The following is a 72,089-nucleotide window of genomic DNA, read 5'->3' as shown; positions in this document are numbered from 1 at the left end:
GAACGTCTCATGATCCAAAGCACACCACATCCTCTGTAAATCATATTGGGGTCAGTGTGATGGCATGGGCATGCATGGCTGCCAAAGGCACTGGGTCACTAGTGTTTATTGATGATGTGACTGAAGACAGAAGCAGCCGGATGAATTCTGAAGTGTTCAGAGATATACTTTCTGTTCAGATTCATCCAAATGTAGCAAGGTTGATTGGACGTCGCTTCACAGTACAGACGGACAATGACCTAAAACATACTGCGGAAGCAACCCAGGAGTTTTTTAAGTCAAAGATGTGGAATATTATGCAATAGCCAAGTCAATCACCAGATCTCAACCTGATCGAGCATGCACTTCACTTGCTTAAGACAAAACTTAAGGCAGAAAGACCCACAAACAAGCAACAACTGAAGACAGCTGCAGTAAAGGCCCGGGCAAAGCATCACAAAGGAGGAAACCCAGCGTTTGGTGATGTCCATGGGATCCAGACTTCAGGCAGTCATTGCCTGCAAAGGATTCTCTACAAAGTATTAAAAAATATATTTTATTTATAATAATGTTAATTTGTCCAATTACGTTTAAGCCCCTGAAATGAGGAGGCTATATAGAAAAATGGTTGCAATTCCTAAACGTTTCACAGGATATTTTTGTTTAACCCCTTGAATTAAACCTGAAAGTCTACACTTCAATTGCATCTCAGTTGTTTCATTTCAAATCCAATGTAGTGGCAGCAGAGCCCAAATCATGAAGTTTGTGTCACTGTCCAAATAATTCTGGACCTAACTGTATATGTCAAACCGACGCATTGTAATAACCTTCATTGGGGGCACAAAGGAAAACATTGTTACTATGTGAGGGCACAAAAGGGTTATTGCTGTGTGGGAACACAAAGGGGCCACTAAGATGAGTACTATTACTGTTTGGGGCCGTATTACTATTTGGGGGCACTGAGAACATCACTATTAGGGTGTGTGCACACACAAAATCTATAACGTCTATAAAATAAGGAGCTGTTTTCAAGAGAAAACAGCTCCTGATTTTCAGAATTTTTTTTTAATCAAAATCGCATTTTTGCTGTATGTTAGGGCCGTTTTTGGAGCTGTTTTTCCATAGAGTCAATGAAAAACGGCTCCAAAAACGTCCCAAGAAGTGACATGCACTTCTTTTTCGGGGGGCGTCTTTTTACGTGGCATTTTTGGAGAACGAGGCGTGAAAAACGCCCTGTCGGAACAGAATGCCGTATTTCCCATTGAAATCAATGGGCAGATGTTTGTAGGCGTTCTGCTTCCATTTTTTCAGGCGTTTTTCGAGGTGTAAACGCCCCGAAATACGCCTGAAAACACTCTGTGTGAACATACCTTTACTGTGCATGGTACAAAAGATGACACCTTTACTATGCATGCACGCCTAAGCCATTGCTACTTTCTGGACTATTATAGGCACCCTTGTGCTTGGACTGTATATTGACTTGGTACACTGCTGTTGGGCCAGCTGCTACTCCGCTACGGCGGTTTTCTTCCCAGTGGGTTCACATACCCACAGATCGTGACAGTTAACTCTTTCACTCCTAGTTTGATTCCTTCGTTTAATTTACAAACTAAACTAGCGCCTGATCCTCAAGCACCCTTTCTGATTGCTCTCCTGGCTAAGACCATTCTCTTAGACCTGGGTGACTTCAGAAATCTCCAATTTCTACTTCCAATCCGGTTCCTACACAGCTGCCACCGATCAGAACGTACTTTGGGGACTGTAACCTAGGGACGTCGCAGCAGCAAAGTCCAAACCTCATGGGAGTCAAGGGTGAAGACTTTCCTAGACTTCAGACCCCGGCTTAGTCTGTCAGTCTGATCGTGGAAAAGACGGTCTACTTATATGGTACGTGACGGACACATGTCCTGGATGACCGAAGAGATCAGTATATTAGGTAGGCATACATCTGTGACCCTATTGGGGAGGATACCCAAAAGCTGGCACCACAAAAGGGAATGACTACAGATTTGATGGTGCTGACACAACAATAGAAACCAAAAGCACTGATAAGGGTATAGACTGGCATTTATGTATACCTCATAAATGCCTTTGTATGCCTCATTGTTTATATACTTTGGTATTTAGTACTTAATATTTAACCAGTACATCCAGGTGGACAGCTATTATCATAGGGGAAAAAACTACATAGAAAAATAATCTTGTTTCAGCTAGTTATGCTTTAACCATCTTCATGTAATCTTGTGTGTTTTATCTACATTTCCCAAGGGCAAACACTGATGGGTATTCCTGTACTATTATAGTGTTATTCAGGGCCTAAATTCCACTGCGATAGACAAATACGGGAGTGATAAATGAATAGATATGTCTATAAATCATATACCCAATGCATTCATGTTTTTCTCGCCAGTGCGGGATCATTGATACTGTTGGAGCTCCTTCTCCGGGCCCCTGCTGTACCCTAGCCCACTTTAACCACCTACTAAAACTATTCACTACAATGCTGAGTTTCAATTAAATAAACACAAATACAGGGAAGGATTGTCCCATATTATGCTCTGCAGACTGTGGCCGGCAGGCAGTGTACCATACTAAATCCTGTTATCTCTGTTTCGCTATCAAACTGGCCAATGGTGAGTTGAGATCTGTGCTGTTGACATGGCATGTCATCCCAGAACGGTTGGTAATGTCATAGGTGATGACATCACAAGTGGAAGCATGGCAGGTGTTGGTATCCCAAGGAGTACCAACCAACACTATAAATGAATCCTCAGATCTGCAGCTTGTCCGGGTGGCTGCATTTTGGAGCAGTGGTGGTCGACAGCGGTAATCTGGCCCTGTTTCTTGTTAATAAAGGTGAGCTCTGATGTTCTGGAGAAATAAATATGCAGTAAATCCAGCAATACTCTAGGCACCTCAGGTGTCCATCAAAACATATGCGTGTCCAATTGTCATACTTTGTTGAGAAAACTGGCATTTAACAGTAGATAAAAGCTGATTACAGGGCCTCCCATCAGAGTCCCCCTAAGATTAGTTCCTTGCAAGAGTACCCAAAATCAAACAAGCCTATTGCGTATTAGATCATACATAATATTTGCACTGTATTGAGAAATTAACATTAGGCACCACCCTTTTTATTTGTATCCTTTTTCACCATCTTCCAGATCTTATTTGGAACAATATTCACAGTCATACATGATTATCTGTTTTGTCTTCTTTATACAAATGTCATTCGGTAAGGGGGGTTTGTGGCAAAAAAACAGAAACTTTGATTACCATATTTATTTATGAATTATATTGAATTATAAAAGCATTGAATACCTGTACATTTTGTCTACTTGGAATATAAACTTTACAACAGTGTAATGAATGTTAAGCTTATTCACACAAAAAATTTGTGTATATGCGGTTTTTGGTGATTAATACATTATGGAAACCAATATGTATATATTAGTGCAGGGATAGGCAACAATGAAGACTTGAAGATCAACTTGAAATAATATGTAAAGTTCTAAAAATCTACCACAGCAACATTTTCAAGAAATTCACCTCTCTAGGCCACAATCTATACTGATAAAAGGTGCGTGCTTGTAGTACCTTTATTTTTATTTTTTTACTTCTTTAATAGCACTACCAGAGTACCCTCATTAATAGTGTTATCCAAGTGCCCTCCAGTAACTGTGACATCAGAGAGCAACCCACTAATGGTTCCATCAGAGTGCCCCGTAGCAGCAAATTACATACCTGAGACAAGGGTACAGGTCCTGTAAGTGGGAGACTCCTTCCCATCTCTTGCTGGGCGGTGGGCAGGGCATAAGCAACAGGAGGGGTGGGAGAGGGAGGTTTGCATCTGCATTGTCTTACGTAGGCTGGAACCCTGTTACTATTAGTTCAATGCTGCAGACTGAACTGTGTACACTGTTATGGCTCTTGCACAGGACCGAGTGCCACTCGGGCTGTTTTTCACGGCATCCGAGTGGCACCCGATAGTTCCCACTGACCCATTCACTTCAGTGGGTGAATCAGGTCCATGAAAACAGACCCGACTCTCTGATCCGTGAAGAGATAAAACATGTCCATTCTCTCCACGGTATCACAGATGGGACTCAGGCGGCACACACGGTCGTGTGCAACAGCCCTTAGGGTATGTGCACACAGTAGCAGGCTTTTACGTCTGAAAAGACAGACTGTTTTCAGGAGAAAACAGCTGCCTCGTTGCAGACGTAAATGCTCCTCCTCGCATTTTGCGAGGCTTCTCTGACAGCCGTAAATTTTGAGCTGTTAAATGAAGAACGGCTCAAATTACGTCTGAAAGAAGTGTCCTGCACTTCTTTTGACGAGGCTGTATTTTAACGCGTCGTCGTTTGACAGCTGTCAAACGACGACGTGTAAATGAGTGGCTGTCTGCACAGTACATCGATAAACCCATTAAAATGAATGGGCAGATGTTTGCCGACATATTGTAGCCTTATTTTCAGATGTAAAACGAGGCATAATACGCCTCGTTTACGTCTGAAAATAGGTCGTGTGAACCCAGCCTTAAACTAAAGACCGGGCCGCGATCTACTCGACATTTATCTGCAATCTGCTGGGTGTTAAGGAATTGCAAAAAAAGTTCCCTAATATATCTTTTATTGGAAATGCTCCTTTTGTAAGCTGGGGCATTCTGATGCAGGAGAGGAGTCGGGTGGGAGTAAAATATTGATTTACAACTAAATAAGAACAAATACAGTAAAACATCTTTAAGAACATCACGCAAAATTGCAGTAAAATAGTCTTTTAGAGGAGTGGTCTAGAACCTTGGATCTCAACCTGTGGTACGTGTAATGAATGGGGTACATACCAAGACTCTAGAGCAGGGGTCAGGAACCTTTTTGGCTAAGAGAGCCGTAAACGCCACATATTTTGAAATATAATTCCGCGAGAGCCGTACAATATGTTTAAAGGGCCATTGACAGATCTTTGCCCTGATAGTGGTCCTTTAAATCAGTTTCTTATGCCCACAAGAGATTAATTTAAAGCCCCCAAGAGTGTAATATGGGTGGCAGATGTTTTTTAAGGCCATATTTATTTATTTTTTTGGGGGGGGGGCTATATAATGGATTATGTGGGATTATTTTCAGGGGTGAAGTGGGAAGGGGGGGTTGGTGGGACACACTGTATTACACAGCCCCTTTATTGATGCAGCTCACTGCTGCTGACCATGAGGCTGTGTAACAATTTCCATGTTATAATGTTCACATTCAAAGCAGCAGCACAGCCAGGGGTTTCTGGAACGTCCAAGGGAGACACAAGGGAGGAGGCAGATGCCGCTTCACTAGGGGACGCTACGGCTGCTATAGCGGTATTTACGCCACTGCGCATAGGTTTGTACGGCGTAAAACTACAGCTCCCAGCATGGCCGAAACAATGATAAGGATATGCTGGGAGATGCGGTTTCACAAAAAAAAACATACCACCATCATCTCGCTGCAGATCATACAGTGACTACATTACTGATTAGAGGCAGAATAAACATTTACATTAAGTGACTCACCGGTGACGTCTCAGATTCTAGTTCTTTTCTTCTCCCTCCGGTTCAGACATCTATGATGGATTTCTCCCGGCCATGACCCACTTCTGCAGTTTTCCGTTTAGATGTCTTCAGCTTCTCACTTTTAAAACATTTCTGCACCTGTAAACAAAGTTACAATTCTCAACACATCTAAATATAACTGTCTCACACACACACACACACACCGTGCCCCCTGTAGATAGTGCCCCCTGTAGATAGTGCCCCCTGTAGATAGTGACCTACATAGAAGCCCCTGTAGATAGTGCCCACATATGGACTCCAGAGCTGCAAGGCAATAGTGCTAACCACTGAGCCACCGTGCTGCCCTACATATAGCTTCCCCTATAGTTAGTGCTCCACGTATAGCCCACCTCTGTAGATATTGTCCCACATATAGCCCACCCCTGTAGACTGTGCACTACATATAGCCACCCTGTTGCTAGTGCCCCACAGGTAACCCACCCCTGTATATAGTGTCCCACACATAGCCCACCCCTATAGAAAGTACCCTAAAAAATAGCTCCCCTATAGATAGTGCTCTACATATAGCCCACCCCTGTATAGTGTCTCACATATACTGCCCCACATATAGACCCCCCTGTAGATAGTGGCCCACACCCCCACATATAGACCCCCCTGTAGCTACTGCCCCACATATAGACCCCCCTGTAGCTACTGCCCCACATATAGACCCCCCTATATATAATAGCCCACATAAAGACGACCCCCCCCCACTATAGATAATGCCATTCACATTTTTCTGAGGAAAAAAATATATAAAGTTGACATACTCACATTCTCCGGTTCCCACGCTGTTCACTGGCGATGCAGACATGCTCTCTTCTGAGCATGTCTGCAGGAGCTGAATGAGCGTCCTTCAATGACGCTGATTGGCGGGGCAGAATGACTTGCCCCGCCAATCAGCACCTTCCAAGCATGGAAGCGGCGCGATGATGTCATCGCGCCGCTAGCCAATCAGTGTCATTGTAAGGCACTGGATGGTCAGGCACGGAACATGCCCGGCCATTCAGCGCTAATACATGTATTTGGCTGCCGCTAGCACCGGGGCCCCCTCCGGTGCTAGCGACACCTACAGGCATGAGAGTGCCTGTGTAAGGCTCGGCGGCGCGGGCCCCACAGTAGCGGTGCTACCCCTGTAGCAGCCATAACGGCTGCTAGCGGCGCCACCGGGCATTTGGGAGGGCGTGTCGGCTGGCGGCACGGGCCCCCTCAAGCCCCGGGCCCCGTAGCAGCCGCTACTGCTGCTACCGCGGTAGTTACGCCACTGGGTAGGAGCCCTGTCTGCGAGCCAGATACGGCCATCAAAAGAGCCATATCTGGCTCGCGAGCCATAGGTTCCCGACCCCTGCTCTAGAGGGTACTCAAACTGTACTTAACTGTGCTTTATTATGAGCACTACAGTGTATGATGATAGCCTAGGGGTACTTTGAAGGAATTTATTAGAGTAGGGGTACTCTGCTTAACCACTTGCCGACACAGGACGAGAAAACGCGTCCTGAGCAGCGGGTACTTTGCGCATTAGGACGAGTATTCTCGTCCTGTGTGACAGCCGTGTCCGCGCGCGATCAGGTTCGGGTTAACGGCTGTAACCCAAACTTGGGCCCCCCTTCTCCACCGCCACGCTGCCACGCCGTAACTATTGCTAACGCTACCTTTTTGCACAAGCATTAACAAATGGGTGTTACGATTCCCCTTTCACAGGGCTGTAGCCCTACATACTGACAGTATCATACTGTGCAGGGACACATCCTCCTGACAAGGGGATTGGTAACACCAATTTTTCTATCAGTCCTGGACTGCACAAAGACGTTATGTGGAATACAAGGATTTCCTATAATAAACATGTCAGGAGCGGGGACAGATTCTCTACAAATCCAGTGGCTCAGATGCTAGTAGTTTTTTTCCTCTTTTCTTCTCCATCCGGTCCAGAGCTCATGATGACTTCTCCAGGCCATGACCCATTTTTGCAGCCCTAAATATAATATTACCATGCACTGCGCCCCTGAATATAATTGTGTCACACCCTGTAAAGTAAAGCACCACATACACAGTGTTCCCTGTAGATAGCGTCAACCCCCCATGTAGACAGCGCCACACACACACCCCCCCTGTACATAGCGCCACACACAAAACACACGTGTAGATAGCGCCACACACACAACCCCCTGTAGAGAGCGTCACACACAACCCCCTGTAGAGAGCGCCACACACACAACCCCCTGTAGAGAGCACCACACGTACACAGCCCCCTGTAGAGAGCACCACACGTACACAGCCCCCTGTAGAGAGCACCACACGTACACAGCCCCCTGTAGAGAGCACCACACGTACACAGCCCCCTATAGATAGAGCCACACAGCACTCGCCCTTGTATATAGTGCCACACAGCGCTCCCTTCCTTATATATAGTGCCACACAGTGCTCCCCAATTGTATATAGTAGGGATGTCACGATACCAGAATTTGGACTTCGATACCGATACTTTGTTTAGTATTGCGATTTCGATACCAATTTCGATACTTTGCCAACAGTAATAAAAAAAACATGCCTTCCGTTTTCTGATGAGGCGCGACGTGTGATGAATTTTGAATGCGCCTCACATTAATAGTAATTAATCCCATCATGTGTCTCAGTCATAATGGGTTAATGTGTGAGGTACATGATGGGGTTAATTACTATTAATGTGAGGAACATGGAGGTTAAATTCATCGCACCTCACATTAATAAGTGAAAGAAAGCAGTGTTTTTCATTTTTTTACAGCGTACACATCATAAATGATGCAAAAAAATTGTTGTGCGCGCCATTAATAAATGTGTATATTTTATGTATTGAGACTTATTTTAATGTTTATTGTAAAAAAGGCATATGTGTATTTTTTTTTTAATTTAACAATACTTTGTTTTTACTTTATTTTTAAACTTTAATGTACTGACATATATCAGATATATGCCAGTACATTAGCCTGTGTACATATAGCACACAGGCTGTTGATAATAGGACATACTTGGGTATGGTCCTAACAACATGAAATATGGTAAGACAGCCCTGGGGTCCGTCAATAGACCCTGGGCTCTCTGCCCATATATGGTATGGCCCTCGATCGCGTCACAGGAATTCCCTGTGACGCGATCCAGGGGCATCCCCCCCCTTCTCATTTTCTCCTGAATGCTGCAGTCAGCTGTGATCGCAGCATTCAGGAGAATAGCGGCGGAGATGAGAGGTTTCTCTGATCTCTGCCGTTATAGAGCGGGACTGCAGCTGTGTAATACAGCCATTGCTCCTGACATTAGTGCGTGCGCGGTCAGCATGAGGAGGTGCGGCTGGCGCTGCACTAATGAGCGGTGGCGCAGGCACTGAGGACAGAACATGGGAGTGTTCTGTCTTCAGTGCCACCACTCATTAGTGCAGCGCCGGCCGCATCGCATCATCCTGACCCCGCGAACTTATCATGACTCAGGAGCGGGGCTGTGGCTGAATTACACAGCCGCAGCCGCGCTTCCATACATTCATGTATTACTATACTGAGCTGTGTGGCTGTGCGGCTGCGCAGCTCAGTATCGAAATACAGGAAATAGCGGTATCGAACCGTTTAGGGATGCACAGTATCGAAACAGTATCGAAGTTTCGATGCATCGTGCATCCCTAGTATATAGTGCTACACAGCGTCGCTACATTGCAGCCCTGGGATGACATTTTATCCCATATGACTGCTGCAGTCTGTGATTGGCTGCAGCGGTCACATGGGGTGAAACGTCATCCCAGGAGGCCGGCCCGGACCAAGAAACAGAATTTTGGGCAAGTATAAGATTTTTATTTTTTCTAAATTGCGTTTTTACATAACATCTGTTATTTGTTGCGGGTTTTACCTCCCCATTGAATTAAATGGGGAAAACCCAAAACAAATGAGCGTTTACGCAAATACAATTGACATGCTGCGGAATAAAAAACTGCACCGCAGGTGAATTTCTGAGCTTTTTTTCCCCACTTATTTACGCAGCGTGTGGAGGAGAATTGTTCACATCTAATCTACTCTGCTGCTACTGTATTAGGTCTTGTCCATACTTAACGGAATTGCTGCGTATTTTCCGCCCTGAAAATATGCAGAATACAGTAGTGGCAAAGTGAGTGAGATTTAACAAATCTCATCTGGACGCTGTGTAAAATTCCCGACCAAACATTTTGTCCTGCGGTGCGTATTTCTCGTACTGCAGCATGTCAAGTCCTGCTGCAGAAAGTGGACAGAATTGCTGCGTTTTTTCAGAGGAGATGTCACCATCCCCCAGCAGTGAGAAAAACGCAGCAAAATACGCACCATTTTCTGCAGTAAAAATGAAGGAAATGGTGCTTTTTTTTCTGCAGCGGAATTTCTGCGGAATTACTGCAGAAATATATATATATACACACACATATACACTATACATTAGCCGATGTATCTTCTCTCGTCCGTCGCCAAGGTTGAAGGACCTGTGGGTGACGTCACGCTGTGTCTGCAGTGAAAGAAGCTGGGTGGGAACGATGAGAAGTGCATGACGCTGATTTGTCAGCGTCATACACTTCTATTTACAACGCCCAGTTGGTAAAACCAGTAAACACGCCCAATTGGTAAAAACACAATACACGCCCAGTTGGTAAAAACACAATACACGCCCAATTGGTAAAACGAGTAAACACGCCCAGTTGTCCATTGAAAAGCTCATTTGCATAAATGTAAAACTGCTCATAACTTGGGCAAAAATGATAGTTTTTTAAAAAAAACAAACAACTTTGCTGTTATCTACATTGCAGCGCCGATCACATTCAATAGGAGATAGGGATTTGATGATCTGGTGACAGGGCCTCTTTAAGGCAGAAAGACCCACAAACAAGCAACAATGTGGGGAGATGACTAGACAACAGGATAAGGAGATCCTTTTGTTACAGAACAGCAGTGTAAATAAAAATGCCCAAATAATGTCAAATCACATTTTTGATAATAAAAGTGAAAAACTGAAAGGCAAGTTAAAGTGTATGTTCACAAATGCCAGAAGTCTAGCAAGCAAAATGGGGGAGCTGGAGGCCTTGGTACTGGAAGAAAATATAGATATAGTTGGTGTTGCTGAAACATGGCCGGACTCTTCACATGACTGGGCTGTAAATCTACAGGGTTTTACACTGTTTCGGAAAGACAGGACAAATAGGAAAGGTGGTGGTGTATGTCTGTATGTGAGAAACGATATGAAGGCGATGGTGAAAGAGACAATAGTGGGTGAAGATTGTGAGGAGGTTGAAACCTTGTGGGTGGAATTACAAAGGGAGGTAAACACTGAAAAAGTTACTTTTGGTGTAATCTATAGACCCCCCAATATAACTGAGGAGATGGAAGGTCAGCTATACAAACAGATGGAGCGGGCTGCACAGGCGGGTACTGTAGTGATAATGGGAGATTTTAATTTCCAGGATATTAATTGGTGTCATGGTTCGGCTTCAACTGCAAAGGGGAGACATTTCCTCAACCTGTTGCAGGAAAATTTTATGGGCCAGTTTGTGGAAGACCCAACTAGAGGTGAAGCTCTGTTGGATCTGGTCATCTCTAATAATGCAGATCTTGTTGGGAATGTCAATGTTCGTGAAAACCTCGGTAACAGTGATCATAATATAGTTACATTTTACCTATACTGTAAAAAACAAAAACAGGCTGGGAGGGCAAAAACGTTTAATTTTAAGAAAGCCAATTTCCCCAGGATGAGGGCGGCAATTCAGGATATGGACTGGGAAGAACTAATGTCAAATAATGGAACAAATGATAAATGGGAGATTTTCAAATCTACTTTGGGTTATTATAGTGCAAAATTTATTCCTATAGGTAACAAGTATAAACGACTAAAATTAAATCCCACATGGCTTACACCTTCTGTGAAAGGGGCAATACATGACAAAAAAAGGGCATTTAAAAAATACAAATCTGAGGGTGGGTACATCTGCAGCCTTTGTAAAATATAAAGAGCTTAAAGAGGCTCTGTCACCAGATTTTGCAACCCCTATCTGCTATTGCAGCAGATCGGCACTGCAATGTAGATTACAGTAACGTTTTTATTTTTAAAAAACGAGCATTTTTGGCCAAGTTATGACCATTTTTGTAGTTATGCAAATGAGGCTTGCAAAAGTCCAAGTGGGTGTGTTTAAAAGTAAAAGTCCAAGTGGGCGTGTATTATGTGCGTACATCGGGGCGTTTTTAATACTTTTACTAGCTGGGCGCTCTGATGAGAAGTATCATCCACTTCTCTTCACAACGCCCAGCTTCTGGCAGTGCAGATCTGTGACGTCACTCACAGGTCCTGCATCGTGTCGGCCACATCGGCACCAGAGGCTACAGTTGATTCTGCAGCAGCATTTGCAGGTAAGTAGCTACATCGACTTACCTGCTAACGCCGATGCTGCTGCAGAATCAACTGAAGCCTCTGGTGCCGGTGTCCTCGCTCGTCTGACACGATGCAGGACCTGTGAGTGACGTCACAGCGTGATCTCTCGAGAACACGCTGTGTCTGCACTGCCAGAAGCTGGGCGTTGTGAAGAGAAGTGGCTGATACTTCTCATCAGAGCGCCCAGCTAGTAAAAGTATTAAAAACGCCCCGATGTACGCACCTAATACACGCCCACTTGGACTTTTACTTTTAAACACACCCACTTGGACTTTTGCAAGCCTCATTTGCATAACTACAAAAATGGTTATAACTTGGCCAAAAATGCTTGTTTATTAAAAATAAAAACGTTACTCTTATCTACATTGCAGCGCCTATCTGCTGCAATAGCAGATAGGGGTTGCAAAATCTGATGACAGAGCCGCTTTAATAAAATCTGTAAAAATGTAATAAAATTAGCAAAAATACAAAATGAAAGGCAGGTGGCCAAGGATAGTAAAACAAATCCCAAAAAATTCTTCAAGTATATAAATGCTAAAAAGCCAAGGTCTGAACATGTAGGACCCCTAGATAGTGGTAATGGGGAGTTGGTCACAGGGGATCAAGAGAAGGCAGAGTTACTAAATGGGTTCTTTAGCTCTGTGTACACAACAGAAGAAAGAGCAGCTGATGTAGCCGCTGCTAGTGCTGTTAATATATCAGTTGATATAATGAATTGGATAAATGTAGATATGGTCCAAGCTAAATTAAATAAAATAAATGTGCACAAGGCCCCGGGACCAGATGGGTTACACCCTAGAGTTCTTAAAGAGCTTAGTTCAGTTATTTCTGTCCCCCTTTTCATAATATTTAGAGATTCTCTATTGACTGGTATAGTGCCAAGGGACTGGCGCAGGGCAAATGTGGTGCCTATTTTCAAAAAGGGCTCTAGGTCTTCCCCGGGTAATTATAGACCAGTAAGCTTAACATCCATCGTGGGGAAAATGTTTGAGGGGCTATTGAGGGACTATATACAGGATTATGTGACAATAAATAGAATTATAAGTGACAGCCAGCACGGTTTTACTAAGGACAGAAGTTGTCAAACTAACCTAATCTGTTTTTATGAAGAGGTGAGCAGAAGCCTAGACAGAGGAGCCGCTGTGGATTTAGTGTTTTTGGACTTTGCAAAGGCATTTGACACTGTCCCTCATAGACGTCTAATGGGTAAATTAAGGACTATAGGTTTAGAAAATATAGTTTGTAATTGAATTGAGAATTGGCTCAAGGACCGTATCAAGAGAGTTGTGGTCAATGATTCCTACTCTGAATGGTCCCCGGTTATAAGTGGTGTACCCCAGGGTTCAGTGCTGGGACCACTATTATTCAACTTATTTATCAATGATATAGAGGATGGGATTAATAGCACTATTTCTATTTTTGCAGATGACACCAAGCTATGTAATATAGTCCAGTCTATGGAAGATGTTCATGAATTGCAAACGGATTTAAACAAACTAAGTGTTTGGGCATCCACTTGGCAGATGAAGTTTAATGTAGATAAATGTAAAGTTATGCACCTGGGTACGAACAACCTGCATGCATCATATGTCCTAGGGGGAGCTACACTGAGGGAGTCACTTGTTGAGAAGGATCTGGGTGTACTTGTAAATCATAAACTAAATAACAGCATGCAATGTCAATCAGCTGCTTCAAAGGCCAGCAAGATATTGTCGTGTATTAAAAGAGGCATGGACTCGCGGGACAGGGATGTAATATTGCCTCTTTACAAAGCATTAGTGAGGCCTCATCTAGAATATTCAGTTCAGTTCTGGGCTCCAGTTTATAGAAAGGATGCCCTGGAGTTGGAAAAAATACAAAGAAGAGCAACGAAGCTAATTAGGGGCATGGAGAATTTAAGTTATGAGGAAAGATTAAAAGAATTAAACCTATTTAGCCTTGAAAAAAGACGACTAAGGGGGGACATGATTAATTTATATAAATATATTAATGGCACATACAAAAAATATGGTGAAATCCTGTTCCATGTAAAACCCCCTCAAAAAACAAGGGGGCACTCCCTCCGTCTGGAGAAAAAAAGGTTCAACCTGCAGAGGCGACAAGCCTTCTTTACAGTGAGAACTGTGAATCTATGGAATAGCCTACCGCAGGAGCTGGTCGCAGCAGGGACAGTAGATGGCTTTAAAAAAGGGTTAGATAATTTCCTAGAAAAAAATATTAGCTCCTATGTGTAGTAATTTTTTACTTCCCTTTTCCCGTCCCACTTCCCCTTTCCCTTCCCTTGGTTGAACTTGATGGACATGTGTCTTTTTTTAGCCATACTAACTATGTAACTATGTAACTGAAGACGGCTGCAGTAAAGGCCGGGCAAAGCATCACAAAGGAGGAAACCCAGCGTTTGGTGATGTCCATGGGTTCCAGACTTCAGGCAGTCAATACATGCAAAGGATTCTCTACAAAGTATTAAAAAGAAAACATTTTATTTATGGTAATGTTAATTTGTCCAATTACTTTTGAGCCCGTGAAATGAGGAAACTGTGTAGAAAAATGGTTGCAATTCCTAAACGTTTCACAGGATATTTTTGTTCAACCCCTTGAGTTAAACCTGAAAGTCTACACTTCAATCGCATCTCAGTTGTTTCATTTCAAATCCAATGTGGTGGCAGCAGAGCCCAAATCATGAAGATTGTGTCACTTTCCAAATAATTCTGGACCTAACTGTGTTAGTATTTTCTGTAGCACAGAGACTGGTTAACTCTGTTCAATCACTTTTGGGGTAGCTTTACATGCAGCGTTTGTAACGAAATGTGGCCTTTTTTTTTTTTTCGACACAAAAAAAATAAAACAATAAAATACGCTGCGGCCAGATGTTAGCTTGAAGACAATGGGGCATTATAAGACACACTACAAACATGCAGTTTGTTTTAGGTGGCTTTTTTTTTTATTTGTTTTTTTAACTTTTGGCCTCTGTAAGTGTCAATGTGTTGCATTTTTTAATGGCGTTTTTTTTTTTTTCATTTTTCAATAAATCGTGTGTTAAGCACGATTGCTGTTCCCGGCCGTTAGTCTGAGCTGGAAAACACAGCTGACACGCGCAAGGTATGGAGGGCGCTCAGCCCGAGAGCACCCTCCATTCTTCGCTATGACACTTACCCCGTACAATGTACGTGATAATGCATCAAGGGGTTAAAAAAACAAAACAAACATGCACGTATTAGAAAACACTATGTGCAAAAAACAGCGTGTGTGTGTGCGTGTGAAGGAAGCCTTGTAGCAGCTTCAGTAGTGGGTAGAATAGAAACCAGTATGCAGTATGTGCAGCAGACTAAAATACCATCTCAGGATACTCCATGTGATATACAGTAAAGCCAATTACTTCTGCTGTGAATCCTACTACAGAACAGGGAAAACCACAAAGCACGTGTGACTATTCCGGATTGCCAAGGGTAAGCCAATGTCCTGATAACTCATCATTTTAAAAGACTTTTCCCACAATTAACATTTATGCCTATTAATTTGATAGGCTATGTTTAAATGGTAGGAGTCTAAGAGCCGGGATCCATCACCCAATGATCCTGACCCAATGTTGACTTGGCTGTATGGGAAATCCATCAGATTCATAAGAATGATCCAGATCAATCCTGGAATAGATAAATGTTACATGTATTACATGTTGGAACGCAAATTTTTGATCAATATTCATGTGATTATTACTCCATCTGGTACTTCTGTATGAGCTCCTTATTCTAAGTGACTGTTTCCTTCATGGTGGAGAGGTTATAATTGAATGGGTCCATTAGTAATTTGTAGCCTAGCAACACTGCAGAAGAGAAAAGCTTAACTGTTACACGCTGTTTGATTCCAACTTGAAAATCATTAACGTGTGGCCCGTGGTTTACGTGCAGTGACCTGTGAAAATTGTCCCAAAAGCTTACCCAGTGTGATTATAGTTTATTAAAATTGAATTTAATAATTAAAAAAAAATATGTTCCCTGATGTTACATGTGAATAGAAGGTATTCACGCATTGGGGAGATGTGTCCAACAGAAACTTGCCTCGTAGACTATAGAAACGAAATCAGAGCACAGCTTTAATTCCTTAAAGGGACCCTCCGGCCAAAACTAAACTTTGCCTTGTGCTCCATTACGGTATTCTACATATCAGTCCCCCACCTGTTATTTTTCTTGCTGCTTTTCTATATATATATATATATATATATATATATATATATATATATCCGTGGCCGGACAGTAAGATGACAACTTCCGGCCATATGTTCAAGGAAGCGACGGCGCAAGGAATAGGAGCGGAGGCGGCAGGAGAAGGTAATTTATGTTCGTGTATGTGATGTGTGTATTATGTTCGTGTTCTAATATCTGCTGAGCACTGTATCTAATCCTCCTACACTGTGCAGTCGCTCAGAAAATGGCAGCACAGTGTAGGAGGTTTGAAGATTGAAACCCCTCCTTCTCCTGGCACTAGCCAGAAGAAGGGGGGGGGGATTGTATGAGGACACTAGAGAGAATGTGTCCACCCCAAATTTGCAGCATAAATCAATGAGGTTGCTTTACCACATTGACCATGCTGCAATTTGGGGAACTGCTCCCTCTAGTGGCCAGCACATGGAAATGTTATAATTTAGAATCTAATTTATAGTATTTCCTGACTTGTGAAAAAATGAAAACAATGTGTAATCACTTAAATAATAATGGTTTAACTGAAAAGAAAAAAAAAATTCTAGCGACACATTCCCTTTAAAAGTAATTTCCCGAACCAGCAACACTATAGCTACAGCTATGTGTTAAGAAATACATAAGAATGTGATTAAGACATGTGTAACATACAGGATCATTTTATTAGAAAAACATGACAATGACAAAGAAAGAAGACACTTTAAATAAGTAATACATTAATCGATAGGATACATGTACATGGAGAAGGCATTACATGAATCTCTGACATTTCCCAAAATGCATTTAGACTCCAGAGATACGGATACCAAAGCTGGTAGCTGCTATTGCTATAAACAGAACAAATTTACTGTATCATGAACTGCTCACCGTTCAATCAACGACCAGAACAGAACATGTAAGGTTTGGTTATGGGGAGCAGTCAAGAATATTTGTCAAGTTCTTTTTAATGGGTTCGAAGATGCTAAAGCTGAAAAAATGGAGCAGGTATAGGGTTTTCGGTGATTAGAGAAAATAAATGCTTTCCAAATACAGCCCCTAATACGTTCTTCCTGGAGGCAGCTCAGCGATATTTCAGCATAAGTTGCGTAGGACCGTTACGGTCAGAATTATTCAGCAGGAGACAGGGAAAGACCAGAGACCTTAAAATCTGGTGATGTGTCAGAGCGGTGGATATACCCACCATATCCAGCAGTGCCAAGTAAGGTGTAGCCAAAAAGCTGGGAGGTGGACGTTTGTAGATGAAGAAAGAAACAATACAGAGAGACGGCCTTGAAGGATTTACGATTTATATTCATCTCCAAGGGGGAAAAAAAAGGCTCAACGTGGAATGGTAAAAAATGTGTGCTCAGGTTACATGTATAAGGCGGAGGAAGTTTTAATGCGTTGGGGGGGGAAACAAATTTATGGCTAAAGTTTTACGTCATATGTAAATACCACAAGGGAACCTGTCAGAAGGGTTATTCAGATACAATTTGCTTGAAATAAAATGCATTAAAGGCTCTGTACACTTTTGAGGGTTTTTATTTTTTTACTAAATAAACTAGTCAGTGAGTTTAGCGTAACTTTGTAAATAGTTATTAAAAATGTGTTTTACTTTTGGAGATACAGCTGTTCTGTATAGAGAATACAGAACAGCTGTATCTTTCATTGTACACTGAATCCGTCAGTCCTGCGGTCCTGACAGATTCAGTCACGCAGGATCCACCTGTAAATGATTACATCTAAGTTCATAACAAGAGGGTCTTTGGTCCTTACGCTATTGCCTTGGCAACTGTACCGCCCGATCTGCTGGCAGCATATCCCAGATTTACAGTTATGGTGGGAGTCAAGAATGGCAGCAACATTGGGGGTAGCCTTTTATGCATCACAGAGAAAAGAAGATATATAAATGACCCTGCTGATCTGTACCCTTTACATTTACAAACCTTGTTTAGCGGTAAATTTATATTCTGTCATTTCCGATTAACAGTTTACTTGCTTGTTGCGAAAATTCTTCAAAGGGGTTCTTTACAAACATAGTAAAAAGCTTATAACAATCCATCTGGTCTTTACGTGGATCAAGTTCAGCTATATTCTGATGCAGATCGATACCTGTATAAAGCGTAAAGACGGGAAGGGCGGCGAGTAGTGAACCCTTCCAGCTGCACTCTACCTCTTCTAGGTTTTGTTTCTTATACTAAATATTACATTTAGCACAGTTGGAAACGAAGATCAATGGTCACTATGAAGAACAGGTCAGATAACATAATAAAAGACAAATATATATACAAAAAATAGACTATGCAGGAGAGCTCACTAGAGTGCAGATAAAAACTATGGGTAGTGGACATTTACGGTTCTTTTCATACTGTAACAGTAAATGGCCCAGAATAGCCCAAAATTAGCAAATTTTAACCCTAAGAGGTATTTATATATCAGCTTAGATGTAGGATGCTACTGTTGTCGGTTTTATACAATATTTATAGAAAAAAACAACTTCCTGCAAAATACTTTAGGGTAAAGGTATGTTTACACAACGCCTTTTTATACGGATTTTGGCGCGTGTGCCGCGTGAAATCTGCATCTGCATAGATGTCAAATACATTTTCAATGTAGATTTAAAATCTGCGTCAATAAGTGACATGTTATTTATTGGTGTGGAAAAGCTGGCTGATTTCCACACGCGGATTAGCTGCACTGAATGGGGATAATGCATGTGCAGACCCACAGCACAAACTGGAAATCGGAGTCTCATTTTTCAGCCTCCAATTCCGTCGTTTGAACATGGCATTAAACACAAATTGGACAGTTGTATGCCAATATTTATAACCAAAAGAACCGTAAACACCCTCTCCCTGAAAGAACCCCAATATATGTAAAACGTGATAGCCTAATATATACTCTGTAGGACATTTGTCTCCATTAAACAGATCCGTAATCAATAGCTCCAGAGACAAGAGCAGAACAGAAACCATATGAAAAATGTATTGCTTGCCAAGCAGCTACCCAATAACATCGTCATCACTTCTATTGCAGAAACAAGGAAGGAAAAAGGTAAAATTGTGTGATCCCATCTATTTGGTTCTGAAATATCAAAAAGGTCCACAAGATGTCCAGTCTGACGTGTAATACACAAGACATCTAATTGTAAGTCACAGACTATGGTCTATAGGACTGTACCGGTCATATGGAAAACCTGTTTAAGATAGAACTAAGGTGGCAGAATCTGGATGAAAAATACTACTTTTTTTTAATGGAATCACACATGCAGTTTGTGAAGCAGTTTTTGATGCAGTTTCTTTGAGCCAAACACAGGAGTGGATACAAAAGGAAGAAGTATTTGTTTTCCTTTATAGTTTTCCTTCTTTTTGAATCCACTCCTTGCTTTGGTACAAAAAAACTGCATGTGTGATTCCAGCTTTAAAGGGACCATCTCTTACAACATGCCCGACACCATTACAATATTAACTACATTTTTTTGTAGAAACCTGGCATAAAAAACAGGGATCCAGATGTTCTTAGCTCTCACCATTTTTGGCTAGGGAATGACTGAGGGGCAGGGATTGCCATGCTTGGTCTCTATTGCAGAAGAAGAATTGGGGAAGATTTCTACTGCAGAAAGTTGAATCTTACCCAGGGATAAAGTAGCCCGAAGGCCCTACAATAAAATTTTTTGACCTTTCCTACTCTTTGGATTGCAATGTGGGATAGAAGTGGAGTAAGAAAAGGACAATACCATGGTAAGCGCTTCCATCTATTATTATTTTTATACTGAAATGTTCCTTTAAAAGGGAGGCAATGTGGAGTATTTAGAGAAAGTACTCTGCAGATTTAGGAAGTTCAGAATATCGTGTGTTATGAAAGGCATTTTATATTTATATACATAAAACCAAAACAGGATTAAAATGACAGACAGAAAGAGGTATTATACTGCCTATGCCTGAACACTAGACAAAAGGAAGTAGAAATGTATGTTGTCAGTTTGATAACCTTTCCATTGCATGAAGGGACAATACAATCTAACCAAAACATCAAAAACCCACCTAGAAAATCAGCCCTAACACGCAATGACAATTTCACAGTTGTGTAAAATGGAGAAGGTTTCAAATCTACTTAATCTTCATTTGTTACCCAGTAACGAGGCTGACACAATATAGACTACATACGAGCTACAAGCGACATCACAAGCACTGGCACCCAACCAACGGAAAAAATCAGTACGTTCACCCAAGGTGTTCAAAGTTACTGGACCGTATGTACACTTAAAAACATTCGTGTGAGGTCTGATGTAAGATTTGCGGGACTGTATTAGTAAAGCAATAAAATTGGACGTCTTGGAGTCTTAGGGTGGTGACTTTTGAAGTAATGCATTGTGTTGCACAACGATTACCATTCTACAGGCAGCAACGGAAGGCTGGTAGACAACTTACACCGCTGGAAATCTTCCCATTTCTGGTGGTCATAGGAGACGGCTTGTAAGAATTCCAGTAGTGTGGGCTGAAGCGTAGTTAAAGGTAATAGTGCGCAGGTATGTGGAGATTAAGGCACCTCCTGCTTGTTCGGGAGAGCTGTTGCATTGCTTTGCTTCTATACATACAACAGAAGCAGAGAAGTAATGGGCAATGCCCAGGATGAGCGGATGTGCACGTACGTGACTGTACATAAGGTGCTTTCTTCTGGACAAAAACCAAGTCAACTGCGTCAACGGGGAGAAAAGCCAGTTGCCAAACTGCAACCCACAGTCGGTGTCATGTCCCAGATCTACAGGATATAAAACAAATATTACATTGCTATTTGATAAACGTAGCAATACATTATTAAAGAGTTAAATAACCACAACGCCATGTAGTTATATGTATACAGAAAAACCTCTACTTGTTGAAAACGGAATACCCCTTTATCATCAGTTGAGGAGCGTCACCACAACAAGATAGCGCCTTAGTCCTGTTACAAACCATGTGCTAACAGTTTGTTAACGTTTTAAAATGTTTATCCCACATGCAGACATTTTAAAATCCCTTCGTATTAAGGCGCTGTTCACATATGCGCTAGTAGTGCCATTATTTTGTTCTGTCATGGCAACAGAATAGGGAAAATATCGGAAGTCCTGGATCGTCAAACGAGGGACACCAAAAGGCACCTGACAGAGCCCATTGACTTTAATGGGTTCCGAGGGGTTTCCATAATTTTGCCAGACAAAATGGCACTGAATGCCACCCTTTTTTGTCTGGCAAATATGGCAGAATCTGGGACAGAGGCTCCGACGCAGATGTGAACAGAGCTGAAAAACGTGCGTCTCACATACTTTATAAAAAGAAAAACAAAGACCATGTCATACCTTGACTAACCGATCCGTGCCACACGTAACCATGAGACCCCTAGAGACATCCATAGTCATAAAGCAGATGTTGTGCTTACCCTCATGGAATGTGGCCAATGCAGTTCGACTGAACAAGTAAAAATTGGAGGCAAAAGATTATTATTATTACAACTACACATATGAAAATTGCAGTAGGTTCTGTTGACATAAGTATCAGTTCAGGATGACAGCTATCACCTTCAATACCCACAGATGCCACGCTGTCCACATGGCATTTCTGCTGCTACATGCGGTCAGTTTCTTTCCCCTTAAAATAAAGCTATACCAGCCTACTGAAATGTAGGGACTTTATCAAAAGAACCTATGGCGGGCAGCAGTTATCAGAGCGATTAGACAGGGGCAGCGTTGGGTGATCACTGTAGGGTTCAGACCAGGTTTTGTCCTTATCTGCTCATATGGACAGGATCACTGTATTTGAGATGTCACTCTGGTTAACCGATGAACACATTTGAAGCTAAATTGCAGTTATTGTAGAAGTATCCATGTCCGAAATACCTGCCTCAAGAAAAATTGGTAATCTAGTAGCCTTCCCCAAAAGTGGTGGCTGACAGTAGCCCACTGTTCCAAACTAAGATCATGTGTGGTGATCCAAGTTCAGTTCACTAATACCGTGGGAGGACTAAGAGTTGTGTCCTTGATACAGATGCTAAAGTACATACTGTGGCTGTGTAAAATCAGCCTAAGCAAGGTTGACAAGACCCCCTAAAACTACAACTATTTCGGCCAGCCAGGGGGCATGTTGCTCTTTGTGGACACCTTCTTTATGAGATCTGTGAGAGTGTGATCAAACATTTTATACTAGGGAACTTCTTCATGAATAAAGATGAACCACATTTTTGAGAACATGATAAAAAGACATCACTACAACAATTCAGTCTTTCATAATACTCACTCCTCGTCTTTTATGCTCTCGTAGCAGGTGTCACAGACTCGCACCTGGAACTCAAAACCCATAATGGGGTAGCTGGATCTCTTGGAGCTGCATTTCCCACAGACTGCCTTTCCGCATTTCCTGCAGTGATGCTGCACAGACAAAAGGAGGAGTACAAAGCCCTTTATCATGTTAAGAAGTATGACACAGACTGTTTGGTAAAAGTAATGACCTCAAAATGACAGGGAACATTCTCCTCTCCGTCCTATTACCTGGCGTAACCCCAGAGTCCTTGAATCCCACATCTGCTTTATGTTCCAAAAAAAAGGCTGGGCGCACTTCTGGCAGGAGTCACTTTCTAACCATTGAGGAGCCTTGAATACAGCAAACATGGGAGAGGTTATTCCACGAGTGGTAGGCACTGAACATCAGTTTAGTTCTTATAAAAACACTGGCGCATGTAATACTTAGCGTCACACATTTATACTGTGTGACACTTTTGTACTGATGAGAAAGACAGCCTAGTGCGGCGATATCCTCAAAACACAAATCACGTGTAGAACAGAAAACAGGTGAGGTTTAAGAATGGAGAAGTGATTCGGATACACTATGGCTACATGTACACAGCTAAGTCGTGTGGTCGGAGCCTGTACAGTTCTGCCGTATGTGGTCTCTGTACGACACCGTATTCTTTATAATACAGCGTCAGATGGACCCCCTTTTTTTTCCAATGATTCTATATAAACCCATGAGGAAAAAAGCCTCCATATGAAATCAAAGATACACCAGGAACAATATATGCTGAAAGATTTATAGGCCTTCATTCAGTTTTAGAGGGCACTTTTTGCCAATTTCACTACAGTCTCTTTGGCCGGAGGATCACGGAATCTAAAGTTCATCATATCTCGCTCAACTCTGGGGAGGCTGACTGAAGTGTGACACAACGATAGAAGTGACTGGAATTCAGGAAAAGATCTACCCCCATGACTTAACGCAGGTCTCAAGCAGAACACCAAACAAAAAGCTTGTATTAAATTGATGTCAGTGTAAACTATTTCTCCAGCATCAAATCGCCTAAAAATAGAATGGTATATTATTGGTATGTTTTTTAATTAAATTGTTATTAATATTTTCAAAGGTACTTTGATGTGCATTTTTTAACCTTATTGTCCTATGAGCTAATATGGCCGTTAAAGACGACAGAGGAGGTGGAAGCAGAAAATAAAAGCATTAGGGGGATTTTACACAATTGACATTTATAACCTATCCTGAGGGAGACCGCAAAGTACACGCGCGACCATCGCTCCATTCAAGCTCCTGACTGCAGTGAGGAGGAACGGGAGGGGGCTCAGGACCACCCATTCTAGTGATTAGTAGGGGTCCCAGCATTGTGGCCCCCAGCGATCAGACTGGTCACCTATCCTGAGGATAGGTGATAAAATTTGCCAATTGTGGGAAACTCCTTTAAAGGGAATATGAAAAAGACAAATACTTTCTAAATCTTTGCTCACATTCTGTTTGCGGTGGGAGCCTCCGACGTATGCCACTGTATAGGCAAACATTGCCCATTGACTCCCATTATTAAACCCTTCATGACTGCCATACGGCTATAAACGTTCTAACTGCCAATGCCCAGTGCAGTTAGCACGTGTATAAACGTTGACAGCCTGGAATGGGTTTAATGAGTGCAGTGCTGCTTCAGCGTGAGCAGCACTGCACTCATGTCGGCCGGGACTTTGAGAGCCCGGAATACACCCCCCACTATAGATAGTGCCACCCACAATCCCCTGTAGGCAGCGCAAAACCCTCTGTAGATCGCGCCACCTAAGCTCCCTACAGCATCGGAATCCCTGGCCAGCACTCTTGTCGAGGATTCCCCTCCTAGAGGGAGCCCCCGCAGTCTCTCTATCCCCGCTGTAGATAGTGTCACCCCCGCTGCAGATCGCAACCCCCCCGCTGTAGATAGCGCCACCTGAACGGACTCAAGGAGCGGAATCCCAGTGTCAGATCGCTCTGTGCCGCGGATTCCGCTACTGGAGAAGCCCCTGGTTTCACTATTCATATATGGACAATGACGTCAGCGGCTCTCTCTGGGAGCGGGATCCCCACTCTGGCAGGGGATTCCGCTTTTAGAGTTATCCTCGGACGTCACTGTCCATATATAAACAGAGACATAAGGGGCTTCCTATAGGAGCGGAATCTTCGGCCAGAGGGATTCCGCTCCTACAGGGAGCTACAGTTGCGCTATCTACAAGGGGGTGCTATATACAGGGGGTGTGGCACTATCTACATGGGTACTGTGGCATTATATTGGCACTATCTACAGGGGACACTGTGGGACTATCTACATGGGCACTGTGGTACTATGAGGGAATTATCTACAGGGAGAACTGTGGAACTATGTGGGCAATGTGGCACTATCTACAGTGGTATTACGTCACTGTCTACATGGACACTGTGGTGTTTTCAGGGGGGTTGGGACAAAAAAAAAACATCTTTTTTTTTTTTTTTTTTAATGTCCATGAAAAACGGATGCCAAATGGCGGTTAAAAACGGTCAGACGGCTGGGAAATAGATTCAACATTTGATGCAAAACAGCCAATTCGTTGTAGACTGCCATTTTTTTCATGGTCGTGTGTATATAGCCCACTTCACTCTCCCCTTACAGCGATCTAGGGTGACGGAGAGAAGAGGACTAATTGTTGCAGAGCTCTACAGTGAGATATATATATATTTATTTTTTAGTGATTAGTCTGCTCATAATAAAATGTAAAAAACACTTGATTAATTAAACTATTCTAGAAAATTAAAGCCTCATAAGTCTTGTAAAAAACAAAGTAAAAATAGTGATATTCAAAGTGGTTCCAAATATTTTATCGTTTAAAGAAGTGCATATCAAAAATGGAAAACTTGACCTGGACACAGGGGCATCACTGACCCTTGATAATGAAAAGGTTAGAGAAAAAAAAAAAAAAAAAAAAGTATCCTGCATGGTATATGTGTTTTTGTTGGATGCCTCTGTATTGAGTAGCCTATTTTACCATTTCCCTGTCCAAACATATTCTACAAGAGTACAGATGTGTAACCTGAAACGTTCATTACCTCTTCTCTTTCAATATCCATATTCCAAACACAGATTCCTCCATCGACAGAACAAGAGACCAGCTGCCGAGTGAGGTGCAGATAGCACAGACCTTGTACCTTATCACTAAAATAAGAGAAACAGAATATTTACTATTTTCATACAGAGCCTCTATCCAACACCAGCATTGTATATGTTCCCAATATCAATAAATTGGAGTGCACCAGCGTCTCTGATTACAGGAAAAAAATCCCTTTCCAATAATGTATGATCAAGTGACATTCCATCTTTCAACCGGTCACACACAGATAATTGCTACAAACAATGACGTCCGTTGGCTATATGCTCCTGTTCTTTGCTCTTTTAAGTCACCCAGTCCAACATTGCAAACACATAAGTATTGAGTCAGTGAATGTCATTCAACATCTTCAAAGAAGCCACTGAACTAAATTCAAGTGAGGAGTTGACTTTGAGCCAGAAACCGTTAATACAATATCTGAAAGTAAAGAATATTCAAACACTTTCTTGGAGTACTACAAAACAATTGGTCATTCCGCAGAAGTAATGAAACGAAGCACTGATGGGTGAAATTCTTACTGGTGTCCTTGCAGGATTAATCTCCGTCCTTGCCTTCCTCCTATATCCCACAAGATAATGCTGTGATCAGATGAACCCGAAAACAGATAGCGCTGAACAGGATCCCAAGAAAGGCACGAGATGCTGCCTAAAAGAAGGAGAAAAATTAATTTGCTTACAAACCAGCCGGGGCTTGTAGACAAGGAGGAAATCCCCTTTAAGGACTAGGGGTATGTTCACACACTGAATCAAAAACGTCTGAAAATACGACGCAGTTTTCAAGGGAAAACAGCTCCTGATTTTCAGACGTTTAAGCCACCCACGATTTTCACAGCGTTTTTTTACAACCGCTTTTGGAGCGATTTTCTATAGAGTCTATGAAAAACGGCTCCAAAAACGTCCTAAGACGTGACCTGCACTTCTTTTTTGCAGCGGTTTTTCAAAACGGCCACGTAAAAAACTGCCCGTCGGAACAGAATGCCGTTTTTCCCATTGAAATCAATGGGCAGATGTTTGGTGGCGTTCTGCTTCCGATTTTTCAGCCGTTTTCGGCACAAAAAACGGCCAAAGATAGGCCGTGTGAACATACCCTAATAGTCACATATATCTTGTTTGCTTAGAATGTATAAAATTTACATATTTCTCATAAGAAAATAGATTACAACAAATTGGGTTTTGATTGATTCATTTCTGTAATGTATATACGCAATCTAATAGTTCCACTGAGCAGGTAAAGTATGATTTATGTTACATCTCCCACTCCTAATGTAGAGCTTGTAGTTGCCTTCATAACCGAAATAAAATTGAAAAAAATATATATAATCACACATGGATTCAGTAGTTAAGAGGAGACCTTCTTAAAACAGGTGGACTATTCGAGTATCAATTCATTATAAATTGAAAATCAAAACATGATAATAAAATAATTTTCAATCGTAGACAAAGTCCTCTAGTTCGCTATTTCTACTTTCATGCCTGTGGCACCACCAGCAGGTTATTAATAACATTGAAAAGACATGAAGCTGAAGAGCCATGTTACAAAGTATTAGGCATAAAATATATATATATATATATATATATATATATATATATATATAATCACATATAATCGTCCTCAATGAATTAGAATATAATTTTACAAAAAAACAACATTATTTCAGTAATTCAATTCAAAAAGTGAAACTCATATTACATAGATTCATTACACACAGAGTGATCTATTTCCAGCATTTTTTTCTTAATGTTGAAGATTATGGCTAACAGTTAATGAAAACCCAAATTTTAGTCTCTCCGAAAATTTGAATATTGGGTAAAAGTTGAAGATTGTAGACTCCTGGTGTCACACTCTAATCAGCTACTCAACACAAAACACCTGCAAAGGTTTCCTAAGCCTTTAAATGGTCCAACAGTCTGGTTCAGTAGCTACGCAATCATGGGGGAGACTGCTGACTTGACAGTTGTCCAGAAGGCAGTCATTGACACCCTCCACAAGGAGGGTAAGCCACAAAGGGACATTGCTAAAGAAGCTGGATGTTCACAGAGTGCTGTATCCAAGCATATTAATGGAAAGTTGAAAGGAAAAAGTGTGGTAGAAAAAAGGTGCACAAGCAGCAGGGATAACCGCAGCCGTGAAAGGCTTGTCAAGAAAAGGCTATTCAAGAATCTGGGGGGAGATTCACAAGGAGTGGACTGCGGCTGGAGTCAGTGCTTCAAGAGCCACCACACACAGACGTATCCAGGACATGGGCTACAACTGTCGCATTCCCTGTGTCAAGCCACTCATGACCCAGAGACAAGGTCAGAAGCGTCTTACCTGGGCTAAGGAAAAAAAGGACTGGTCTGTTGCTCAGTGGTCCAAAGTCGAAAACAAATTTAGCATTTCATTGGGAAATCAAGGTCCCAGAGTCTGGAGGAAGAGTGGGGAGGCACTCAATCCAAGTTGCTTGCGGTCCAGTGTGAAGTTTCCACAGTCAGTGATGGTTTGGGGAGCCATGTCATCTGCTGGTGTCGGTCCACTGTGTTATATCAAGTCCAGGGTCAACGCAGCAGTCTAGAAGGAAATTTTCAAGCACTTCATGCTTCCCTCTGCTGACAAGCTTTATGGAGATGCTGATTTCGTTTTCTAGTAGGACTTGGCACCTTCCAACACTGCCAAAAGTACCAATACCTGGTTTACTAACCACAGTATCACTGTGCTTGATTTACCTACAACTCGCCTGACCTAAACCCCATAGAGAATCTGTGGGGTATTGTCAAGAGGAAGATGAGAAACACCAGACCCAACAATGCAGACGAGCTGAAGGCCCCTATCAAAGCAACCTGGGCTTCCATAACACTTCAGCAGTGCCACAGGCTGATCGCCTCCATGCCACGCAGCATTGATGCAGTAATTCATGCAAAAGGAGCCCTGACCAAGTATTGAGGGCATATACTGTACATACACTTTACAGTAGGCCAACATTTCAGTATTAAAAATAGTTTTTTAAATTGGGCTTATTTAATATATTTTAATTTTATGAAAGACTTAATTTAGCATTTTCATTAACTGTTCCCATAATCATCAACATTAAAAGAAAAGAAACACTGGAAATAGATCACTCTGTGTGTATTGAATCTATATAATATAAGAGTTTCACTTTTTAAATTTAATTACTGAAGTAAATTAACTTTTTGATGATATTCTAATTAATTGAGAAGGACTAGTATATATGTATACATATATATGGTGACATTCATCACAGAAATAAAATGTTGGGCTAAATATAGCTACGAAGCCCCTGACATTTTATGAAAGGTGACCCTGGAAATAGAAGTATTTTAGGTTATGTGCCTGCACAGTGTATTATGCTGTCCATGCATGTGAGTGGAAAATTCTGGAATCAATTAGTGTGGAGTTTAGGGCATGATGTAAATTTTCATGGATTTTTTTTCTATGCTATGCAATAGATAAAATCTGTGGCAAAATCCACACGTAACACATGCAGATTTTGCCACGGATTTCAGGTGACTGCAGCATATAAAATCCACTACATGGGCACATGGCTAATTCCGGAGCACAATATGCAGTTTTACAACAAATAGAAGATTCACTGTGAGGAAGTACAAGGCTAATAAAGGAAAAGATGGTGTCAGAATTTACCTTCATGACCTTTGAGGGTCGAGATGACCGAGCAGCCACCTTTTTCTAGCTTCAACAGTGTAATCTGGCCAGAGAAGTCGCCAACAAAAGCATATTTTGTTTCTTCATCATATCTGTACAAAGGTTGTTAGGGAAAACCTGGCTTTATACAGCTTACATACAGCTAACAGGGTGGAAAAACAAAGCTCCCCCGCCCCATCTTTGAAGTTAGAGTGTGCCTTTAACTTCTTTTTGAGCTATTACCATCAGGAGGGAGATATTGTGTGATTATGGCACGACCATGTCGATTTAGGGAGAGTATTTATCCTACTGCAGCGAGGTTCTTAAATACGCAGATGTATTTTGTCATCATGCTTGGCAATAAAGTTTCTATTCTAAATTAATGAACCTTAGCATGCATATTAAAGCGGTATTCCCAGAGGTGGGACCTACACCTCTGGATGTCAAGTGACCACCGTTCGTCGGTTACCATCCACCACATTCTCCATACACTTCAAAAGGAGAGGTAGCCGTGCTTGCACGATGCCTTCTCCATTAAAGCCTTTGGGAGTTGCTGAAAGAGCCGAGCAAGTGGAATACGGTGGCCAGGAATCGGAGAACGGGTACTACCGGACCCTCATTTTCCCGATAGGTGAGGGTCCAAGAGTTGGAACCTGCACACATCAGGCATTTATGACATTATGTGGACATGCCATGAATGCTTAAGATAGGTATAACCCTTTAAGGAATTGCATTATCAGCACTTCCTCACATTCATCTATATAAAATCAGACTGCTCCCTTTAGCCAGTGTTCACAATGGCCGGACAATTTGCGTTTTTTGCAGTGATTTTCGCGAAATCACTTCATAATGGCTTAGTTTTGTGAAAAATCTCGATAACAGATTTTGACCGCAACATGTGAACGCAGCCTTAAGAGCAGGAACGATTCAGGCAATAAAAGAGAAAAGCTGTGGAAAGGTCAAATTTAGTTTCATTGCAGCTGCTCTCCTCTATTACCCGCAGATTTCCTCCCTAAAATGTGAGAGATTGGGGTGATGCAAGTACATTAGGGAATTGCTGACAAAGTAATACCTCTATATTCAAGAAAATGTATAACACAGATATTACTTTCGGGACCCGGGATTTTCAAATAACTAGAACTTCTTGCTGCAAGAAATAAGTCTAGATAAAATCTTGCTCATCCATAGGCCGCCATTCAACTGACGGAGGCCGAGGGTGTCCTTTTGGCCTCCGTCAACTTATCTTTTTTACCAACTGTTTAGGTACTCCCAACGTATACCTCTGACTAAAGGCTCTGACCAGATGTGGACAGAGCTTCACTGCAAAATGAATATTTCAAGACATAGATTAACTTGAAACACAGTCATAAATAACTCTGAGTCATTAGAAAGAATTTACAACCCACAATATATATATATATATATATATATATATATATATTATATCAAACCAATATCAAAATCTAAAAGCTATTCACTCCCATCTCACAGTGTATTTTACTTTCCACCCATTCTTGTGTGATAAAAAGAACACTAAATGCACTTGATATAAACCACTCACGCGGATGTTAGCGGTTTAGTGAATTCCTGCAAATGCAGATTTAAAGAGGTTGTCCAGAAGAAAAAGGTCTGATTTTTTTTTTCCCCAGAAAGGAAGCGCCACTCTTGTCCACGGACTGCGACAGGTATTGCAGTATTCACTTGAATGAGGCGGAGCTGCAAAACAGGCACAGCCCATGGACAAGCAGGGCACGGTTTCAGAAAAAAGCAGACCCCTTTTTGGACAACCCTATTAAAAGGGATTTTCCAGTGAGAAACAATAGATGTCCTATCCTCAGAGTAGGCAATAAACATCTGAGTGGTGGGGGTCCGACTCCCGACACCACGACCAATCAGCTGCTTTAAAGAGGCCACAGCACTCATGCGAGCACTGCTTCCCCCTTTAGTGCTCTGTACTGCGAAACGCTGACAAATCTGTATGTACTCTACTGATGGCAGCCCGAGTAAATATTAAAATCCGAATTGCCAGGGGAACTAGATAGAATGGGGGAGAGGGGGCAACCCTATTTATTTTAGCAATTGAACCCTTGGCCCACTTGATCAGGATGATTGATCATATTAAAGTAATCCAGATAAGGGGACATTCCCATAAACGCACAAATTTTGCTGATGACATTTTATCTGTCCTAGTCCTAGACAATTCTTTTGAGACACGCATAAAATGTCAGATTCCTAAGTGTTTAGATACCATTTAGATTCACCACTTTTTACTTTCATTAAACGGTAACTAAAAACTTTAAAAAAAATCTTTTGACGTCATAGTGACAGGTCAGAAGTTTTGATCGGTTGGGGCCCGAGCACGGAGACCACCAACGATCGCTAAAATGAAGCAGCAGAAACACTCGGGCGAGCGCTGTGCCGCTTAATTTCTGATCGGCTTTCCTCTATACACCGCTTTGAGGAAAGCCAATTAGAAACAAAGCGGCACAGCGCTCATTTCTGCGATTCTGCAGCTTCGTTTTAGCAATCAGTGGGGTCTGACTTCATAGTGACATTTTTTGAAGTTTAGTTACACTTTAAAGACAGGGTATGTGGAGGTTACAGTTTATAACCCCTTCGAAGGTCTGTGTTTGCATAATCCTAATTGGTGCTCATATCCTCTCTATTATTTATTCTTTATTGGTGTCTCCTGTGAATACGTTGACTTATTTGACTTTATGGGAACGAGACTTGTCTCGATCTTTTTCTGTACAAGTGTAAGGACTCTAGAACAGATATCAATACGTCCTTAGTTGGAACTAAATATGAAGCGTCTTAAATTAGCACCTGCCCATTTTTTGCACTTCGATGGGCGGTGTTGACGAAGGCTATTTTCACATCTTGTTATGTGAACACGTACATTGTATGTGCCTGAAAAGCTCCAAGTGCATATGCCGAACGTAACCATACAGAGGCCAAAAGAGTGCCCTTTTGCCCTCCATCAGGGTGGTATGTGTTGACATCTACCTCCGACTGTAGGCTCTGACCAAGTGTGACCAGAGACCATCTTTGACTTAGTCTGTGGTCACCATTAAACTCCACAAAGCTATGTTGCCCGACACTATATGATAGATACACACAACGGATCAGAGAGTTTTTTTTGCTTCCGGAATTTTGAGGCAGATTTTGACCTGCCAGTAGAACATTTGCCGCGCTTTTCGTGGCGTATTTCGCCTGCGGCCATTGTGTTGCGGGCAAAAAACGCAGCGAAAAATGCGACCTTTCATGTCAATGGGAGGTCAGACGAAAATGTCCGAAGAGCGTCTTTTATCGCTCGCGGGTTTTGGCGCTTCTACATGGGAAATTTGGTTAACTTTCACAATGTATGGGTATGTTCACAAGTAACATTTTCTCAGTATTTTTGCCACTTTTTGTAACAATAGCAGCAAAAAGTCTCAGTGGCGTAGCTGGCACCGGTTTCCGCCAGTTTCTGTATAGCGAGTCCCTCCCACTAAGCCTACCTACATTTTTTTAGGTGGTGTGAGCAGCGAAATTTGTCAAAACTTGGCAAATTATTGCGTAAATATGGCAATGGTGTACAGTGTTCTTAAATTCCTCCATCTAAGGCCCCATTCATATCGCGTTTTGCTATCCACCGGGCATATACGTTTTTATAGCTCGGTGTATACATACACTATAATGGGTCAAACGTACACAAAATAGCACCCGTTTGGTCTATGTTTGTCATGGTTTACATTGGGATAGTGTGTTTTGAAAGTACTGAAAAGCGCAGTCTGCTACGCTATTCTGTACTTCAAAAAAGCATATAAGCGACGTAATGTTTTTTTTTTAGCATGGATCTCAATGGACGACGTATGCAAAACTTAATGCTATACGTTTGTATCCGTTTACATACAGTAAATCTGTCAGTGTTCACTTTAAAAAAACTTATACTTTTTTTTAGGTAAAAAACAGATCGAAACTTTTACCGACATAGGAGTATATGGTAAACACACACACTATTAAAAAAAACACAGACGTAAACAGAAAGTGGTACACGTTTGTATACATTTTCAATGGTCCACGTTTTTATAAAAAAAACGTATTGGCTCGGCGGATAGCACAAACGCTAGCTATGTGAATGGGGCCTAACTCTGCACAAACTAAATAAAAACAGCAAACATAAAACGGTCCTATTCCAGGTGCAGTTCTTGCCTTGGAGCGGCACTGATTCTGCTTCAGGTCCTTCATCATTTACCAGCTAACTGTCTCCATGGGCCACTAATCCACGTCCCTTTCCCATGAACTTCCAATTTCAGCAGAGATATCACGCTGGCGAACAGTGCTAATACCAGCCGGTCTGCAGAAGAAGATGAAGACGGCTGGGAGCGAATAGCTCCATCATTGTCTGCAAGAGATCAGCTAATTTCTACAGCCTGCTGAAAGCCTTGTACGCTTATCTATAGGGGACATTTTATATATGTATTTATCCATTTTTTAGGTCATCTCTAGACTGTTGTAATGTGTACATTCATCTATGACCTGTCCTCAGGATACTGGAGGCAGGACGCCCAGGAGGAGAATCCATGTCGCCCCACCAGTGACCCGCTCTGAGTGCACATCCAGGTGAGAAATTTATCATGCCCGGTGCTGATCACCCATTCAGCGCTAGGAGAGTAAATAACCTCCGTCACACGGTTCTGATGAGCTGTAGGGGGTAAGCACAGGTAACTTTTCAGTTGCACTTTGAAAGAGACAGCAGGAATTTCTTACAAATTACCTATTCAAGTGCAATAAGAGACATAAGCAAATAGGACTATACAAGGCAGTCATGTAAACCGCTACAAAAAGAGATCCAGTGGTATTGCCTGCTGCCATTTTTTACTAAACTACACAGTATGAATGGCACAATGGGATCTAGTGATTTTGATCCAATATCTATTTATAGGAATATCTAGTAATGTTTCAGTGAGGCTGGATTCACATGGCAGTGTTCAGTCTGTGAGATATGGACTATATGTCGGCCGCATTTCCCAGACTGAACACAGCTCAGGAAGCTGGAATCCTAGCATTATAGTCATCCATGACGCTGTGAGTCCCTGCCTCCCTGCGGGAATACTGACCCATACTGTAATCATGTTTTCAGTACGGGGCGGTAGTACTGCGGGGAGGCAGGGACACCTAGAGTCATACATAACTATAATGCTAGGAACTCCGGCACCCTGAACTGTTCGGACCGGGAAATGAGGCCGACATATCATCCATATCTCACAGACTGAACACTGCCATGTGAATCCAACCTAAGTGGCATAGTAAGATTACCTGGGTATGTCTTCACAAAATTCATTTTATTGTAGTCATCAGATATCCAAAACTCCTGCACAGTAAAAAAAATAAAAAAAAATGTACCAAAAGATTTTTGTAAAAAAAATAAATGCTTTATTTCTACATTACCTTAGGAAAATAGTGCATACAAATTTAGCAGAGGAGATTAGAACAATTTTGACCAAGTCCTGATCAAACTTAGAAACCATCAAATCGAATTCAAAATGGGGACTATACATCAGATGAAAGAACGACTCCACCTAGCTGGAACTTCAAATTTCAGGACGGAAATAAGGTGTATGTATATATGTAAGGCCTCATTCACACAGCACAGATTTAGTCAGTATTTTGCATCCATTTTGAAAATCTAAAAACCAAGAGTGTATCCGAATTACACAAAATGTCTTTTTTTGCATTGACTGCTGATTTTGGATAAAAAAAAAAAAAAACAATGCGAAATCAGAACAAATCTTTGTGCATAAGGTTGAAATAGGTTTTCCTAAAATCAGAATTTTCACTCCCTGAATTAAAGATGTCTCATCATATGGACGTCATAGAGGGGAGTCCAACGCTCACAAACCCCCCCCCCCCTCCTGTGAGAGCCAAAGCGGATAGCCGCTACAAAGACAACCACGCTGGCGGACTCCCAATAATTTGGAGTAAGGCCTCATATACACAACAAATTTTTATCCGCAATTACGAATCCGTAGTTGTAAATAAAATACTGGCCCATTCATTTCTATCGGCCACAGACGCCTTCCAGTATATTTACGGGTGTTATGTTCGGGCCGTAAAAACGCCCCCAGAAAATAGGACATGTCCTACTTTTCGCATTTACTCCGCGGCCAGTCTGTGCAGTATTTACTGACCGTAAATACTGCACTTTCACGTGCATGAGGCCTAATACTACATTATCCCTGCCGCCTCTGAAGTCATCATTTCAATTACTTGCACACTGCCGAAATGCATTGCTCATCGTTGTGTCATTTTCCCATATACCCTGTATAGGTCTGTAGAAAAAAAGATGCAATCCAATCATCCATACTTACCACAACAGCTCCACTTTCCTGCCCCACAAAAACATTTCTACTATCATGGTGGTATGTCAGAGCGGAGCAAGGGGCTGCAAGAAAACAGAATGGAAATGTCACATACAAAAATTCACGGGATGCAATTTTTTGTTTTCTTGCATGTACAAACTTCGCAGTATATCCAATATCTAATAAAACAAAACACACAACTAAACACATGGTAAGTCATTTGCATTTTCTGTAACAGACATTTCCTGATTCCATAAGAGCAATTTCCCCCGGAAACATGCGGACATCAGGCCGGGGGAACGAGCCGGCTCACACTTTGTTATTATTCATTGTCAGGTAGCAGCACTCAATAGACAGCGTTTCCAGGATCTCACTTACCACTGTGTAACTTTCAGACACACACAGAAGTATCCACCTTATTTATACAGCTGAAAAGCAGCAGGAACATCTCGCTGTGGGTGTATTTCCTATCCTGCCTCTTTATGGCCCAACTATCAGTAAACACGTACGCCTCATGTTCCCGACTCATGTATAATCCACTAGAGGAAACAGAGACTCTTCAAGGTTTGAAATTGGAGACGGGCAGGTTTAAAGGGGGATTTTGGCTTCAGCAAAAAGTTATTCATTGCTGACAGGTTCAGTGACAGAGGGTCCGATCCACCGGTCATCGATCACATCTATGTTATGAACGTAGAGGTGATCGGTAACAGCTCAATCCTGCATGTCAGAAACACGCAGAACCCGCTGACACTGAATAACCCGTCAGTGCCACTGACCTGACGGATACAGGTTTCAGCGTTAGATACAGCTGCTCTATACACAGGATACAAAACAGCTGTATCTGAAAAATGTTAAATAATTTAATAAAAAGTAAAATTAGAAAGTTGCACCAATCACACTGATAGACACACATATATATATATATATATATATATATATATATATATATATATATAAAAACATTTTCAAAGGTGTACATAGCCTTTAAATCAGGGGTCTCCAGCACGCGGCCCGCGGGCTACATGCGGCCCCTGGGGCTGTCATCTGCGGCCCGCGGGACACAGAGCCGCTAGTATCGGCTCTGCTCCGAGACTCTGGAATTCCCTGACATCACTGTCCACATATGAACAGCGATGTCTGGGGCTTCCCCAGAGACGGAGTCCCGGGCAGAGCGCTAGTACAGGCTCTGCTCCGGGACTGAGGAATTCCCTGACATCGCTGCCCATATATGGACAGTGTGTCAGGGTCTTGCCCAGAGCGGAGCAGAGCGCTGGTGTCGGCTCTGCTCCTGGACTCTGTGGAATTCCCTGACATCGCTGTCCACATATGAACAGCGATGTCTGGGGCTTCCCCAGAGCCGGAGTCCCGAGCAGAGCGCTGGTGTCGGCTCTGCTCCGGGACTCTGTGGAATTCCCTGACATCGCTGCCCATATATGGACAGTGAGTCAGGGTCTTGCCCAGAGCAGAGCGCTGGTGTCGGCTCTGCTCCTGGACTCTGTGGAATTCCTTGACATCGCTGTCCACATATGAACAGCGATGTCTGGGGCTTCCCCAGAGCCGGAGTCCCGAGCAGAGCGCTGGTGTCGGCTCTGCTCCGAGACTCTGTGGAATTCCCTGACATCGCTGCCCATATATGGACAGTGTGTCAGGGTCTTGCCCAGAGAGGAGCAGAGCGCTGGTGTCGGCTCTGCTCCGGGACTCTGGAATTCCCTGACATCGCTGCCCATATATGGACAGTGTGTCAGGGTCTTGCCCAGAGCGGAGCAGAGCGCTGGTGTCGGCTCTGCTCCTGGACTCTGTGGAATTCCTTGACATCGCTGTCCACATATGAACAGCGATGTCTGGGGCTTCCCCAGAGCCGGAGTCCCGAGCAGAGCGCTGGTGTCGGCTCTGCTCCGAGACTCTGTGGAATTCCCTGACATCGCTGCCCATATATGGACAGTGTGTCAGGGTCTTGCCCAGAGCGGAGCACAGCGCTGGTGTCGGCTCTGCTCCTGGACTCTGTGGAATTCCCTGACATCGCTGTCCACATATGAACAGCGATGTCTGGGGCTTCCCCAGAGCCGGAGTCCCGAGCAGAGCGCTGGTGTTGGCTCTGCTCTGGGACTCTGTTGAATTCCCTGACATATCTTCCCATATATGGACAGTGTGTCAGGGTCTTCCCCAGAGCGGAGTCCCGGGCAGAGCGCCATTATCGGCTCTGCTCCGGGACTCTGGGGAAGCCTCTGACATCGCTGTCCATACATCGACAATGATATCAGGGGCTTCCCCAGAGCAGGAGTCCCAGTGATGTCAGGAGCACAGCTGGAGTCCCAGGAAGAGCCTACTAGCGCTCTGCCTGGGACTCCAGCTCTGGGCAAGCCCCTGACATCACTGGGGCAGCCTCTACAGAGGGCACTGGGGCAGCCTCTACAGAGGGCACTGGGGCAGCCTCTACAGAGGGCACTGGGGCAGCCTCTACAGAGGGCACTGGGGCAGCCTCTACAGAGGGCACTGTGGCGTTATCTACAAGTGGGTGTGTGACAGTATCTGAAGAGGACACTGGCATTATCTAGGGGTGTGTTGCATTATCTACAGAGGGCACTGTGGCCTTATCTACAGAGGGCACTGTGGCCTTATCTACAGAGGGCACTGTGGCCTTATCTACAGAGGGCACTGTGGCCTTATCTACAGAGGGCACTGTGGCCTTATCTACAGAGGGCACTGTGGCCTTATCTACAGAGGGCACTGTGGCCTTATCTACAGAGGGCACTGTGGCCTTATCTACAGAGGGCACTGTGGCCTTATCTACAGAGGGCACTGTGGCCTTATCTACAGAGGGCACTGTGGCCTTATCTACAGAGGGCACTGTGGCCTTATCTACAGAGGGCACTGTGGCCTTATCTACAGAGGGCACTGTGGCCTTATCTACAGAGGGCACTGTGGCCTTATCTACAGAGGGCACTGTGGCCTTATCTACAGAGGGCACTGTGGCATTATCCACAGAGGGCACTGCGGCAGCATCCACAGAGGGCACTGCGGCAGCATCCACAGAGGGCACTGCGGCAGCATCCACAGAGGGCACTGCGGCAGCATCCACAGAGGGCACTGCGGCAGCATCCACAGAGGGCACTGCGGCAGCATCCACAGAGGGCACTGCGGCAGCATCCACAGAGGGCACTGCGGCAGCATCCACAGAGGGCACTGCGGCAGCATCCACAGAGGGCACTGCGGCAGCATCCACAGAGGGCACTGCGGCAGCATCCACAGAGGGCACTGCGGCAGCATCCACAGAGGGCACTGCGGCAGCATCCACAGAGGGCACTGCGGCAGCATCCACAGAGGGCACTGCGGCACTATCTAAAAAGGGGCTGCCCAATCTTGACATGTGTGCTAACTGAGCCGCCGGACTGCATTTAGCGACACTTAAACTGGAAAGCTGGATTGTTGAAATAAGCACATGGAGAAATATCTAAAATTTTAAACCTAGCGCTATTATTCTAGTAATGTAGTATTATTATTCTAGTAATATAGTGTTATAGTAGTTCAAATAACTAATTGATTAACAATAATTTTGTATTGTATCAAATTTGAAAGTAATGCGGCCCGACCACTTCCCATTTTTTCTATATGCGGCCCACTTACCCGGCCGAGTTTGAGACCCCTGCTTTAAATAATGTAGCACTTACATGACATGGTGTGATAGATGCTTGGCCAGTACTGCCCACTGTCTCTCTTCAGCCATACTCGCAGCGTCCTGTGGATACAAAACCCATCATTTACACAATGAGGCATTCATACCACAGTATTGCAACAGTAGAAAAGAAAGCTACTTCAGGGAAGTATTGAGTCTTAAAGGGGTTTTCCCCACAAACCATGTATCACCTTTTTTTGTGATCAATGGAAAATTGCTGGGTCCCCCAGGACCACTAGTACGCACCCACCCTTGATTTTTTTTGTTGTCTTCAGACAGATGAAAACATATACTTTGCGAACATATGCAGTCTTACACCTATACCCATAGATCTGCCTGCAAAAAAATAATAATAATGTCCAGCTGTTCCCCTGGCAAATGTATGTCAAAAAGACACTCATTTCACTCACTGAAAGCTAAAGTATATTTTATTCTAGCCTAGGTTTTTTTTTATTTATATCTTTTTGTTTTACAAATGATCAAATTTTTCGTACAGATAGCGGTTTTTCACAGAAGTGTATGAACCGTTGCTTTAACAAAAACTGCAACCAGGTTCAACAAAACGGCACGATCTAACAGATCATTTCGTTTTCATTCCGCATTCGTGGTGGAGCTTTGTCTTTATAGAACATTGAGAAATCTGCGGTACAGGAAGACAGAGCAATGAGGCCTCATTCACACAGTGTTCAGGCTGAGATGTTCCTAGATGGAGAGACAAACTGCAAGCACTGGGGCAGATTTACTAAAGGGGTTTTCAACTTAATAAAACATCTGGCTAAGAGGGGGGGGGGGAATGAAATAAAATTTATTTATATATATATATATATATATATATATATATATATATATATATATATATATATATATAAACACACACCCAACAGCCGCGGTTTGTTGACATGGCTGCAGCGATGATGTGCCCGTATACCGTGATCGCTATAACTAATCACTGGCCTCAAAGGTTTCATGTCGTATACCCACTGAGGCCAGTGATTGGCTGCAGCGATCATGTCAACAAGCAACAGCGGGGAGGACTGGAGAAGGTGTGCTAGAACGCCGGGGGATCTGTCGGGCGAGTAATGTCTTTTTTTTTATTGCAATCCAACCCCCTTTAAGATTTCGGAAAAGCCCTTTAAAGGCTGAGCTCACACGTCGTTGATTTGTCGTGAATTTTCAACACGTATTTTACCTTTTGCAATGCTAAGGGTGAGATCTGTGATAAATCGGCAACAAAATCTGTGACATGTGAACTTAGCCTTATAATACACCAATATTTTGTTTTGTTTTTAAAAAAAAAAAAAAAAAAAAGCTGCGGAAAATTTCGCGCATTTTACAACTCCTCTTAACCATGCCCCTTCATCTAGGCACTTTCTAAAATCATCAGGGAAGGTGCAAAAAGTGTCCATAATACATAGGCCTCATGCACATTTTTATGCCACAATTTTTGCGGATAAATTACGGACCCATTTCATTTCTATTGCCCCATGCACACAACAGTGGTTTTCACGGATCAGTGCTGGGACCCCCAAACCGGACAAGTCATTTTACGGTCCGGATTTGCGTGTTCACAAATACTGGTGAATTGTTGTGGATCCATGAGTCCTGATGACACACGGATGCACAACAAAGGTTTTTGCGGACCACAAAACCAGAGCGGTTGTGTGCATGAGGGCATAATATATTTTTCTAGTGCATTTTGCTAAGTAAATCTCCCTAAGGCTATGTTCACATGCTAAACAGAAAAAGCGCTAATTAATACGGAGCTGTTTTCAAGGGAAAGACAGCCTCTGATTTTCAGCCGTTTTTTTTAAGCATCAAGCGTTTTTCGAGGCCAAAAACGGCTCAAGAAGTGACATGGGCGTTTTTTTTACAAATGGCCGTGTAAAAAAATGTCCCGTTGGAATGAAACGCCGTTTTCCCCATTAAAATCAACGGGCAGATGTTTGGAGGCGTTCAGCTTCCGTATTTCAGTCTTCTTTCGGGGCGTTTACGCCCCAAAAAACTGCTGAAAATAAGCCGTGTGAACATACCTTTACTATGGTTACGATTTAACACAACACACCAAAAGTCAATATGTCTAAGGAAAAACAGACTATATATAAAGATCACATGAAAGGGGGTGAAGGGTTAATTGGGACTCCTCATTTCACATGTTATGAATTATACAAGAATTCCTTGTTCTCCAGGGTAGACGCACAACACCCTCTTTATTCCCAGATATCAATAGGGTTTACCCGAGGCAGACAACACTGAGAAGACACTGTGATAATCCCCTGATGGTAAAAACGGCCATATAAATGCCCAAAATAGCAAGTAATTGTGAACCACAGTGGCATGCAACGCTACTGCAGCTTCACATTTCATTTAGTGAAGTCAAACAATTCTACATTCACATAGTAAATGGATGTGCCGTCTATGCTAAAGGGGTTGTCTGGCCACGGGACTGATTTTCATACTGATGACCTATGAACAGAATATGTCATCAGCATATGATCCGTGGGGGTCCGACACCCGCATCGACCAGCTGCATCCGGGCACCCGATGTTATGCAGTGTTTGGAGCTGGAAGCAGTTGGCTCCGTACACTGCATAGCGGCCTTGAATAGGTGCAGTACTGCAGCTCGGCCACTATACTGTGACCCGATTCATCTGCTCTCGGCATGGACATTAGATGCTTGGAGGCAGCCGAAGCAGCTGATCGGTGCAGGGTGCGGGTATCGGACCCCCATGGTCATATAGTGATTACCTATTCTGTGGATCGGTCATTAGTATGAAAAACGGTCCCGTGGCCGGACAATGACTTTAAGGCCTCATGCACACTTCCATCACCGTTTTCTCTGCCGTTTTTGACGGATCCGTGTGTCCGTTTTGGTTTCCGTGTGCACTCAGTTTCCGTTTTACACGGACGTTGTGCTTCCGTTTTTCCGTTTAAAAAACGGATGTGAACTTCATTTGAACCTGTCACATGTCCCAGGAAACACCCACAGAAAGTTTACAAGAAGTTTTTGGTGTGGTTTTCTGCAGCTTTCAGAGCATAGAGAACAGTTTGAGATTACTCTGCTTGGCTTACTTTGGTTTTTTGGGTGTTTTGGAGTGAAAATATGAGCCTATCTTCAGGAATGAATGTTTACTGTAGTCTGTGAACTTTTGCTCACCCAGCCGTTGCTATGGCAACGGATCCGTCAAAAATGGACGGCACACGGAAGCCTTCAGTGTGCCATCCGTTTTTTTCACTGACCCATTGACTTCTATGGGCCACACGGTCACTGAATCACTGAGCAAAGTAGGACATGCTCTACTTTGCACGGAACAGAACAACGGATCCGTTTAAATAACTGAAGTGTGCATGGGGCCATTGAAGTGAATGGGTTCAGGGTGCTATCCGTGACAAAAACGGATAGCACCCTAAAGGAAAAAACTGAAGTGTGCATGAGGCCTAAGGTTTTCAAGCAGCATTTGGTGCGAATATTCAACCAGATTTCCCTGCGTGTCCTGGTCGAATACCCTGCTGACTTTTTCGCAGCGTATCAGACCCGTGTGAAAATACCCCAAGTTTACACATGTCGCTGATTTGAAGCAGAAATCTCGGCAACTGTTCCATTAATCTGAACAGAGTTTGCAGAAACGCATGCACATGATGCAGAAACAACCACATTCTCATGTACGAGATGGATTTTTTTTTAGTAGCAAAAGACTTCTGCAACAAATCTGCCGCATGTGAATACAACCTTAGGCCTCTTCAAAGCACTGGCTGCTTAAAAAAAGAAACTCAATAGGGCACGTAACGCATGTACTGTGAGCTCTCTTACCAATTCTTATTGCCTAAGAAGGTCTAGGGAGAAGTGGTGACATTTCTATGTTAGTAAGTAGCATGCGCTTCCTTTCAGTCCCCATTTTATATGAAATTTTAGGATTATTTACAGACCTGCAAATTTTAGCCCTGTTCACACTATGCAACTTCTCTTATGTCTAACCTCCCCTTCGACGTACCCATCAGGCCTCATTCACACACAAAAAATATCCGGCAATTTAAGCTGCATCAAAAACCACTTTTGCATTACCAAAATGTAACATGCTTTTTTTTTCCTGGAGTTTTTGAAATCCTATATGGAAGCCCTATGGGAAAAACACCTGAAAAAATAAAACTCCATACCCAGAGCATGCTGCATTTGGAAAAAACACCAAGGACCACAACATCTGGCGGCATCAAAAAACACCATTAAAAATGCCACAAAAAACGCAGCGGAACGCTGTATGCGAATTCACCCTCAAAAGTGCAAGCCAGAAACCAGCGGAAAGAACAGGTAGAGACAAGGAGAGTTCTAGGTTGTACCTGGCACTGAACGGCCATAAATGAGTCGCACTCTTTATACCATCGCAAACCGTGAAAGCTTTATAAACATGGCAACTAACGCCATCTGTTTCGCCCCTATTTTCCTGCATGTCTCACATCCCTCCATAGACTGTAGCCTGTGGGGGATCCATGCCAACGCGTCCCGCACGGGTCCACCTCAGAAGGGGTAAACGGCAGCTTTCCACATCTGAGGTGGGTTACGTTCGTGTGAATGAGGCCTTACAGTAAGAGCAGTGAGACTATGGAACTCTCTGACAGAGGGAGCGGTTATGGTGAATTCACTAAAATTGTTCAAAAGGGCCCTGGATGCCCTTCTGGAGTGTAATAATATTACAAGTTATGGTTACGAGATTATTATAGATGGGTCATTAATCTAGGGATTTATTCGGACTGCCATATTGGAGTCGTGAAGGAATTATTTTTCGGGCTTTTGCCTCATGGGGGTTCTGCCTTCCTCTGGCTCAACACCGCGGAATAATTCACCAATGATTTATGAAAACTGCAAAAAAAAATATAAAAAAAAATGGTGGTGTTGCCCATAGCAACCAGATTCCAGTTCTCATTTTCACCTTTCTTTTTTTGAAATGATAGCAGAGACCTGATTGGTTGCTATGGGCAACTCCACTTTTCCTTTGCTCTAGTTTGCATAAAGCTTCTCAAGAGTTTCTCTGCACAATCAAAGCTGCACTCAGGCCGGTGACCCCTGCACACTTTGGTTGAAACCAGTGACGTCACCAGGTGATGCAGTACAATAGCTGTCACCCTGTGGTGTCATCCGCGCCCTCAGCTCGGAGTATAATTACCGGTCTTCGCTAGCGGTGATGACGCCGTCCTCTCGCGGGATGAGGCAGGCAGAGGTCACGTGTTCCCGGTGCCCGGGAATCTTGGTGAGGAGCACAGGGCCGCGGGGAGACCGGGAGTGGATCTCGGCCGCCATCTCGAGTCATGTGACCTGAACAGAACTGTAGCTGTAATACATAACATAGCAGCGCACCATCACTGGCACTAACCGTAATGTCCTGTGTAGAAGCGCCTCCTCTGCAGTAATTATTGGAGTATATTTGATAAGACCTGCGCTCTGATGTTATTCGAATAAACGGGGGCTCCAGAGGCGAAGACAAAAGTAAAATATAAATTCAGTCAGAATTTTCATTTCTTATACAGAAAATGTAAATTTATTTGAGGGTTTTTTTTGGCAATTTAACTTTTTTTTAATTCATGAAGAAACATATGAAACATTTTTGCCCATTCCCTGCTGTGCCCCATAGTACAACCCAGTGACATATAGTATATTCAGATTTCAGGACAAGATAAAGGGTGTCCAGGGATGTAACTATAGGGTGCAGAGGTTGCAGTCACACCCGGTGCTTGATGGGGCCTAAAATGTATTTTGTGGGGTGGATTCGAAAAAAGAAAAAAAAGCAATTCCACCAACGTTTTTGGGTTTAGTTTTCACGGCTTTCACTGTGTGGTAAAAAATGACGTGTTTTTATTCAGCCGGTCAGTACGAATATGGCGATACCAAATGAATGTAGTTTTTTTTATGTACTATTACTTTTAGAAAAGTAAAACAATTTGTAAAAAAAAAAAATTTTTGTTTTGCCATATTCTAAGGCCGGTAACTTTTTTATGTTTTTGTCGATGGAGCTGTTGTGTCAGGACTAGTTTTCTGCGAGGCGAGCTGTCGTTTTTATTTGTACCATCTTGGGGTACATAGACTTTTTGATCACTATATATTTTATTTTCGGTGGGAAAGTAAGGTGACAAAAAACAGCAATTCTGGCATTTCAAATTTTTTTTCCTACGGCGTTCCCTCTTCTGGTTAAATAACGTGGTATTTTAATACTTTAGACTTTTACGGATGTTGCGATAGCAATGAAGTTTATTTTTTAGTGTTTTCATATTTTTATGTGAAAAATGGGAAAAGTTTATATATATTAATATTTTTTTTATATATTATGAAACATTTTTGTACTTTTTTTGTTTTTTTTTAGTCTCTCAGGGACTTTACCATGTGATCGTTAGATCGTTCATGCAATATACTGTATTACTTATGTATTGCAGTGTATTTTTTTTTGTGCACTAAGGTGTACCTATACCTTCAGAAAACTTCTGACATGTCATAGTGACATGTCAGGAGATGTGATCGTTGGGGGTCCGAGCACTGAGATCCTCACCGATCGCCAAAACAAAGCAGCAGAAGCTTTCCGGTGAGCGCAGTGCCGCTTTGTTTCTGATCGGCTCTGCTCGGCTTTCCTTGGAAAGCCAAGCGAGCAGTGTACGGACTCCTAGACTTTCTATTGGGCTGGTACACCGCTTACTCAGCTTTCCAAGGAAAGCTGAGCAGAAACTAAGCGGCACAGCGCTCACCTGAGCACTTCTGCAGCTTTGTTTTAGTGAACGTTGGGGGTCCCAGTACTCGGACCCCCACCGATCAAAACTTCTGACATGTCACTACAACGTGTCAGAAGTTTTATGAAAGTATAGGTACACTTTAAGACTTGTCTCAGGCAAGGCCTAATAGCAGGACACAGAAGGCAGCAAATGGCACCCCGTGTTTTTTACGCTAGGGCGCCGATCAGGGGACAGGGGCTGCTATTGACTTCGGATGGACACAGCGCTAGCCCATCCGAGGGCAGTGGATGAGGTGGGCGCGTGTCTCAGACTTAGGCTGGATTCACACGAACGTGTATTGCGTCCGTGCGGGCCGCATGGTTTTCACGCGCTACGCACAGACCAATACAAGTCTATGGGGCAGTACAGACAGTCCGTGCTTTTTGCGCAGCGTTTGTCCGCTGCGCAAAAAGCGCGACATGGTCAATATCTCTGCGTATTTTGCGCATCACGCACCCATTGAAGTCAATGGGTGCGTGAAAACCACGCAGGTCACACGGAAGCACTTTCGTGCGAACTGCCTGTTTCGCGCAACATCTGTCAAAAGGATGAATGTAAACAGAAAAGCACCACGTGCTTTTCTGTTTACAAACATCCGAATGGCGTGTCATAATGATGGCGGCTGCGCGAAAACCACGCAGCCGCGCATCATATGATGCTGCCTCACGGAGCAGGTAAGTGGCTTTTGCGCAGGCAAAACGCCGCGTGTTTTGCGTGCGCAAAAACGCCACGCACGTCTGAATCAGCCCTTACAGAAAACACTCTCCATATGCAAGACTGAGACCGCAGCAGCCATCTTGGATACCGGACGACAGGGACCGGAACATGGGAGCGAAGGAGGAGGCCACCAAGTATGTTAACTATAATTTTGCAGTTTATAGCTAATTTTTTGTATTTGACTGGAGGGTGTTTTCTGGAAAACACCTGTCGGGTCAAAATGCTCACTGCACCCCTTGATAAAGGCCTTGAGAGCGGTACTTTCCATAATGAGGTCACCTATTGGGGGTTTCTTTTATTATTTCACCTCAAAGCCTCTGTAAAATTGGGCCAATGCTGTACACATCACAACGTTAAGCCTTAACCCCTTCAGGACTGAGCCTATTTTGGCCTTCAGGACGAAGCCGATTTTTCAAATCTGACATGTGTCACTTCATGTGGTAATAACTCCGGAATGCTTTTACCTATCCAAGCGATTCTGAGATTGTATTTTCGTGACATGTTGTACTTTATGTTAGTGAAAAAATTTGGTTGATAAATTCAATATTTATTTGTAAAAAACACCAAGATTTGGAGAAAATGTGCAAAAATTTAAATTTTTCTAAATTTAAATGTATCTGCTTGTAAAACAGATAGTAATACCACACAAAATAGTTACTAGTTAACATTTCCCATAGGTCTACTTTAGTTTGGCATCGTTTTTTGAACATTCTTTTATTTTTCTAGGACGTTACAAGACTTAGAACTTTAGCAGCGATTTCTCATATTTTCAAGAAAATTTCAAAAGGCGATTTTTACAAGGACCAATTCAGTTCTGAAGTGGCTTTGAGGGCCTTATATATTAGAAAGTCCCCATAAATCACCCCATTTTTAAAACTGCACCCCTCAAAGTATTCAAAACAGCATTCAGAAAGTGTATTAACCCTTTAGGCGTTTCACAGGAATTAAAGCAAAGTAGAGGTGAAAGTTACAAATTTCATTTTTTTTTTACAAAATTCATTTGTAATACATTTTTTTCTATACCACAGAACGTTTTACCCAAGAAATATAACTTATTATTTATTGCCCAGATTCTGCAGTTTTTAGAAATACCCCACATGTGGCCCTAGTGTCCTAATTTACTGAAATACAGGCCTCAGAAGCAAAGGAGCACCTAGTGGATTTTGGGGCCTCCTTTTTTTAGCATATATTTTAGGTACCATGTCAGGTTCTTGTGGGGCCAAAGCAATAAAGACCCCCAAAAGTGACCTCATTTTGGAAACTACACCCCTCAGGGAATTTATCTAAGGGTATAGTTAGCATTTTGAACCCACAGTTTTTTTGCTAAATTTATTTGAATTAGTTTGTGAAGATGAAAATCTACTTTTTTTCTGAAAAAACGTAGACATTTTTAATTTTTTCAAGGAATAAAAGAGAAAAAACACCCCAACATATGTAAAGCAATTTCTCCTGATTATAGCAATACCCCATATGTGGTAATAAACTGCTGTTTGGACCCACAGCAGGACTCAGAAGGGAAGGAGCACCATTTAGATTTTGAAATTCTGATTTTGCTGGAATAGTTTTCAGTGCCATGTCGCGTTTGAAATGCACTGGAGGGAACAAAATAGTGGAAACCCCCGGAAAGTGACCCCATTTTGGAAACTACACTCATCAAGGAATTTTTCTAGTGGTAAAGTTAACATTTTGACCCCACGGTTGCTTTGCTGAATTCATTGGAATTATTCTGTAAAGGTAAAAATCGTCTTTTTTTCTGAAAAAAAGGTAGCCATTTTTAATTTTTACAAGGAAAAAAGGAGAAAAAGCACCCCAACATTTGTAAAACAATTTCTCCCGATTACGGAAATACCCCATATGTGGTAATAAACTGCTGTTTGGACTCACAGCAAGGCTTAGAAGGGAAGGAGCGCTATTTGGCTTTTGGAGCTCAAATTTAGCTGAAATGTTTTTTGGGTGCCATGTCGCATTTGCAAAGCCCCTGAGAGGCCAAAACAGTGGAAACCCCGCAAAAGTGGAAATTACACCACTTAAAGAATCTATCTAGGGATATAGTGGGCATTTAGACCCCACAAGTCTTTTGCAGGATTTATTAGAATTAGGCCGTGAATATGAATATCAACATTTCTTCCACTAAAATGTTGCATTTTTTTCAATTTCACAAAGGATAAAGGGGGAAAAAGCTGCCCAACATTTGTAAAGCAATTTCTCCCGAGTACGGCAATACCCCACGTGTGGTCATAAATGGTTTTTCATTAGAAAGTAATTAACCCTTTCTGGACTGATCCATTTTTTCTTTTCCTTTTTAGTTTTTTCCTCCCCGCGTTCCAAGAGCCACAACTTTTTTATTTTTCAGTCAATAGAGCGGTATGAGGGTTTATTTATTGAGGGACAAGCGGTCGTTTTTATTGGTACCATTTTTTTTTACATACAACTTTATGAGCACTTTTTATTACATTTTTAGGTAGAGCCAAGGTGACCAAAAAAAAAGCGATTTTGCCGTTTTAAATTCTTTATTTTTCACGTGAGACGCTCCATACATCACCCCCCACACTAAGACATGCTATGTTGTGGTGCGCGAAGGGGTTCATGCGCAGCGCATGGTGCAGAGTGAAAATTTAAATTTTCCACTCATATGCCATTTTAGTGCACTATATGTTATGCCCAGTTTGTGCCACTGAAGACAAATACCTCATAAAATATTAACCGGGTTCTCCCGGGTATGGCGATGCCATATCTGTGGACGTAAATTGGTGTTTAGGCACGCTGCAGGGCTCAGAAGGGAGGGACGCCATTTGGCTTTTGGTAGTTGTTCTGTTTGGGGTTTTACTGGTGTTTCAGTTTATAATGTGGGGGCATATGTTATCTGTGCGGGGTACATCAGGGTATAATAAGAGGGTATAATAATGCAGTAAATAAATAATAATCAGCAGATAAATGGCGCCCGATCTTATCTGCTTTTGGACACTCTGCACATTTTGCATCGCCATATTCTGGGAGCCAGAACTTTTTTTTTATTTCTCCACCGGAGCCGTGTGAGGGTTTATTCATTGTGGGACAATCTGTAGGTTTTCATTGGTACCATTTTGGGGTACCAGAAATTTTTTTGATCACGTTTTATTCCATTTTTTGGCAAGCAAGGTGACCAAAAACCATCAATTCTGAAAATGTTTTGTATTCTTTTTTTTTATGGCAGTCACCCTAGGCTATAAATGACCATTTTACTTTATTCTGCGGGTAGATACGATTACGGCGATACCAGATGTATATAATTTTTTTATGTTTTGCAGCGTTTGTGCAATAAAATCACTTATTTATAAAATAAAAAATTTTTTGTGTCACCATATTCTGAGAGCCATAACTTTTTTATTTTTCAGTCTAAAAAGCGGTGTAAGGGCTTGTTTTTTGCGGGACGGGATGTAGTTTGTATTGGTACCATTTTGGCGTACATGCGACTTTTTGATCACTTTTTATTGTATATTTTGGGAGGGTTGGTAACCAAACAATTGTGATTCGGGCACTGTTTTTAGTTTATTTTTTTCGCTGTGTTCACCGTGCGGGAAAAATAATATTACAGTTTTATAGTTGGGGTCGTTACGAACGCGGCGATACCAAATATGTGTACTTTTTTTAGCGTTTTAATTTTTTTCCTATAATAAAAGAGTTATTATAGGGAAAAAAAGCATTCTTTGTTTATATAACTTCTAACTTTTATTTTTACACTTTTTAAAAACATTTTTATTATCTTTTTTTTTACTTGTCCCACTAGGGGACACTTAGACTTGCAGCTTTGATCGCTGCTGGAACACATTACACTACACACGTAGTGTAATGTGTTCTAACTGTCATTGTGACGTAACTGTCACACTGACAGGAAGCATCGGAGGACCGGCCAGAGGCTGCTCCTCCGAGGCTTCCGTACATGGCAACCCGGAGGTCATTGTCTGGCCTCTGGTTGCCATGATAAGGATCGCCAGCCCCCGCAAATGCATGTGGGGGGCTGCCGATCCGCTGTAAACCTCTTCAATGTGGTGATCGCAATCACAAACCGCATCGAAGGGGTTAATTGCCGATTTTTAGCGGCGACAGGCCACTGATCGGCAACGGGGAGAGCAGGGCTGACACCCTGCACAGTTAACCGCCGTTGCGGTGTAGCGCCGCGCGGCGGTTAACTGTTAAAGCGCGAACGTAATTGCACGCCCAGGTGCGCGAAGTTGCTGCTCACCTGGACGTGCATTTACGCCAAGGTGCGGGAAGGGGTTAAAGCAGTGGTTCCCAACCCCGTCCAGGGGTGCTGCGTCACTCCGCTCATCCACTGCCCCCGACGTTGTAGCAGACGTGACGCGCGGACGTCTGTTACGAGTACCGCCCACCGCTTCCCACTAGAAGCCTGACGGAGGAAGAGGAGCCATTAACGCTGGGCAGGGTAAGTGTTTTTTTCTTTACTTTGTTAGCAGTTGTGTGAAATGGAGCCAGCGGAATGCCGAAAGTTGTAGTCCCCTCCTCTTATACCTCTTCTCTGTAATGTTCTCTGGTATCCCATAATAACAGTCTGGACATGCTGGTAGTTGTAGTCCTCTCCTCTTATATCTCCTCCTGTAATGTCCTCTGATATCCCATAATAACAGGCTGGACATGCTGGTAGTTTTAGTCCTCTCCTCTTATACCTCCTCCTGTAATGTCCTCTGATATTCCATAATAACAGCCTGGACATGCTGGTAGTTGTAGTCCTCTCCTCTTATACCTCCCTGTAATGTCCTCTGATATCCCATAATAACAGTCTGGATATGCTGGGAGTTGTAGTTCTCTCCTCAAATACCTCCTCCCTGTAATGTCCTCTGATATCCCATAATAACAGTCTGGACATGCTGGAAGTTGTAGTTCTCTCCTCTTCTACCTCCTCCTCCTGTAAACTTTCTCTGATATCACATAACATCCTGGACATGCTGGGAGTTGTAGTTCTCTCCTCTTATATCTCCTCCCTGTAATGTCCATTGATATCACATAATAACAGCCTGGACATGCTGGGAGTTGTTGTTCTTATACCTCCTTATTTATTCCTTCCCCAGGAGTAAGCACACTTTCTCTCTGTGATTTAGACTGCGAAATTTTAATATTTCCAGCGAGGCCGGAGAGTCTAGAAAATATAACAGACCGGAGAGCTGTAGACTGCAAAATTTTAATATTTCCAGCGAGGCCGGAGAGTCTAGATAAAGATTGTTATATTCCAGCTAGATGTACAGGGATACATTGTAGACTGTGAAATTATAATATTTCGGCGGACCAGAGAGCTGTAGACTGAGAAATTTTAATATTTCCGGCGAGGCCTGGGAGTCGTTGACCGAAAATTGTTATATAAATTACGTGTATAATATAGACTGTTAGGATGGATGGTTTACGGTCAATATTCAAATCACCAGGGTCGCCCGTAGCTAGACGATCCTATTCGTATGATTTGGTGAAGGGAAGGGAAGCAGTATGTGAGTAAAATGATGAAATTGATGGAAGTGTGCGGAATGCATAGGGGAGGGCGGCTGCAAGCTGGAGATTGGGCAAAAGGTATTCGTGAGAACAAAGGGAAGTTAGAAGATAGTAAGTTGATGGAAAGTGCTTTAGCATGGCGGCGAACAGCCATATCTGTCAGCAAAGAGGGATTTGAAGAAGAAGAAGTTAGGAATAAGAAAGGCATTATATTATGTTATATGTATTAGAAAACAAAAGAACAGCCCCCACCTTATAATGGCTCTGTACCTCATGTCGAGTGTGTTCTCATTGTGGGGGGAATGCTCCCCCCCCCCGCCCCTGATGTGGCCACGCCCGGCCCAACCAAATCAGTATGAAATAATCGCTTTGTTAATTTTGTCATTGGTAACACATGCTGCAGTGTTTTTTTTTCTATTTTAGATTCCGTTCCAGTGTGCAGGACGCTGTTCACTGATGAAACAGCACGTCATCATTATATAGGGATGGTGGCCGACAGATTGGACTGCTACAGATTATGTGTTTGATGATTTGAACGTAGATAATTCCTATACAATGGTATGATGAATGATTGCAGATACGTACGTTGTTTTGCCGGCATTGAAAGTGTTAAGATTGTGAGAATAGAAGCTGTGAGGAATGAGTGTGTGACCCCCTCCTGCAGAATTTGAGGGGGAGGGGGGCTGTGTGCTGTGGGCTGTGCTATACAGGGCGTGAACTGCTTTTGGATCTATATTCTATGCTCTTATTGTTAACAGAAGTAATGTCTAAAAACAAAAATTCTTAGTGTTTTGTGTTATGAGGTTAAAATCTGTTTCTTTTCTTTTTTCCTGTGTACAATAATGTTTCTTATATTTGCGCATGCGCTGTTGTTGATTAAAGTTGCGCTTCATATTTATGTGTTATGATGTGATCAGATTTAATGTGTTTTGATGTTAATTCAGATGTATTAAACTATAGATACTGTGAGACACAGGGTTTTGAGAATGTATGTGCCCCCCACCGTTCCCTATTTTTATATACAGTTTATTGGTTTGCAGTAATTAATGTTATCAGATGTAATATTTTCTGTTTTATTGAATAACTAACTAGATAAAATGTATTTTCGTCAGGAAAAAGTCATTTTTGTTTCAGGCTGTTGTACATTACAGGGGGTTAAACGAGTGCCCCCCACACAGAGTGCCCAACCTTATTGTAACGTCTATGGCCACGGCCCGTCGATCGGTCGTTAACCCCGACGGCCGTGGCCATGGACAGCTTACCTGCCAGCAGCGTCGTCCCCCAGTCAGGCGCCGGCACTCTCTTCCGGATTCCGAGTGTCTCCGGCGGGTGCGCGCACCCGCGCGTGCACGGCCTTAAAGGGCCAGTGCACGCGTTTTTGTAAAAACTGTAATCTGGCCCAGGATGCCCTGGGCTATAAAAAGGGCTCTGCCCTCTTGCCCTTTGCCAGAGCGTTGTTAGTTTTCCCGTTGTTCGTCTTGCTTATGGTCTCCCAGTGTCTTCCAGCCTCCCAGTGTACCTTGCTCCTGTATTCCGTATCCCGTATCCTGTTTCCGTGCTACCTAGTGCTATTGCCGTGCTGTGCTACCTGCCGTGTTGTGCTACAGTCTACGCTACCCTGCTACGCCTCACCGAACGACTTCCCACCGCCTGGTTCTGGACGTGTCCGCCTCGCCACTGCCTACGATTGCCTCAGGTACTCTCGCTGAACCATTGAACTGTGTACCTTCCGGTTTGGCCAGCTGCCATCCCCGCTACGCGTTACGGACCAGTGGGTCCACACCCCGCATCGTGACATCCACACCCCGCACCGTGACACTTATTATGTTGATATGTAGTTTTGAACCCTGCTACATTACTTTGGCAGAGTCCACAAAGGGGGGAATGGTGAAGGGACTGATCAGGTACAATTTTGGTTTGTTTTGAATTAATGAATTTGGTTTCAGGAGATCTACAAAATGTGTATGAGACCCCAATGAGTAATCCAGATTAAATGTGTATGAGAGTAACCTAAAAGTTGAGGTTTTTCTGTGTAGATGGTTCCAGAACGGTGAATATGGCACTGGGTAAGCTGTGCTGTAGTCTCCACCCAATATGAGGTATTGTGTAAAAGACCATCCCCCTCCAGCAAATTTACACAGGAGGCAAAGGTGACGTCACTCACAGATGAGTCTTTATAGATTTAGATGGGGGAGAATGCAAAACAAAAAAAAAATTGTCTGAACATTGTTTATTTTATGCCAGATTTCAGTAATATATTTTTATTTGTTTTTGTATTAATCAAGTATTTACAGACCCTGATAAAAGTGAAATTCTCAGTGTTCTGGATTATCAGATGAGTGTGGAGAAGTGTATAACATTTGGTTTTATTTTAGAGAATGAAGACGCCACCCCTTTGAGATGTTCTATCTATATGTGACATGGGTTTTTTAATGTAAATTTGTAATGTAGAAATACTTGATCATATACAGTATGTACAAGACAGGATACGAGGCACCAGGTAAATTACCCAGAAACCACTCTAACCTTCTTGTTCATCTCAAGGAGCGGAGCTGGAGGTGCTCGCTGAGGCTGTAACCTGGCAGAAGGTAAGACGGACGATATTTACACTGACTCTAGGTACGCTTTTGGCATCGCCCACAATTATGGGCCCATTGGTAGTAGGAATTTTATTGGATCATCGGGTAAGCCAATTGAGAGAGCGAGAGAAGACAGAACTGACAACAAGGGAATGTGCGGCCAGGTGTCAGTAAATTGGCTTGTCCCTGGATACAATAATGCCACCACTAGGTTTGTAGCAGCCGGCATGATGTGCGCACGGCGTGACATAGGTAAAACAGCAAAGGTACCTGTGAAAAGTGCAGCCCGGCCAGATTACCCGTCCCAGCGATTGCAGAACATACAACTACCCGAGGTAGAAGTGTATGATAATGTGCTCGTGTGTGTAGACCTGTTCTCAGGGGGGCCTGAGGCCCGGCCAGTACCTTCCCCACTGCAGACGTTGTGTGTAGTGACAGGGGAACAGTGTTATCCCAAGTATTTACCTGATGTTTGTACAATGATAAGATGTCAGCAGTTCTCCAGTGTTATCCCAAAGTTAGGTTGTTTAATAACTGTATTTAAGAAGTGTTGTGGGAATATTAAATACTGAGGTTAAGTTTTATGTAAAGTTCTAGACCAGCCTCAGCATTGGACTATTGGATGTGTCAGATAAAAGGTACAGAAGCAGAATATTCCCATTCGAAAAAAAAATATTTGTTTATTTTTGTTGTTGTTGTGAAAGAGAGATTTTAGAGCAGGGAATGCTGTGCAGTGTATATGTGTATGTATAGATATATATATAAAGAGAAGAGGAATCAGTTTGTAGGTATCAGTTTTAGTTACTGACCAGTGTGAACGTTTAACATAAATCTGTCATTGTTAATGTTTTTCTTCAAGTTAATTATCTGATTAAGATCAATTACTGATTAGGCTATGAAAAGCTTGTTCTTCACAGGAAGAGTCCAACTGGGAGCGGAAGGCGTGAGAACCAGATTCTGACAGAATGTGGACGGATAAAGGAAGGTAAACCGGTAACACCCAAGGCACTCTTGATAGCACTTGTATTGATGGTGTATGACCTCACATATGCCCCAAGACTGCAAGGATCGACGTGGTAAGATCTAATTGGTATGTCCCAGGCTTTACAGCTGATGCTGCTAAATTCTGTTAGAGCTGTTTGATTTGCCTACAGAACAGTCCTGGCAGACCGGTGCCAACCTTATCATACCCGCCTCCCACAAAGAGAACCGACCTTGAGAGGCCTTCCCAGGTAGAACGAACCAGATTAGAGTAAGAAAAATTGGTTTGAGACACTTGTCAGATAAACATGTGGAATCTGTGTATATTTCTGTGAGGTGGAGAGGTTCTAGGCAATCAGCTGAGACCAAGGTACAAATCCTGCTGAAAAAGTATCACCAAGTGCAAATGAAATGTACCCAGTAATCACACATCTTCTAGGTGCCCTGTCCATTGTAACAGAGAAGTTATTTTATTATATAAAGGTGTTTGATGTCGTTTAAGGGCCTTACATTATTGTATGTACTTAGAACAACGTTTATAATGTATGCGGATGATGTTATCACCAGATTAGTATTTATTTTAACAATTGACAAGAGTTGGGGGTCCCCAGCAAGTGGCAGTAAACATGAACTAAAAGACTTTTAACACGATGAACTCCATCACTGAGATGCGGCAGGCACAGCCTGAGCCAGTATAACGCGTTTATCATGAACTGACGGCAGTGTCACAATTCTAAGCAGCCGCCCAGACAAGTAACTTGCCGGAGGAAGAGGACAGATGCGGAGGGTTTGTGGTAGTCACAATACAACTCCACTACTCCGTCTACGTGGGATCTCACCCCAGGCTCACAGCGTGAGGTGTTATGTACAGCACGGTGACGTAAACTAAAGGAGACGTGTCGGACAGATGAGAAGGATCAAACCAAGTCCTGATGACATCAGCAAAGATCAAAGTAAAGACCAAAGACCTGAGTGAATCCGTCAGCAGTATCAAGCGTTTTAATAAGTAAGTGGCTAGGAGGGGGTAATAATAACTCCCCCAATGGACACCAACGTAGTCTGACTCCACAATTGTGTGGGTTACCCTGAGGGTGACAGTCAGTGAAGAGCAGAAGACAGGAGAAGAAGGGGACGATGGTGTACAGGACTGGCAATTAACTGATGGGACCCGAAACCTGAGGGTGATAGCATGAGATTGGTGATAGCATTATGTTATTAGTTGAGGCCCTATTGTTTATAATGTCTGAGGTTTATAATTATAATGTGTGTAAATATGCCACGGTGCTGCAAATTACAATCTGAGGAGTTTTATGTGAAGGTCACTGTGCTGCCCATGACCTGTTATATCTGCAGGGGTAAAAGTCCCATTAGGACAGTAAGTGACAGTGCGACAATTGTTACCATTAATAAAAAATGTAGACTGGATTAATTATATATATTACAACCAGCAGCGGCTTGTAGATTATATCAAGACAACCATCCTGTATCCAGAGGAGAATAGGGAAAGTTAGGACCACTCCGAAACCTTGGAAGTCCAAGTACAAAGGGGGGTTACTTATAAGGAGTGGCTCGTCTCAAGCTGGTGAAGAAATCCAAAACCCCTACCCCGCCTGGTTCGAGTGGTCAGTGGTAGGTTGATAGGCAAGACTCAGGGATAGAATAATAATATTTTTAGGGGGGACTGTCAAGGATCATTACCATGTATATTGTTTGAAAAATATTATCCTTACATATATATATATTCAGTATATTACACAAAGAGATTGGATTCATGGAACACAAAGAGCCTGCATAACATGCCTATGGAAAACACCGCCCCCTGGAATGCAAAGAGGAATGTACAGAAGAACTTACAGCTGAGGAGCCGATGGGGCTTAAGCACGTCCCACATCCCTAGGGAGGAGGCATGTGTCTTTCTCTGTGTTTCTTTGTTCTGAATAAAGTTCAGTTGACTTCCTGTCCTATCTGAGGAAAGCTGTGTACCAACATCTCTCTGGCTGGTTTACTTCTTTCCAGGTATGCATTCAGGTTTCAATTTACAGAGGTGGTTATTCGGTGTGAAATAACAGGGAGAAGGAGCTACCCTGAAATACGGACCTGACAATAGTACCAAGTGGTAGTACTAGAACACAAAAGGTATCTGCTGCTGTAAAGTGGCCATTTATAAGATTGTTTAATATAAAAATTCTGGCTTACGTGTTAAAATAAAAAAAAAGTCCATAATCACTTAAATCCCCTGCATATTCCAGCGCCAATGATCCAGTGGTGCTTTTCTGGGCTGTGCTTACATGGCAGCAGTGATGACATGCTGTACTGGCCCATGAGCACTACTACTTATCACTGGTGGCAGCGTTGATGCCAGTATGTATGGCATGTGACTGCTGTGGCCAGTAATTGGCTGCAGAGGGCACATGCTGGCATGGCATGCCATTACTGCTGCCATGTAAAAAGAGACCTGCGGGGAAACCATTGGAGCAGTGGGAAATTTAACAGCTGCGCGTGGCTACATCCTAAAAGCATCCTGGAGGGAATTTATTATGAAGTGTTTCATATGCCAGTTTGAATAGAAAAAAATATATAGAGTAAGATGCAACACATTTATTAAGAGGCGAACGCCTCTTTATAAACGTGTCGCATTTCTAGGCCGACCTTGCATCACAATTGTGGCGCAATGACCGCGGCTGTCTGCCATCCATCCCCCCTTCCTATTGGACATACTATAAGATACCAAATATATACTCACCTCACCACTCGTTTTCTCCCCTGTGGGTACCCTCAGATGCCCTCGGCATGCCGTGTGACTTTTACAAGGTCCTGGCGCTGAGCAGCATCAGGGCCTTATATGTGCTGCAGCACTCATAGTCATCAGTGCTGAGTCACATACAACATCCTGATAATGCCGGGTCAGTACATTGTATGAGCTGCATCATGCTGAGGGCGCAGGTGAGCGGTGAGCTGAGCATACCCTTTTTGTTTAAATATAATTGTTTGATGGGGAGGGAGCAGGGGTAGTCTGATAGGGAAGGCAAGGCACGGGGCCCGGCATTGGCCTCTACCTTGCTATGCCCAACAAAGTGAACTCTACGGCAGCTAGGAGCTTGCATAGGTTTCCGCTATAATTTACGCCAGTTTTATGTGGCCCCGCACCCTTTTGGGAAGCCACGCACCTTTTCACAAAAGTAGCAAGAGTGGAGTAAAAAGGCCAAAAGTTGCAATTTTTAAAGCAAATTGCAACTTTTGAGTTCTTATGCGACTTTTCTATGGCAGAATATTGGCGTAGAAAGGTTGATAAATCCCCCCCCGTGTGTAGTTGTGTTTTATTTTCTTATATCTGACCCCTCTTCTACTTTTTGCAGTTTAGCAAGATCGAGTAATACATGACTACAGGATCAGACAACTCAAAGGGTATGTGTGTAGTCTCGAACCATGGAGAAACATAGAAACTGTATAGAAAAAACGGTTGAATATTTTTATTCCATAATCACTGTTATATTGTTCAGTTTCTTCAGTCTATACCACTTTGTACAATTTTCTTCACTTCACCTGAGTCAATTAGCTTAGGCTTCCTTCACATCTGCATCAGGGCTCTATTCTGACGTTCCGTCAAAGCTTTCTGCCAGAATGGTGCCCTGACTGAAACAAATGGAAACCATAGGTTTCCGTCAAAATGACGGAACCCTTGCACAACTGAGACAAACGGAAACCATTGGCATCGGATCTGTCACTATTGAAATCAATGGTGATGGAAACAGAAACCTTTTGGTTTCCATTTGTTTCAGTCAGGACTCCATTCTGACGGAAACTCAGACAGAACGTCAGAATAGAGACCTGACGCAGATGTGAACGAAGATTAAAAAAAACTCCAGATAGGCAGCCACAATTCATTTGTTGCTGTCAGGTCCCTTTACTGTAACTGACCAGTTACTGCATCTGACAACCTGAGGGTACACTGTGGCAGCAGGCACTAATGGGGTCTTCTGTGACAGGCACTAATGAGGACATTTGCAGCAAGCTCAGTGTATTCTGTGTATAGGTTAGCAGTCTTCTGATATTTACTCCCCATGTTTGGCAGGCAAGATCAATTGATGGTTTATCTCAGTTGAGGAAGAAGAGAAATTGCTGAATAGAGATGACTATTGGATATTAATCTGCTTTATCTTAAACTCTTCTGTTCACATTTTACTTATAGAATGGAAAGAGAAGAAACTCAAGAAATAAAACCCTGAGCTACACATGGAGAGCCAATGGAAATAAAACCAAGTACACAAAGTCATAGGGTGGTAAAAGTAGAATTTTATTTCGTTGTAAATTTTTATTAATGAAGGGGACAGTTGATGTTATGTATGTTCTAAATAAAAGTCAAGGATATATTAGATCTATTGACTTGCATTGATGCAGGGGAAGACGAGAAAAACCCCTCAGTGAGTCATGTGCCAATTTAGCAGGGCAGTCATAGTCCCTGGATTAACTATTCTATTAACTTTCATTAATCCAGGGGAAGGCACCAATTCAGCTTCAAATGTGGAAAATTTCCTTCCCGACTCCACGCACAGCAGTCAGACTAGTGCCTGGATAATTTATGGTGGGGAGGGCGGCTGTGTTGATCCAGAGGAAGGCAAGAAATGAGACATTGCCAATTTGTCCTGATCTAAGAAAACATTCCATCCTGACTCCAAATATGGCAATCTAAAAATAATGCCTGGATCAAAAACCCCAAAAATACTCACCTAATACAGTGATGTAAGGAAATGTGAGTTGAGGATTGCTGATCAGATGGATAATCTTGGTCTTCATATGTAGCTCCCACTTTCACTTAGAACTTATTGTGTTCACCGGTACTCAGCTGACTCCAGGACTCTTCACACACAGATATTTATCCTGAACTCAGCGACCCCAGCTGGAAGCAGTTCTTCAGGGTCTAAGAAATCCGGAGATCCAAAGAGACTTTGGGGTCAGGCCAGAGGATTCAGAGTTAAGAGTCTGTGGCAGCAATTTGATGGCATTTACGGCAACAAACTAGCAGAGGAGGCGTGGTGCAGGGAAAGCCAAGGTCAGGTACACAAGCAACAGGCAGAGGAGGCACATGGTTCTGGGCAGGAGGCACGGGTTCATCCTACTGTGTCCAGATAGCTGACAGAAATGAAAAGCTGGACGCAGGGTCAAGAGCTGGTTCATCATCCGGCCAATCCAGATGGTTCTTTCCCAGAACATGCTGCAAGAGAAAGAAATGTACAGAGGTTTAAAAAAGAACAAAAAAAAATTTTATCTTCTCTTCTAAGACTTCTGGGTGTAATTTTATCAACCTTTCTACACCAGTGTTCTGCTGTAGGAAAGCCGTAAAAGGGCCCAAAAGATGCAATTCTCAGTGCAAATGTTATTTGTATTTTTTTCGCCACCCTCGCCGCTTGTGTGGAAAGGGGTGTGACCTCAGGGAAAGGTGTCATGGCCACCACGGTCCGACATATTAATATCTTAAATTCTAGTGGAAATCTATGCCAGAGCTGGCATAGATTTCACTCTATGGGGCGTAGCAAGGTAGAGACCTGTGCTGGGCCCCTACCTTGCCACCCCGTGATCAGACTACCCCCCCCCCCCACCCGCCTCTTCCATTAGACAGTTAAATTAATAAAATAAAATTATACTCGCCTCAGCGCTTCTATTTTCTCCTCCGGCTCCGTCATCACTCCAGCGCATCTCATACAAGGAAGTGAAGCTGAGCAGTGTGAGCACGTTGCATGCGACGCAGCACTAATGACATTGAAGTGCTGCATCGTATATAAGGTCCTGACGCTGCTCAGCATCAGGTCCTTGTATGAGCAGCACTGAAGTGATGAGGGAGCCGGAGGAGAGAAGAGGTGGGTATGTGTGTTTGTTTGGCTTTTTTTTTGGACAAAGGAAGGGAATGTTTGGCACAAGCCGCGGTCGTTGTGTCACAATCATGGCACACGGCCTGGCCGAAAGATGAGACACATATATTCAGAGGCTTTTGCCTCTTAATGAATGTGTCAGAGTTACTCCAACTTTTCAGTCTATTAAGGCTAGCGTATGAAACGCAAGTCTTAATAAATTCTTCCCATATTCTCCCGTTGTACATATATAACTACACCCTCCTCACCTGCCTATAGAAGCATTACTTCGTCCATTTTACTGAAGCCTAGCGGATTACTACTATTGTCTTGTGAGTAGGTATAATCAATAGCAACATTTCTATACCACTGTGTAGTGTAGCGACAGACCAGTAACACAATTGCTATATGTATATAAAGCACAATGCTGTATTTCTTAGAAAAGGAAACAACTATTTCGAATTTCTAGAATCTGTTAACCCCTTCAGGACCCAGCCTGTTTTGGCCTTCAGGACCCAGCCAATTTTTTCAAATCTGACATGTGTTACTTTATGTGGTAATAACGTTGGAATGCTTTTCCAAGTGATTCTGAGATTGTTTTCTCGTGACATGTTGTACTTTATGTTAGCGAAAAAATTTTGTCGATAATTTTGGTATTTATTTCTGAAAAACACCACAATTTAGAAAAAATTTGCAAAAATTTACATTTTTCTAAATGTAAACGTATCTGCTTGTAAAACAGATAGTAATACCACACAAAATAGTTACTAGTTAACATTTCCCATATGTCTACTTTATGTTTGCATCGTTTTTTGAACGTCCTTTTATTTTTCTAGGAAGTTACAAGGCTTAGAACTTTAGCAGCAATTTCTGATATTTTAAAGACAATTTCAAAAGGCTATTTTTTCAGAGACCAGTTCAGTTCTGAGGTGGCTTTGAGGGCCTTATATTTTAGAAAATCCCCAGAAGTCACCCCATTTTGAAAACTGCACCCCTCAAGGTATTCGAATCAGCATTCACAAAGTGTTTTAACCCTTTAGGCGTTTCACAGGAATTAAAGCAAAGTAGAGGTGAAATTTACAAATTTAATTTTTTTTGCCGAAATTCATTTCTAATACATTTTTTTTTGTAACACAGAAGGTTTTACCAGAGAAATGCAACTCAATATTTATTGCCCAGATTCTTCAGTTTTTATAAATATCCCACATGTGGCCCTAGTGTGATAATGTACTGAAGCACTGGCCTCAGAAGCAAAGGAGCACCCAGTGAATTTTGGGCCTCCTTTTTTTTAGAATATATTTTAGGCACCTTGTCAGGTTTGAAGAGGTCTTGTGGTGCCAAAACAGTGGAAACACCCCAAAAGTTACCCCATTTTGGAAACTACACCACTCAAGGAATTTATCTAGGTGTATAGTTAGCATTTTGACCGCACAGGTTTTTCGCTAAATTTATCAGAATTAGTCTGTAAAAATGAAAATCTACTTTTTACTGAAAAAACATAGATTTTTTTTTATATTTACAAGAAATAATAAAGAAAATGCACCCCAACATATGTAAAGCAATGTCTCCCGATTATGGCAATATCCCATATGTGGTAATAAACTGCTGATTGGACCCACAGCAAGGCTCAGAAGAGAAGGAGCGCCATTTGGATTTTGGAGCACGGATTTTGCTGGATTGGTTTTCGGTTCCATGACGCGTTTGCAACACCCTGGAGGGACCAAAACAGGGGAAACCCTCCAAAAGTGACCCCATTTTGGAAACTACACCTATCAAGGAATTTATCTAGGGGTATAGTTAGCATTTTGACCACACAGCTTTTTCGCTAAATATATTTGAACTAGTCTGTAAAAATGAAAATCAACTTTTTTTCTGAAAAAGCATAGAAAGTTTAAATTTTTACAAGGAATAAAGAAAAAAAGAACCACAACATTTGTAAAGCATTTTCTCCTGATTACGGCAATACCCCATATGTGGTAATAAACTGCTGATTGGACCCATGGCAGCGCTCAGAAGGGAAGTAGCGCCATTTGGATTTTGGAGCACGGATTTTGCTGGATTGTTTTTCGGTGCCATGCCGCCTTTGCAACGCCCTGGAGGGATCAAAACAGTGGAAACGCCCCAAGTTACCCCATTTTGGAAACACCCCTCAAGGAATTTTTCTAGGGGTATAGTGAGAATTTAGACTCCACGGGTCTCTTGCAGAATTTATTAGAATTAGGCGGAGAAAATTAATATCACAATTTTTTTCAAAGGGGTTAATGCTCAGTGGGTGGTGTGAATATTGCAATTTTCCACTGATATGCCATTTTAGTGCATAATATGTCGTGCCCAGTTTGTGCCCCTGAAGACAAATACCTCATAAAACGTTAAGCGGGTTCTCCCGGGTATGGCGATGCCATATATGTGGGCACAAACTGCTGTTTGGGCACGCTGCAGGGCTCAGAAGGGAGGGACGCCATTTTGCTTTTGGAGTGCAGATTTTGCTTAGTAGTTTTTCTGTTGTGGGTTTTGCTGGTATTTCAGTTTATAATGTGGGGGCATGTGTAATCTGTGCGGAGAACATCAGGGCATAATAAGAGGGTATAATAATGCGGTAAATAAATAATAATTCATAGATGTGTGGCCGGTGTCGCACTGATAAATGGTGTCGGATGTTACCCGCTTTTAGAAAACACTGCACATTTTGCATCGCCATATTCTGGGAGCCAGAACGTCTTTATATTTTCACCACCGGAGCTGCGTGAGGGCTTATTTGTTGCGGGACAATCTGTACTTTTTATTGGTACCATTTTGGGGTACATGCGATTTTTTTGATCTCTTTTTATTACATTTTTTTGCAAGCCGGGTGACCAAAAACAAGCAATTCTGACAGTTTTTTAGTTTATTTTTTGTGTACTTTTTTTAACGTGTTCATTTTTTTCCTATAATGAAAGACTTATTATAGGAAAAAAATGCAGTGTTTTTTTATATAACTTATAACTTTTATTTTTACCCTTTTTTTAAAACATTTTTATTACTTTTTTTTACCTTTTTCACTTGTCCCACTAGGGGACACTTAGACTTGCAGCTTTGATCGCTGCTGGAATACATTACACTACACACGTAGTGTAATGTACTCTAACTGTCATTGTGACGTGACAGTCACACTGACAGGAAGCCTCGGAGGACCGGCAGGAGGCTGCTCCTCCGAGGCTTCCGTACATGGCAACCTGGAGGTCATTGTCTGACCTCCGATTGCCGTGACAAGCATCGGTAGCCCCCACAATCACTTCGTGGGGGCTGCCGATGTGCTTCAAACCACTTAAATGCGGTGACGGCGCGGCAAGAGGTTAAATAATATCCCAATGAAAGGGGACTATTAATTTAACTAATTTAATTTGCTAACTATGGTTATAGTCCAGTATACACTTAGGCTGGGTTCACACGTAGCATAAATACTGCGGTTTTTCCGCAATGGATTTAGTTGTAAAAAATTCTGCAGCATAATCAAGTAGCAGCAAAGTGGATGAGATTTGAACAATTCTCATCCACACGATGTGTAAATGATCAGCGTAAAAACTGTTTAGAAATTAACCTGTGGTGCTGTTTTTTAATCCGCAGCATGTCAATTATATTTGCATAATCGCTGCATTTTTGTTCCAGGTTTTTCCCCATTGAATTCAATGGGAAAGTAAAACCTGCAAAAAAATAGCAGATGTTGCAATTTTTGCGGTGCAAAAGCGGTGAAAAAGCTGCAATTCCGCGGTCACATGGGATGAAACATTATCCCAGGAGGCCGTTCTGCAGGACGTCAGAGAGTAAGTATGCACGTTTTTTGGTTTTATTCCTCATCTGTTTTCCACAGCAGACATTCCAGCCGAAGAACTCCACCACAATTTGGTGCGGTTTTCTAGACGGAAATGCGGCTGATACTCTGTTTGATTTTACGCAGCGTATCCGCCATGTGGGAAAATACCCTTAGTGTAACTTCAGGAACCTCCAGTGCTCCTCTTCAGTTCCTCCCAAGAAAAATGGGTAGTCTCTGATATTTTGTGACACACCCAGTCGCCTCTCTGGATTCTTCCTTAGCAGCTTCTTTATTAGATGTTTCAGGTCTACATTCTGCCAAGTTGGAAATTTTGGCTTCGCGGTGGTAACTGACTTGTAGAACAAATGTTTCTGGGGGCCATTGTAAAATGGGGAATGTCAAGATTACATTTTGGACACAACTATCTTCAGTCTCCATCAGTCCACTGCTACATTGTATTCTTTATCCAGGAGCAGATCTGGGGCCATGTAGCGGAACGTTCCTGACTGTCAATAGATCTTATGAGATGAGGTCGGACCATCCTGCGCAAGTCCCAGGTCAATGATGTGGACATGACCATCTTTATCCCGCATGATGTTATCTGGCTTGATGCCTCTGCAATGAAATAAGAAGACTTTGGGCTCAGGATTTTTCCCCAAGTCTTTTATTTTTTTTCCTTTATTAATTTAAATACAGAAAGATAATGATCCCCGGACAGTGATGGTTATTTACCAATATTGGTCAGGATATTTAGATCATTACTGAGCCCAACCAATCACACAACCGCTTTCGTTGTGTAAATTACATCGGGTAGCCAATGAATAGAGTTATATTATATATCTGCTGAAAATTGCCACCACTGCTATAGACCATGTAATGTATCATTATCAACAATATGAAGAAGACTGAGAGACCATATAAATACTGTTACTCTTACCGATGGGTGATGCCGTGCCCATAGAGGAACTGGAGGCCACAAATCATTTCTGTTGTTTCGAACCTGATGAGATCAAAGTGTTAATTTGTTAACCATATCGAACTATAATATAAAATAATACTACGTGTTACCAGTAACCTACCTAGATCTCTAGGGATATTCCATATTAACCCATAACCACCCTGGACCTTCATTGATCATTTATATCAATATTAATCCCTTCATCAACTTTAAAGATAATAGGTTTTAACCACTGTAGACCACCAGGATTATGACAGGAATACGATCAAAACCCCCTACCTTTAGGACATTTTCTTTCTTATATTTTGTTATCCACCTCATAATTACTCACTGTACATTGTCGATGTTTAGGCTGCCACACATTTTAATAAGTGACCCGAGGCTGCTACCAGACGGATACTCCATGATGAAATAGGCATGACCCTGTATAACACAAAACACAGTATAAGGCCTGATTCAGACGAACGTGTGCGTTTTGCGCACGCAAAAAACGCGGCGTTTTGCGTGCACAAAAGGCACTTGACAGCTCCGTGTGCCCTGTTCATATGGATGCGCGGCTGCGTGTTTTTCGCGCAGCTGCCATCTTTATGACACTCCGTTTGGATGTTTGTAAACCGAAAAGCACGTGGTGCTTTTCTGTTTACATTCATTCTTTTACTGTTATTGCGCGAATAACGCTTGTCCCACGGAAGTGCTTCCGTGGGGCATGCGTGATTTTCCCGCACCCATTGACTTCAATGGGTGCGTGATGCACGAAAAACGCAGACACATAAAACATGTCGCGAGTTTTACGCAGCGGACTAACGCTGCGCAAAACTCACGGACTGTCTGCACTGCCCCATAGACTTGTTTAGGACCGCGCGAGCCGCGTGAAAACCACGCGGCCGGCACGGACGCAAAACACGTTCGTCTGAATCCGCCCTAAGAATAAGAGAAACATATTTTATTATGTGTTATCTTTGGTATATAGCAGAGAATAGAGAGACATTACTCCTGGTTGCAAGCAGTATATTATATTTGATCAATTATGGAAAAGATGACTGGAGCAGGGAGACCCCTCAATACCGGAGACTGCAGTGCGGCGCAGAAATGACACAAGAATGGACAGTCTCTGGCCACGAGGAGTATCTGCCTCTCTCGCTGTAGGGTTTCTGCATTGTCCTCTTTGCTGATGATTTTTATGGCCTTGCAGATATTTCGGCCGGGAACAGATGCCAGGACCACCTGAAGAAAACAAATGCAAAATAGTTGTTTAAAGAAGTCAAAAGTGAGTGACCCCCACTAATCAGCAGAACGAGGAAGCCATGGCAGTGCATCGTGTGGATCTGGTGTAAGCTTAAAGAGGCTCTGTCACCAGATTATCAAATCCCTATCTCCTATTGAATGTGATGGGCGCTGCAATGTAGATAACAGCAAAGTTTTTTTTTTTTTTGAAAAACGATCATTTTTGCCCAAGTTATGAGCAGTTTTATATTTATGCAAATGAGCTTTTCAATGGACAACTGGGTGTGTTTTCTCGTTTTACCAACTGGGCGTGTATTGTGTTTTTACCAACTGGGCGTTGTGAATAGAAGTGTATGACGCTGACGAATCAGCATCATACACTTCTCATCGTTCCCACCCAGTTTCTTTCACTGCAGACACACAGCGTGACGTCACCCACAGGTCCTTCAACCTTGGCGTCGGACAGAGAAGATACATGGGCTCCAGCCGTCCGAGAGGGTAATATGCTCGTCTCTAGGGAGTTTACTATGCTTACCTGCACACGGTGATGCTGCTGCAGATTCAACTGTACCCTCTGACGCCAGGAGCCGATGTATCTTCTCTCTTCCGACGCCAAGGTTGAAGGACCTGTGGGTGACCTCATCGTTCCCACCCAGCTTCTTTCACTGCAGACACACAGCATGATGTTACCCACAGGTCCTTCAACCTTGGCGTCGGAAGAGAGAAAACACATTGGCTCCAGGTGTCCGAGAGAGTACAGTTGAATCTGCAGCAGCATCACCGTGTGCAGGTAAGCATAGTAAACTCCCTAGAGACGAGCATATCAGATTCGGACGGCTAAAGCCCATGTATCTTCTCTGTCCGACGCCAAGGTTGAAGGACCTGTGGGTGACGTCACGCTGTGTGTCTGCAGTGAGGGTATGTTCACACGATGAGAGGCATTTACGTGTGAAAAGACAGACTGTTTACAGCTGCCTCGTTTCACACGTAAATGCTCCTCGTAATTTACGAGGCGTCTGAGACGCTCGTAAATCTTGAGCTGTGCTTCATTGAGTTCAATGAAGAACAGCTCAAATTACGTGGCAAAGAAGTGCCCTGCACTTCTTTGCCGAGGCAGTCCATTTACGCGTCGTCGTTTGACAGCTGTCAAAGGACGACGCGTAAATTACAGGTTGTCTGCACAGTACGTCGGCAAACCCATTCAAATGAATGGGCAGATGTTTGCCGACGTATTGCAGCCCTATTTTCAGACGTAAAACGAGGCATAATACGCCTCGTTTACGCCTGAAAATAGGTCGTGTGAACCCAGCCTGAAAGAAGCTGGGTGGGAAGGATGAGAAGTGTATGACGCTGATTTGTCAGCGTCATACACTTCTATTCACAACGCCCAGTTGGTAAAAACACAATACACGCCCAGTTGGTAAAAACACAATACACGCCCAGTTGGTAAAACGAGAAAACACGCCCAGTTGTCCATTGAAAAGCTCATTTGCATAAATATAAAATTGCTCATAACTTGGGCAAAAATGATCATTTAAAAAAAACAAAACGTTGCTGTTATCTACATTGCAGCGCTGATCACGTTCAATAGGAGATTGGGATTTGATAATCTGGTGACAGAGCCTCTTTAAAACACCAGGTCTAAGTGTTTATGAGATTCACGCTCTTCCCTAACTCTAAAACCCTGCCTTCTTTTTGCCACAATGTGTGGCAGAAAATGTGGCGCAGGGGCTTCATAATTTTGGCATTTGACACAAGGGCCAAATTTTCAATGTATTTAGCCAGAAATCTGCTGTAAATGTATTGATAATTCCGTCCCATGGGGTTTTCTTATAAAGTCTAATCTATGGCAGAAAATATTGACCTAATAATCTCACACTCAAGAAAGCAAGACTAGTAGGCTACCATGCCCACAAGAAACAATAAGGGGCATGTGACCCATTTTGGAGCTGGTTAGGGTCTGTTTAACTGACAAGGGGACAGAAAGGGAGAAAATGGCACTGACCGCATGGCTGGTGGTGCCTGGATGTCTGCGGGTGGGGGGTATTGTTTAGTCATACAATGGTGGGTGGAACTGCAGGAAAATAGCAATGCTGCATTGGAAGAGAGACAGGTGACGGCAGACTAAAGTGAGTTTTTAAGGATGCCAGGGGATTCACAATTTAACTTTTTATTTATGTGGAGAAGGAAATCCCCATCCTTCTGTCCACCTAACACACATGGAGGCGGTATTTATGGGCCACGTTGTGTAATCTACAGGCTTAGGGTTTCTCGTTAGTGGGGGGACACAGGCTGTGTGGCAGCTCCCGATATATCACCTCAAGCCAGCATTAAAGTTTGGCCAGTGAGAGCCAATGACGCCCGGGACAGCCAGTAGAGGTGTGGTGGGCATTGCTGGCCTGGGAGGGCCAAGGACGCCCGGGACAGCCAGTAGAGGTGTGGTGAGCATTGCTGGCTCTTTTGGTAGTTGTGCTTAGCACCAGAAAATGGTAGTCAAGGGCAGATGGGCCCTGGCCCAATGCGTGTGTCACGATCAGTCAGGTCATCTAACTGTAAAGTTTGGTTTAACTAAAGTGTGACTTACGCACAATTTTTGCATTACATGTTGTATTGTGTGTTATTTCTGGTCAGTTGGATTTTACCTGTAGTGTTAACAGTCTGGTATTATGTCAGACCAAATCTTTCCAGTTATAATATCCCTGGATTATGTCAGTAAATTGCTGGTTTTAGCGCTTCCTTTTATCGGTCTATTTTAGACGCTTTTATGTAAAAGGTTAGTTTTTTTCCATTGTTTTGCCCTTTAAAAATGTAAAATAGAATAACCACAGCCAAGCGGTATTGGCAGAGTGCCCAGCTGCTCCAGACAGTGCATCAGGGTGGAGGCTTATTGAATTAATAGAAGGCCTTTATATTGACTAAGATATAATTTCAGTATTGTGAATAATGATGTCTAGGTTCACACCACCCATTTTCAGACATATTCTTTTAAAAAGTAAAAAATACTCATCTTCGCAGAGTATTTTTCGCCAAGGTGAAGTATTTAATTTGCAGTAACGCAATGTAATAGTAAATGAAAAACATTTAGTGCAACCTCTGTATGTGTGTGTATATTTATATGCCATCTGCTGTTAATTCTTTGGGAGATCACAGTCTGACCGCAGCTTTTGAACTGCAATATGGACAGACCGTAGCGTTTACAGTGGACGCTGCACAACTGCATATGTGCACTATATATATATATATATACTCGAAACCAAAGAATGGGTATGTATAAGGCAAAAACCAATCAGTCATGGAATAGCTATGTCAATATCCAAAATATATTTTATTTGATTAGAACTCCGTATGCTATGCAGAGGTTAAAAACATTTAAAAACGGCATAGAGAATGCCATATACAAGTCAATGGGAAGGGGAGACAGACCACCATGATAAGTGGCAAACAAAGTAGTAACTCCCACTCACTCACCTAAACCCCTAGAGCGAGTGTTCAAATGCCAAAGATAAAAGAACAAGGACAAAAATGTTGCATCAAAATTAGCATGAGATCAGTATGTCCTGTGTGAGAACCGTTTTAGGGGAGAGGGAGGAAAAGAAAGAGCCCCACGCGTATCGCCAACAAGTGGCTTCCTCAGGGTTTTTTTTTTTTTTTTATATATATATATATATATATATATATACACATACACAGCATCTACTATAAATACTATCTCCCGTAGCATTAACAGCAGAAGTTTTGTATATATTACTAATACGGAGATATTTATTGTATATGTCTCTAAGTCACTAACCTTTATCAGGGCGGCATAGTTTTTTCTTTACTTCTTCCTAATTGCGGCCTGTTTTACTGAGACGACATTGCAGAAGAGCCAGTTGGCTCCGAAAGGCGCACACATAGAGCCTTACTGCTTCAATGCGCTGGCGCCTGATTGGTGGCACAAGGAGCTGCCCAGCAGTACACTCTAGAGCAGGGGTCTCAAGCACGCGGCCCGCGGGCCGCATGCGGCCCCTGGGGCTGTCATCAGCGGCCCGCGGGACACAGAGCCGCTAGTATCGGCTCTGCTCCGAGACTCTGGAATTCCCTGACATCGCTGCCCATATATATGGACAGTGTGTCAGTGTCTTCCCCAGAGCGGAGTCCCGGGCAGAGCGCTAGTATCGGCTCTGCTCCGGGACTCTGTGGAATTGCCTGACATCGCTGTCCACATATGAACAGCGATGTCTGGGGCTTTCCCAGAGCCGGAGTCCCAGGCAGAGCGCTAGTACAGGCTCTGCTCCGGGACTCTGTGGAATTCCCTGACATTGCTGCCCATATATGGACAGTGTGTCAGGGTCTTCCCCAGAGCGGAGTCCCGGGCAGAGCGCTATTATCGGCTCTGCTCCGGGACTCTGGGGAAGCCTCTGACATCGCTGTCCATACATCGACAATGATGTCAGGGGCTTCCCCAGAGCAGGAGTCCCAGTGATGTCAGGAGCACAGCTGGAGTCCCAGGAAGAGTCTACTAGCGTTCTGCCCGGGACTCCAGCTCTGGGGTTGCCCCTGACATCTCTGTCCATATATGTCAAATCACATTTCTGAT

At 42.9% G+C, this 72,089-nt stretch overlaps 1 protein-coding gene across 1 annotated transcript; it reads right to left on the bottom strand.

Moving 5' to 3' along the window:
- Positions 1 to 16,962: 16,962 nt before the first annotated feature.
- On the bottom strand, positions 16,963 to 44,520 carry WDFY1 (WD repeat and FYVE domain containing 1). Its single transcript, XM_075861418.1, has 12 exons — positions 44,347 to 44,520; positions 39,186 to 39,253; positions 35,527 to 35,600; positions 34,475 to 34,529; positions 33,710 to 33,860; positions 29,174 to 29,286; positions 26,056 to 26,182; positions 25,479 to 25,584; positions 22,649 to 22,750; positions 22,398 to 22,528; positions 21,464 to 21,572; positions 16,963 to 20,886 (listed from the first exon to the last, which is right to left on the bottom strand). Exons 1-12 carry the CDS (start codon positions 44,478 to 44,480, stop codon positions 20,827 to 20,829), a joined length of 1,230 nt encoding a protein of 409 aa, XP_075717533.1. The 5' UTR covers positions 44,481 to 44,520; the 3' UTR covers positions 16,963 to 20,826.
- Positions 44,521 to 72,089: the final 27,569 nt, after the last annotated feature.

The sequence above is a fragment of the Rhinoderma darwinii genome, chromosome 4 (assembly GCF_050947455.1).
Source record: "Rhinoderma darwinii isolate aRhiDar2 chromosome 4, aRhiDar2.hap1, whole genome shotgun sequence".
Classification (NCBI taxonomy): Eukaryota; Metazoa; Chordata; class Amphibia; order Anura; family Rhinodermatidae; genus Rhinoderma; species Rhinoderma darwinii.
Note: the sequence above shows the minus strand (reverse complement) of the source record. Positions and strands in the feature narration are given on the sequence as shown.

What these genes read in the sequence shown, in the direction of transcription:
- WDFY1 (XM_075861418.1), bottom strand. Translation starts at nt 44,480, where the DNA reads ATGGCGGCCGAGATCCACTCCCGGTCTCCCCGCGGCCCTGTGCTCCTC. An exon ending in TTTTGTGAAGACATACCCAG is followed by an intron (nt 33,861 to 34,474) that starts GTAATCTTACTA and finishes TACCCCCTACAG; the next exon opens with CTCATCAGAACCGTGTGACG. An exon ending in GAGAGCATAAAAGACGAGGA is followed by an intron (nt 21,573 to 22,397) that starts GTGAGTATTATG and finishes TTACTTGTTCAG; the next exon opens with TCGAACTGCATTGGCCACAT.